Source organism: Mytilus californianus, unplaced genomic scaffold, assembly GCF_021869535.1.
Source record: "Mytilus californianus isolate M0D057914Y unplaced genomic scaffold, xbMytCali1.0.p SCAF_8, whole genome shotgun sequence".
NCBI classification, from domain to species: Eukaryota; Metazoa; Mollusca; class Bivalvia; order Mytilida; family Mytilidae; genus Mytilus; species Mytilus californianus.
The window spans coordinates 102,966,591-103,038,679 of NW_026262734.1; the positions used below are offsets into that span (position 1 = coordinate 102,966,591).

Here is a 72,089-nt window from a genome sequence, read left to right on the forward strand (position 1 = left end):
AGTTTTGTATGTGTCAGTTTCCACAGTATCATTGGGTTTAAATCTACTTGCTATTGTCGTCCTCATTAAATCAAAAGAAACACGGAAGCAGAAATGTAAGTGCCTCACGTTATGTCTTAGCATTGGTAACATCATAGCTAGTATATCCGTTATTCTGACTGGAGTTTATACATATCTGAATTTACTGCAGAATATTTATACCCAATATATTTGTTTCGTTTTAGATTTAATTTCATCGACAGCACATACATTCTCTCTTGTGCAAGTCTTTTTTATCTGTACTGAGAGATTCCTCGCCATCCGTTCTACACGAAAAACGAGCAATTGGAGAAAGAGACTTACTTTCTCATATATAGGCTCTTTTGTATTGATTTCTTCTTACAATGGTATAATTTTTGGTTTACATGGCAAACCAGAATCAACATCATGCAAACTTGACACTCTTTTCACAGATAACTACTGGATATATCAACTCTCCATGGCCACCTGTAGACTATTTACATATATATTTATCGTTGTTTTCTATGGCATCGTAATATTCAGATTGAAAAATAAATTGACCACGGTTCACCATCAAGATGCATCAGCCGAAATTTCAAACTTGTCAAATCACATGAAACAATGGAAGCGATCAATTATCACGCTAGGTATACTGATAATGGTACTTACAGTAGTTGTCTTACCTTCTGTTGTGACGAACATTATATTAGCTAGTAACGATGACATAGATCTACCGCAATTTAAACTTTTTACAAACATAGTCTCTTTGATTAATCCAATTATAGAACCTGTCTTATATGTCCTTCGAATAAAAGAGTACCGCAAGGCACTCATGTGCAAATTTAAAAAATCAATTCGGGGAAAATGACAACTTCGAACATCATCCATTTAAAAACAAAGTTTACACAGATGAACAACTATGGGTGATATCCCGGATGAATACGTAGATTGTTAGTTGCACTATCTTCTATAGTCGAATTTGAATGCGGCCATGAAGGCAATTGCTCTTGTCAATTTGCTAAAAGAAAGCACATGACTATTGTTTGCAGTATAAGCTTGTTACATTGAAATTTAAAAACAATATGTTGATCTTTTCTTGAAACATGAAATAAAGGTGATGAAATATGGAAAACAAATACATGTACATCACGAGTCTATAGCTCTTTCATTACATCATTTTTTTTGCTATATCGTTGTTTTTCCTTGAGTTGTGAGTTATAATTGTTCCCTGCGCATTCAATGCCCTACATTTTGTAGCTAAAGCGTATTTAAAAATCAAATTCAATGTCATTCCAAAAGAAATTTTGGTATCTTTTTTTAACAGGTAATTGTGTTAGCTTGCCTGGTTCAAATGTAGTGTATCGTTATCCGCACCATCAGTTTTTTCTAAAGTTTAGGAAAAACCATGATATACAAAGATCAAGATCTACTGGTGCATTGTCATCTGGTTTTCTGATCCCCCAATACTCACGAAGAAGTTTTAAATTAGTTTCAAGTCATAGTCTGTTTTCCTAGTTGTCTTTTTCTTTTCATTAGCTCGACAAATGCAGATGTGTCCTCTTCATTCCCAAATCTCTGTTCTTGTCTGTCTATTGAAGCTATTTACGGAGACGACGGAGACGGAAACAAACAATCATTCTCCGGAATTTTCTGTCCTACAATAAGACTGGGATTGATAATTGTTTTAAAAAATAAAAGGTTATTTTTTTTTTTTATTTTGTCATATTGAACCCCTTGTAATACGAAATCCATGCTAGCCTGGTTTAAAATATGGCTAACATTATCAAATCCAGTAATGATATGGAATGCCTAAATCTCGTCGAATTAAACATACAAAAACATACATATCTTGAGTAACTATATGATAACGAAATTTCAAAAACAAGATATTGGAGTATATGGCTCAACATTATGGGAATTTATCGGCTGGTGAAAATTCCAATACGTTCTGCAGGTATACAGATGTTTCCAAGACTACGATCTAGTAAGTTGTCAAACAATTGATGAAAATCAAAACAGCATTTATATAAATTTCACGCCTCGAAGCGGTTTTCTGCATTTACCCTCATTAGGAACGCACAAAGCCGAATATTTGAAATATTGAAATATTAAGTTATTCATTGGTTAAATATACAAATATTGATTCTTTATAACAATAATGTTGTATTAGTTTTTCTTCCTTTTAATCTTATTTCGTTGATATATATATGTGTAAGCGGCAATAAGTGAAATTAAGCATCAAGCTTCAATCCGAGGCAATAAGCTAACGCCTAGGCATTAATTTATGGCCTGAAAAAAATCAAACATTAAGCTTTGTTCCTGAAATCTGATGAAGATTATTCAACTTATTGCCGAACATCATTTCAGGCAATAAGTCAACTTCGGGATTTTTGTTTTATCTACCAAATACATGTACATTCGGTGATATATTCTTGATGAAAAATACTTTAAAAACTCTATTCCAAAAATTAGTCTCCATTCATTTTAAAAGTAAAACAACAAAAATACCGAACTCCAAGGAAATTTCAAATCGGAAAGTCCCTTATCAAATGACAAAATAAAAGCTCAAACACATCAAACGAATGGAAAACAACTGGTATATTCCTGACTTGGTACAGGCATTTCCTTATGTAGAAAATGGTGGATTAAACCTGGTTTTATAGCTAGCCAAACCTCTCACATGTATGACAGTCGCATAAAATTCCATAATATTGACAATAATGTGTGAGCAAAACAAACAGACATAATAGGTAAAAATGTCAAAAACAGGGGTACAGCAGTCAACATCGTGTTATAATCTTAATCACTAAAAAAAACAAACAAATATGACAACAAAGAAAAACAAAATGCCATATATACAAAGCACATAAGTAAAAATGAAAGACAAGAATACAAAAAACGACCACAGCACAACAACACATTGGCGGGATGCATAAGTACCGAGCCACGCCAAACGGATATTACCAAACATGGACTAAACAGTAAAGGTTAATAAGACAAATAAAAGAAAATTATAACACAAAATTAAGATGATAAACAACGTCAGTACATATAATCTATACTTCATGACAATCATGTATTATTTGTGAAGTTGATACGCAATATTTATCAACTAGGTCTTGGTATCTTCCAATGAACTTTGTTTAGAAAAAGGACGAGACGTTCTTTGAGATAACCCTGGTTCATCAACTTTCTGCTCAGACAATGGTGACGTTTTACAAAATCTGAGTAGCAGCTGCAAGCTCTTTAATACCGGATGAGTTGGGAAATGTATATCCCATATGCAGGTGAAGTTGATATATTCCTACTAAGGCGGGGGAAATTGATAATTTCAAAAGATTCTGTCGGATACTGAGATGACCGTTCATGTCAAATTCGAGGTATGTGTCTAAAAAATGAGGCGGAGGAAGCCGTGTCTGTTGTTTCTTTAATTTCTAGTTCTGAAGGATATATTAATGGAACCCAATCATAAAAAGTTTGGATTTTTTATGGAAAGAACATCATCAATATATTAAATGATCTTGCTTCTTTAATCTTCTTGTTTTTGACAAGTGTCTGAAGGAACTCCGACTCATATCAAAATAAGAAGAGGTCGGCAAGGAGAGGTACAGTTTGTTCGCATAGGAATGCCGACAATTTGAAAAAGTCTACCTCCAAATTCAACAATTATGTTGTCAAGAAGAAACTCGAGCATACTGATCACTTGTTCCTCTCTGAAGCATGTTTTACTTTTGTGTTCGCTATTAACAAAATATGCCGTATGGTATCCCTAAGTAATAAATGTATAGCGTATGCTACCATTTTTATACTGTCAATTCAGAAATTATTGCGATGTTTTTATTATTGCGAAAAATGCGACAGGGTTATAATCGCAATAGTTTAAACTCGCATTTTGAATTTTTTTATATGGATTAATCAGGATTTTTCTCAATATCGCAAAAATTAAAAACGCATTTTAGTCTAAAATGACAAAGTCGCAATAATAAATGCACGCAATAATTTCTGAATTTACAGTATTGAAAAGCATTGCGGATTATTTCTTATAGACGATTTTTCAATTTCACATGGGGAATGGTGGTATACAGGGTTGAAAAATCAAAAGTTTTGATAGAATTAATGTCAGAGAAAGATCGAGGTTTAAAGTTATCCAGAAGTTCTTTAGAGTTTTCTAGAATCCACATAAGGTATATACCACTACGCGAGTAAACAGTTTCACGGTATTTCTGAAGACCGTCTTTCACTGCGGACAGAATGTTTGTCAATCTAATGGACAATTCCTTTGTATAACAAGCAGATGAGCCGGAAATGTACCGTTGTTTGTACGGAATTTTGTGAAGCTTAGGTATCCAATACAAACAAGGTAAGTCCTCAGATTTGCTGTTCAATGTAGTGTTCATTAAAGCCATGAAGGACTGATAATTCGCAAAAATCTCATCCTTGTCAATTAATATGTTTTTGTTTGTGGGATTACCTGAGTGTTCATTTATTCCTAACTCTTTTACAAGACACTCGTAGTAGTACGATATACATATAAAGACAATATTATTTGAAGTTTTGTCCGCAGGAACAACAACATATTTATCGTGAAGAGATTATGGACATTTCACAGCTTCTTTGACTCTGAAAAGGGACTTTAGTCGATTATTCACACAGTTTTCAACTTTAAATTCGACGTTTTATCAGAGACCTGATTGTTTTGACACTTTCGGACAAAGTGTCCAGTTCAACTTCTTCTCGTTTAGCCCATGCTCTGGCGTAGACCTCAATGGAATCCATAATTATTTTGAAGTTATGGTTCCAATTGATGTGTTGGGGTTCTCTGAACTTAGGACCATGAGATATTACCTTTCGGAGATGTTAGTGGTGTATGATGTTTAGACCCCCAGTAATAACATGGCCAGAGGGTCTGTAGTTATAAGGCGAGTGGGAACAGTCACATGTCAGAAGGTTTGCTTGCTTATAGTTAAATACTTTAGGTGCAATGGTTTTGGTGTAACTGTAGAATACAATAGGAACAGACTTATTTTGAAAATAAAGTGGAATTTTAGATGTTACATCTTTGTGATGAAGAACGTTGCTGATGTTGATTACATCATTTCCTTTATTTTAAAACTGAACTAGAAGGAATTTCCTCTTTTCACCATGTAAAGGTTCCGATCTTACTGGTTTAAAAAGACGGAAAAAAGCTACATCACAAATTATATTGACCAGTCTGTATATTGGAGAAAATGTATTTATGCATCCCTTGTCAAGTGCATAATATCTCAAACATTTTAGAAAATAAACAGGCAGTGAAAAAAAAATAGTTCTAATGTAATCTTCAATTGTTCGTATTCAAAGAAGAACTTGCTCATATTTCTTTGTGGTATTGCAAAAATAATGAGTTTTAAAAAAGTAATTGTTTCTTATGGAAAAGGGGAAATTGAAGATTAATCTGAAAATTATCTAATAAAAAATCACTATTCACTGATCGAGCTGGTTTGAGCTTGTCACAAAAAGACAACTGTAGATAAGAATTTTTGCCAGGTACATCATCTTTCCATCGGTTTTATTGAATATATAAATTTTCTTAAATACCCATCTATAAAAATAAAAATATAAGGTATGATTGCCAATTAGACAACTCGTCAAAAGAGACCAAATGACACAGAAATTAACAACTTTAGGTCACCGTACGGACTTCAACAATGAACAAAGCCCATACCGCAAAGTCAGCTATAAGAGGCCTCGAAATGACAAATGTAAAACTATTCAAACGAGAAAACTAACGGTCTAATCTATGCACAAAATAATGAACGAAAAACAAATATGTTACACAGCAACAAACGACAACTACTGATTAACAGGCTCCTGTCTTGGGACAGGCTCATACAGAATGTGGCGGGGTTAAACTAGTTTGAAGGCGCCAACCCTCCCCTACCCTGGGACAGTGGTGTAACAGTACAACATAAGAACAAACTATAAAAATCAGTTGAAAAAGACTTAACTCATCAAATGGATACAAATATAAATACATTTAACAAAAACACAGGTGGACGTGGCAGGGTACTTACACATCCCCACAACAAAAAGATACTAAGTACAGATCTGGGAGTACTCGCAGTTACTGACAGCTAGTTCAAAGCCAATAACAACTAATAAAAAAAATCATGCATCTCAGACTAAAGTATCAATCAGTACACATCCAACATCCAATGGATTTATTGTAAAGACGTCATTAAGAGTCAGAGAAAAACATGACCTTGTGCAATGCCAAGATACAGGTGTCGACAGATTGTAAAGCCTTGCGTGTGCATATGAATATGAAAATACTCTTTAGTTTGATTTTAATTTACTGATAACAGAATCAATATTAATACTAGTCTTTTTCACTTCGTAATTTTGATTATTATCATTTAAGCGGCAACAAAATTTCTTGAATCTTTGCGGAATATAAATTTGAATCAGGGAAAACAAAGATCATATACCCAAAGCAAAAGTACAATGCTCATTTTGCAAATATTAAACTTTTGCACCAGAAATGAAGGCAGCTATAGACTATTAAAACTAAAAATGGCATGAAATTTTTTACCATTGGACGTTTTAAAGACTGGTTACGAAAGTAAAAGAGAATGATGAGGGAAATTTCAAAGTTTATGTTTTTTAGAGGAACTGTATGGTATTTTAAGACCGTATAATTTAACAAATTTATAATGGCTTTGCAAACATTTTCCATGATTCCATTGTACTATTTCTTTTTTAAAATTGTAACATGATAAAAAGCGCATAGGGAAATGGGTAGTAGTAAAACCCATTTTATCCAAAAAGTTATACAGAAGAGGACAGGTTGATTGAATGAATGTCTAATCAAAGTCGGATGGAAACTACTATGTATAGTATATTGTCTTATGGTGCTCCAAGATCACCTAACACAATTTTTAATTGTTAGAGCTATTATGTCACAAAGTGCTTCAAGGGTGGCTTTTAATCTAATTGATGTTATCAGAATATTTTGTGTACCACATAAACAACAAAGTGATAAAGGTCGTGAATTTACAGCTTTGGTTATATTCGAATTAATGCTAATATGGCCTACTCGTGTACTCGAGTACTAGATGTACTAGATGAAATTTCTAGTTTATTCACATCTGTTGTTTTTGAAGGCTGTACGGTAACCAATAGTTGTTAACTTCTACGTCATTTAAGTTGTGGTGGAGAGTTGTCTTATTGGCAATCATACCTCATCTTCTTGTTTTTATATTTGCAGAAAATGTGTATTGCTGTTATTATCTTATTGACGTGTACAATCATCCTTTTATACTTCTGCAATAATTATACCATTTCTTCTTTTCATCCGTATAGGAGATTGTCATTGTCTGCAACACCTCCTTCTTCGGGCATTGCTTGAATGTTAATGAAATGTGTTAAGGATAGATTAAGCAAGAGAGTATTGTTAGAAATTATATATCTTTAGTAATAAGCTTCGCCCAATCAAATAAAAAGTCACGTATTCATATTTGAGTTCAACCAATACGACATACAGAAATTTGATATTTTCAGAAAGTAAAAAGATGACCAAGTAACATCATAGTTTTCTGCATTACAACAGTAAGTAAGTTTTTAAGTTAATTCTTCAATATTTGTGTAATATTTTGAATTTTCAAATATTTGGATGTCGAGCATTACTGAAGAGATGCAAAAGAGAGGCGGAAGATTCCATTGAGTATTCAAATTTATAAGTCGAAGACAAACAACGTTATGGCATCAAAAACCAAAAAAAAAAAAACACGTACCAAAAGGCAAACAACAGTCTACAAAACACAACGTAGAAAAGTAAAGACCGAGCAACACATATCCCGACCAAAATATGGGGATGATCTCAGGTGCTACGAAAAGGTAAGCAGATCCTGCTATACATGTGCCAACCGTAGTGTTGCTCATGTTGGTTCAAATTGTGTGATGTCATATTCGAGGAAAAGAGGACGGGATTGTGGTTATGACAGTTGAAACATGTTCGTCATGATCTATGAAACAGATATTCCATACCTGCAAATATCGTGTTGTAAAATTGATACAGTTAATGTTATGTATATTTCATATGACTTATTTCTTAATTTTGTTTACTCTCGTTATATTCCGTAACATGCTTCAGCTGAAAAAAATACTTTACCTCGGGTATTTTGAAGGGTTTCATATATATTTCTTGTATTGAACATTTGAGTTAAACCAAAACAAATTCTTTGAATTGATGGGTTATTATTTATTCAGTATCTGACATGCTATTATCTTTAAGGTAACGAAAGCCAAAGGCGGACAATCGGGTAACTCTTCTTTTAAAATCTCATTCAATCGAGGTAATTGGTTACAACTTATTTGTCAATGGTACATATTAGCGATGTCACATTATATGCAAAACTTTTCTGCGTCGACATGTACACTGTATTATAAATTAATTTGATATGTTTAGTGCAGTTATAGAATCCTTTATCAGTGGAAGGTAATCCACATTAGTCATTATCATATTGATCATTCCAACTTTCTTGTTTCACAGATGACAAAGGACGTGTTCTAATTGTCGTTACTGCAATTCCGTTTTCTTTTAACCAAATGAAATTTGCCGATGTTGTACAAACATGGGCTAGAGGACGCGATCAACATGCAGAGCATGATTTGCTTATCCTTCCAGAACACATGAGATCACCTTTTGTTTTGGTGGGTTTTGTGTTGCTCAGGCTTTAGTTTGCCATGTTGTGATTTGTAGACTGTTGTTTGTCTTTTTGTCATTTTGTGTCCCTTGTCATTGCGTTGTCAGTTTGTATTTGAACAATGACCTTGAATATTTTAAGATTATCTTTTCTATATCACATACGTATAAATATTTGTTTTATATAAAAACAAATATCCAGTTGGGTAAATTTTTTTAAACAGACTTGAGAAAAATAAAAGAGATAAATTCAAGAAATATGTTGCATTTAAGATAATAAAACAACACAATAACAATAAAAATGATAAAGACAAAGAAAGAAGTATCCTTCATTTAAAAAATCAAAACCGATCTGTTTCAGATTGACGAATTTGACTATATTTTACTCTTTAATGGCGTTACAGTTATAATTGGTCTATGTTCATATCCGTAGATATGAGTATTGTAGCATCCTGAAGAACCACAGTACACCCTGAGGCGAAGCCGAATGATGTACAGTGAAGTGAAGAGTAACATTAACCCATATCTACAGATATGAACGTAAATAACTAATTCATCTGCGGTCTTAGTCCGAATTGGGCAATTTTTAGAAATTCGGGCACAAAGTGTTACGTGAAAGAAACGTTTGTTTTCATTACTTAAAACATGTTGTTTTTCAAATTTAGAAATTAAACATATGTTTTACGGTGGTAGGGTATAACCTTTAGTAGAACCCTACCTGTGTTAAAGACAGAGAGACTTGAATAAATCAAATTTGGCGCTCAATGTCGAGAGCGTCATGTAATGGACGGCGTGACGTCAACTTGGCTCGTTTGCATAACTAGGTCAGTAGTCCCGTTCATTGACGACGTGGTAGCCAAGTGATGCATTTATTAAGAGGAATGCAAATGATCGGCATAATAGGATAAAATCGTTAGTGGGTTAATATTTAATTACAGACATCATGGATAATCTACATATTTAAATTTTTTACTATGAACAACCACGAAACTAAAGAAAACGAGCTTGAAGTTCGAAATTCTAGAAATATACTAAACCAGGGATAAGACCCCTTATTGAAGTACTTAGGACCTATGTGACGATTTTAATTAATTTAGCCATTTGACTTTTGTCTCGAAATCTATCAGAGATATAAGCAAAACAAATCATCAAGTACGAACTATGACGCAAGTAAAATAAATTCATTTATAACATTGGTTGCAATGAATTTCCGTGTTTTCCCACTAAAAAAATAAAAACCGATAATTTCATCTCCGGAATAATTTTGATTACTTCACTCAAACGACGTCATACAACAGTGGATGTTATCAAAACGTTGTCCTAAATAATAAAAAATGCCACAAAAAAAAAGGATACAGTTTTGTTTTTCATTTTCTACTTTATTTCTATTAAAAAGTCCATGATTAATGTGAAAAAAAACCCCAACTAATCAAACAATCAGTATACAAAAAATATATTGAATTCGTGACTGAACAACATTGATAATTAACGTATCCGTGCATTAATATGTTGTTTGGTCACTAGTTGAGAATGTTTTTTTCTAAATTTGAATTCTTAGATTACTTATTTTATAAATATTGCACAAGTCCTATAAAAATGTTTTTGTGTTTCCATGCGTGCAGATGACCAGATAGTTTAAGATCATAGCGTCGTTGAATTGAAACAACAAATTATCTTAGTTCCGTTTTGGTCATTTGGTTTTTCTACTGTGCCGGTTCTTATACATCTAATACATACAGCTTTGAGCGTTTCTGATGAAGGTAAAGCCAGAAAAGCGCTTCGGACGCACAAAATCTACTAAGTTTTGTTTTCATTTTTCCTACGGAGATTATGCTAAAAGCTGAATATTTGAAAGTCAAGGATGTATAAAAACCGAAACAGTTGAAGAGCTATATGACTAAAAAGGACCTAAAATATAAGCCAAATCCAAGTAAAGTCGAGAACAAAATAAGTAACATTGAAAATGTTTGTATAATTGTTGACATTTTTATACAACTATTAAATTTCTAGTATTTTTTTTATTTAAAACATATACATTAATTTGGAGCGCATGTTACATGTCAGTTTATTTTTCTGGCCAAAATCGGCTCAAATTGCCAAATTGATTTTACAGGTTTTGCCATTTTCCGAAACTTTGTGTATGATTAAGGAACAATTAAATTTTCCTTCGCAAATATTTGAATGACGCGAAAACATTTGACAAGCTACACATATTTAACATTTGTTTCATTTGAAAACGACAATGTTTCTTTTGTTACCTTGATGTTTAATTTTGTACATAATTCTATATTTCAAATGTTGTGTTCTGTAGGTAAAATCCTTACTACAACTTATTCAACGTTACAGAAAATAGAAACAACAGGAAATTGAACGTTTTATAGTAAAATCGAAAGTTATTACTACTTAATATGTACCGGCTGATAACAGCTTGATCTTAATGAATGTAATCGAAATAAAAACTTTTCTCTGTCTGTCTAAAATGAACATTACCTTGCATTTTAGATACAAGGCTTGAGAAATATAGAAGATTCTTCAATTGTCTTTTAAAAAAGGTCAAACTGTCTTGGATGACATCTCGCATAATATAAACTGGTTAACTGTTGTATTTATGGTCATGATTTCTACATTAATTTTATTGTTTTTAATGCGCATGATTGAAAACAAGTTGAAAGATTTAGTAAGCAATGTTCTGCCTGATTAATTGTTATAAAAATACACACAAACTGCCCTTTCTAATTATAACTTAGTTTTAGTAGGTGAATATATTTAAATAGATATGTCGAATCACACAACATTAAATGACGCAAGTCAGAATTTGTCATATAAGATAAATAATTCTACAAAGGTAAACATATTTATTAATCACTCGTACTAATCCCTATGTGATAATTATTCTCAAAATATACCCAATATGCTCTTTTTAATTATAACTTAGTTTTTGTGGTTTAAACTCTAAGAGATATGGCGAAAAAACAACATCAAATGATGCAAGTCAATATAAGCCATTGTCGATAAAAGTCATGAGATTAATGAATCACTCTTACTAACACCTGTGTGTTTAGAAAGAGCTTAAAATCTGAAAGATATCAAAACTCATTGTAATCTGAATATCAAACAGTTTCCATAATGTGCACCGTGTACATTTCAACATAGACCATATAATGTATAACCATTATCATAATGAAATTCAAGTCGCAGGTAAACACTGCTGTTTAAGACGACTTTGATACATATTGATTGTATGCTTTTTTTACTTTTGATGCTTAAAAATCATTTATTGAATTGTTCTGTTTCTGCAAAAAAACATGAACACTCAATATTTTTTCGTTGTTTTTTTTAACATTCAAAATAAATGAAACTATCTAAAAGTATTAAGATTTACTTGTTCGGTTAATATGCATCAAAATTAACGGGGAGTTAACAGAACGTAAATATTAGACAATTATTTTCCTGCAGCAAATGAATTACGATTTTGCGTTTCAAATTAATCCTGAAAATCATTGAAGAAAGTATGTAATGTTTAAATTAATGACTTCGCTACCGGTATGGAAATACGATTACTGTATTATTAAAATTTGCTGTTTAAAAATTTGAACATTTTTTAAACTCAGGAATATATCACCATGATGCAAAGCTGTGATTCCTTTCCCGGTTATTGCTATAATTTATGTCCTTTTTGGTTTATACATGTAAGCTCTTAATGTTTTTAATATTTGTTTGCATTTTCAAAATGTTGTACACGGGCATCAGGAAAGAGATATTTATTGGTGAAATGCACATCTGGTGCAGAAATATTGGTACCGTTAATATTAAAAAAAAGATTAACTTGACACTTTTGGACTATATTCATATAGTTCTTAACAAAGACATATTCAGATGGTATAACACATTATATCAATTTCTGTTCACAGAACTCTGTTATATGGAGAAACCCTTATAAAGAAAGCGAAAGATACCAGAGGGGGTATTCAAACTCACAAGTCGAAAACAAACGGACAATGTCATGACAAAAAAGAAGGTTCACGGGAGACCTGCCATTTTGGAAATCCAAAATAAAAAAAAAATCAGTTAATCAATTCAACTAACTACCCGTGGTGCAAAGTATAAATGAAATAAAAAAGTTAACTCTTTATGGCGATGAAAATTTTAAATCGATACATTCAGATATGATTATCAACTTGAAATTTATACACACAATATCTCAATTGATTAATCCAGTAAGATATTACGTAACGGTGCAGGTATTTGCCACCAGATGAATAGTTTCCAGCAATGTTCGTCGTTGGTTGCAACCTATTATATTTGATTTTTGTTTATAAGGTCTTTCAAATTTCTGTGTAAAGACCTATTCATTTTGTTCTGATTATTAGGTCTTTCCACTTTTCTGTAGAAAGACCTATTGTACTTGTTCTGATTATTATTTTTTCTTCCGCCAAATTTTGTTATCGCGTAAAATTTTTGTTTCGCAAGATGTCGCTAAGATATTTCTTATATAGTATCATACAGATTATGCGCTTTTTATTTTCACCCATTCTAAGCCGAACAATTTTCTTTGTAAGAGTTATCTCCCTATTCACTGATTATCAAGTGTGTGCATCTCCTTCGTAACAAAAAAAGATATCGACAAAATTCTTTTTCGAAATTGTTCGTTACATCCTTACAATTTTAGGGTAATTTGGATCGAAGAGATTCGATGAAATTTAAAAGGAGTTAACTACCTTTACCATATAAATTTGTCGGTATGTTTTTTTTAACTCATAAACCGTTAACCGTATAACCCTGGAATCTTTTTATTTGAGGTCCCTAGGTCCTAACTTAGAAAATGAGTTCAAGGTCAAAGGTCAAGGTCAAGTTCTCAATTTTGACTTTTCCTTGTTTTTGCATTTTCTCATACACTTTTAAAGAAATATATGAAACAACAAGTGCAAAATGTTTGCTTTATTGTAATGAAGATATGTTACATTTGGTCTGAAACAATCTAATGGCATCTTATAGGAGTTAGTGCCCCTGAAATGTCCAATTAAAGTAAACCGGAATTAGCTATTTGTTTGTACTTTTTGAATGTAAAAGTATATAGAACCATATATTTATGGAATCAGCGCACAGTGAGATGTCACCCGACTCTGAAAATGGCTTTTTAAACTCGATTTTAATATTTTCACATCAAAATAAATAGTGTTTTGGTGGAAGGACCTTCAATTGTTCTCTGAACAGTTGGTTTTTATTGTTCAGTATATAAATATAGCTGTTACCTTTTCTGGTGTGAACTGTTTTTATTTTGTCATTTCTGTGCCTAACGGTATAGGTTTTGTTCCTTGTTGAAGGCCGTAAGTTGATCTAGGGTTGCCTACATCTACACAGTTTGGTCCCTGGGGGATGATTGTCTCACTGGCAATCATCAAACATCTTTTAATTTTTTTAAACAAAACGTATTATAATGTTAACTTAGTAATTTGAAAGATACCTTCACATGTATTTTGTCTTGTTTTTATAACTTATCGCGATTTGTATTATAAGCTTGTTAACTGGACATTTAAAAATAAAATATTGATCTTTGCTTTAAACATGTAATATTGGTGATGAAAAATGGAAAACAAACTCATGTACATCAAGAATCTAAAGCTCTTTCATTACATCAATTATTGGAGAACTCCAAATAAACCTTAACACTGTGGAATTTTCCAAAATTGACTTGACAGTATTTTTCACAACTTAGTTTTTGAGCCCGCCATTACATAAAATATTGTTTTTCAGTGACTATAACGAATTAAATTAAGGCAATGGAACATTGTGGACGATCAAATCTCATAAATCAATTAACAAGACAATTTGTGGTTGCAAACAAAAACTGAGGGAATTGCATGAACTCCAAATGAGCGAGATCGGGTGTCCCGACAGGGAAAATAAAGGCAACAGTAGTATACCCCTGTTCAATTGTCATAAATCGACTAAGCGAAAACAAATCCGGGTCACAAAACAGAAACACTGAACTGCAACAAAAACAAACGCCAACATACATAGAAATGGATTTTTTTATAACAGCTGCCATATTCCTGACTTGGTACAGGACATTTTAAGAAATAATGGTGGGTTGAACCTGGTTGTATGGCAAGCAAAACCTCCCGCTTATATGGCAATGTTAAAATATCCCGCTAAAATGACAATATTACGTGACAAGAATACATCACAAATAAATGCAAGAACAGTCAGGACAGAGAAACACATATTATAAGAGCATAAACCTGAAGCACGTGGAGTCACTCTACTGTCTCCACACGGCACTAAAGACAAACTCTGTAAAATAAATTGATAATGGAAACGAGGAATGTGTCAAAGAGACAACAGCCCGACCACAGAGCAGAAAACAGCCGAAGGCCACGAATGGGTCTTCAACACAGCGAGAATGTATGAAAACTGGACATTGTTGTAAGGCTATTATGTTGTAGATTGGGAGGAGCGATGGATCCTTGAGAAATATTTTTCGGTGATTTTCCTCAAAATAGTACACCTTATACACGAAATTGGATTGAAATACACTGTGTGACAGTGATAAATAGAACATTTTACTGTTCTTAACTTCTGGATGCTACATGCAAAATTTTATGTGCAATTACATTTCTATAAAATGCGCGAGGTCCGGAGAGAATATCAAATTGTTGCATATGATGGCGAAAAATAAATCCTCTGGATCAAATAACCGATTTTCAAACTGTTGTATACTTTAGATACAAAAGGTAGTGTACAACTTTTAGTGTCGTTTGCAGTGCTGAAATTCAAGTTTCCTGTGGTATATATGTTTTTTTAAATAACATTGAATGAAAATATTTTTTTTTTGGTTATTTTTACAAACGTCGATATTCGATTGTTGATGTGACGTTTCCGAAAAGTCCCTTACTTATAAGAGAGATGCATTTACGTTTCAGTAATTTACTGAAATTGAGAAAGCGATTACGACATTTCGATAAAATGAACCGGAAGTCGACTTTTTTTACACAAAATATGTTTGTGTGGTAAGATATGTAATGATAATATCAAATAGGTGAAAGAAAATTAGGACCTTGTAAAAAACAGTTGGTTTATTTTTTTTCTTTCTTATTTTTGGATTATATTTTATTCATTATTTTCAGTATCTGTTTTTGCTACTTAATTATTCACAACATATTTACAAATACCAGACTGTACTGGTTTCCCCTTTACAGAAAGCATTATACAAATAGAAAAGTCTTTAATTATTCAGATTCACCATTTTAAAATAAACATAAATAGAGACATTTAAGTAGTCTAATATACCTGAATATCCAAATTAAACTAGCCGTACGAGTTATGTTTCAAAATGTGAAACAAGTGATTATTGACATCCCTTTTGTTCGGCCTCCGAGAAATTGTGTATGCGTAATATTATCGATAGCCAATGACAAACAACTTAAAGTTATAAGATTCGCTATTATAACAACTTGTGTATTACCGTCGTCCACACTATTACGGTGTTGCCTCTATGTCGCCGTTTTATAATACAACCACACATAACGAATTGAGTGTGATGATTCAAATTCATCAGTTAGTATCACATCCAAAAAGTGTAATTCAATTTGCAATGCACAAACATTATATCTTTTAATAGTGTTTGCATTACCGATTCTCTGTTAACTTTGTAAAGTGACGGATTCTGATTGCTCTGAATACAAACAGTGTCTTCTTAAGATCATTTTTTTAATTGCGCTATGCAAAGTAAAGAGTTTTGACTGTGAATCGCTATTATCCAATATTAACACGTGAAATAAAAAATACGATATACACAGATAGGCGTGCGTCATATTATTTTTTCTCATTTTAAAATCTGTAGTTAGAATATATTATGCGCTTTTATTGTGTATAACAACAAATACTTATGACAGACCAACACGCGGAGTTTGTATTATAAATATTATTTCCGCTTAACTCGAGGTCATTTCTTGTTTACCCTTTTCGAGGTCATATTTTGTCCAGTCTAAGGCAAAAGGCATTATGGCTTTTATAATGTTTCTGTATGAAAATATAGCAAAAGTTAAAATCTAGAACAACTAATTTAACTTTGACTATGATCTCATGGATCTCATATCAGGAGACCTTAGGTTCATAATATGTATCGTCAAGAAATTAATCTACCGAAAGCTGTTTTAGAATAATAAAGGGAGAAAACTCATATAGACGGTCAGCACAGCATTTCAATCCGATGTATACGGGTAGTGTCTTGCCTCAACTTTCAATTTGCCACAAACGTGATGTCGATAACTTAAACGGTTTCTGCTGTTTGCAATAACAATTAAGTTCACAATTAAAAATTTGACCTCGACCTTTGCACTTGATCTCATTTTCCTTCTTTTTAAACCCCTAGATGTCTTTCACTTACGGTTTATGAGGTTCCCTAACAAACCACCCTGAGATCGACCCGGTTTAATTGGGTTCGTGTTGCCCTGTCGTTAGATTTCAATTTTGTTATGTATATTGTTGCTTTGTCTTTTGATCGTTTTTCATTTTTTTTTAATGTCATTGTCAGTTTGTTGACTAAGATTGTGAATATCCATTTCGTATAGTTTGCTTATATTGAAGTCCAAGGATGAAAGACATGTTTGTATTTCGAATTGTAACATTGACATGCTTCTGGTCAAATTTAATATATACGTATCACTTCCATATACCGTCTGCATCCTTTTCTATCTGTTAATATAGTTTAATGTATAGTTTGTTTGTGCATTGAGTACTTTAAAAAATGAAAACAACAAGTTATAAATTTCATACATCCGATACGCCTTCATCGGGAATGCTCAAAGCCGAATATTTGTAAGCCAAAGAACCAAAACAGTTGAAGAGCTATATCACTAAAAAGGACATTAAAAATAGTCAAATCCATCTTAGGTCAACTTTGCCTAATGGAGTTGAAAACTTCATATCTTATAATTCCAAATTTTCATTTAATCTTTGCTGTCAATCAACGATATGTTCACATACTTCTTTTTTACTTTACGATTTCTGCCCCGCATTTTTTCATTTATGAAATGATACCTCTTATATTCCATTTTTCGTCAAGCGTATGCTGATTGTTCATATAGATAGATTGGAAATAATACGTTTCCAATTAATATAAAGACATCAAATTGTGTTTACATTTATTTAAGAATTAAAAAATAACGTGTAATATATTTATAAGAATATGACAGTTGCTTTCCCTCCGTTTGATGTGTTTGAGCTTTTGATTTTGCCAATTGTTGAGGAACTTTCAGTTGTGAATTTTCCTTGGAGTTCGGTACTTTTGTTATTTTTCTTTATATATATATATATATATATATATATATATATATAAACAGAAATCCAGCGACACCAATAACCAAAACAAGATCCAAAAGGCTTATATTGTAAGCCAAAATTATCATGTCCCAATTTTCGCAAAAATAAAAATAACAACATTGCATTTTTTCTGACTTTCTGACTTTATAGTTAGTTAAGGGATATTGAGACAATAATGAGAACTAAAGTTGCACAGCAGCAATTTACTATCAAATAAAGTTGATTTGACAAAGGAGACTCCCATTAGTTTAAAGACTACTTTGATAGTATGATATATTTTCCATAATTCATGGCATTAGATTCGTATTTTATTATTCAAAAACATTTGTTTTGTTATATATGCACTAAATTGCCTCTATTAAGTTCATTACTTGGACCTTTTTTAATGGAGCGTCACTGATTAGTCTTGCTTACTAAACTATGTTCTTGGTATCTATGTTGTGTTTATTTACTTGGGAATTGAACTAAAGAAATGTTAAACCTTGAGACAGAATGCTTATTCGACAAACGAATTTGTTTTAAATTAAAAAAAAAGCCTTTTGAATACTCGTCTGTTTAAAAATTAAACAGATTTTCTAGCTATAGTAAGGCATTGGCACGATATTAATATAGTTACATTCGAACTGGTATATTTTGTTATTTTATCCCTGGTACACGTAATTTGTTTTTCTGTGTCATTTGCAAATACAATACATATATGAATATAATATAACAATAATAAGAGAATGAGCAGGCCATCAACCAGGAAGCTTTAGAAAATAATACAGAGGTTACATCAAATATTAAATAACATGATATCATTTTTATCCAGGTAATACGTTCCTCGTTACATTTTACGCAACACTTTAACAATATATATTTAACATATCATCTCAGCAGATTTAATCGTAAATACGTTAACATTCTGATTGTGTTCACTTTAAGAATCCTTTACAGTACCCCTTTTTAAATTTGTTTGCAACAAACGAATTTAAAAACTGTGTTAGATGTTCACATTTGTAGTTACAGATTTAATTAAGCATGGATACAGTGCGAAAAGCGGGCATAGCATTTATTATATTAGGTCTTATTACCATTGGATTGTGTTTTCGTAGATGCGATCTTGATGATGGACCAAGCGGAGTTTACGACTGTTTACTATTAAAAGGCTACGATCTTCCGCAGTATGCAACATGCCTAACAAATTCCTATGTTGAGATGAAAACAAATTACCGATATGCCTGTGAAGAAAATCTGTATGGCATACGTCCTACATACTGCTGGTATCAGTGTATGGTTGAATTACATGATATGGATAATGGACAGGTTTACAACGACTGTGCATGTACCCCTGGACAACATGTAACAAAATACCAAGGATATATCTCGACTACACATTCACCTATACCTGGACGATGTCACACTCCTACAGGATATGACTGCCTATGGTTTCGCACTTGCTTAAAATCTAAATATTCTTGTGATGGTACAGATTACAAAGAACTGATGGAATTAGGTTCTCACTTTTGTAACTTTGCATCAACAACTAAAACGAAGATTTCCGAAAATGGTTGTTTATGGTATGAAAATGCTCAGAAATGCTTCCAAGTCCAAATGGCTCCTGTTTTGAAGCAGTGGTTGCATCTCAACTGTTCAACAGTAGAAAAGAAAGCTACTTATGTACGTAACCAGTGTCTTTTAAAACCACTTGGCGTCATATCATTATGCGATTTGTCCCATGATGATGTATGGACTATATTTTGGAGCATAAGGGAATCTTTCGACACAAATCTTGTTCCAAGCATTACGGATCTCATGAACTTAATTCGTAATTGTTCAACATCAGAAAAGGAAAGTAATGTCAGGGAAATGAGACTTTTCTTCCCACCGACGCTCATTATTCACGTTACAAATAAAATGATTGAGGAGTATTTTTCTAAAATTGTTGCAAAAATGAGTTGGCAAGACGAAGGCATACGTTGGTTTTGCGTATTGTTACGACAAATGACTGTATATCTAGCTGTACGACCAAAAAACCACAAAAGTCAAGAGAAGCAGAATTATACAAGTTTAGATATGGCACTGATGAAATTCGCAAATGCCTTCAAAGATGGTAAATTTCAGTTCAATATTCAGGGGAACTTGATACAGCTTGACAAAATGTTCGTGTGTAAAGACATCAATTGTGAAGATACGTACCTACACCGTAACGCCTCATACCCAGGTAAACTTATATTCTACTGTAGGTGAACTTTTCTCTAAATGTTGCTTGCCTTTACTTTTTCGCATGATTTTATGATTCTTAATATTAGCATTATAAGTTAAAGATCTAAGTGGTTACTTGCGTCCGTCCGCTAGTTAAACAAAATTTACAGAGTCATACGTTTTACTGTGCTGTGCTGGATGTACACATATTCAATTAAATAAGGTTAAAATGGGAACTTAACTCCAAATTTTCGTGCTAAGGTATATATACAACAAGTCATTTAGAGGGTATTTGGCGGCTTGTTGAAAGGCTAAATATCTACTAAATCTAAAATACATTCATTGGTTAGTAACAGTTTGTGTTTCAACTCTTGATCAAAGTGCTCCGACTTGGAAAAGTCTACCTTTTTAAAGTATAGTTTTTTGTATTTTAAGATCAAACGAGTGTTAAATACCACAGGTAATTTGTGAATATAATATCGGGAATTCCAATTTCCTTGTCAACAGTGGGGCTCTTTAAAGGTTAATCTCTTTATTTGAATGGTTAACACTGACAAAGTTTTTATTTATTAATCTCGCTACAAAACGTATTTAGACATCAGTTATTTTTTTAAGACCAACTGCTTTTACTTTTAACATAACGTTTTTAGATAACTAGCTAATTTTTAAAAAGGGAAATTATATGTGGTAGGTATTTAAAAAGTGAGAAAAATGATACCTGAGTGATATTCAAACATGATAAACGAGGCAATAAATGAAACATAAAACAAGTAAATAATGGGCATAAAAATGAAAAAGACGGTAGAAACAAAAACTACGAATGAGGCAATTTTTTTAACAAGGAGAAATGTGTTTAACCGTCAGTAATTCAAATCGCTGGTTATTTATTAACAAATGACAAATCAACTTGATATTTTACACTTTTGCAGGACAGTTCGTACACAGATGTATTATTTCAACTTGTTTGGTCATGTCAGATGTATATTAACTGTTCGTTTACCTTTACTATATTTCTTTGTAATGACATATCGAAATGACTGTTTTTGACCCATCACTGGGGTCTCGTTTGTCCACTAGTTCTAGCAAAAAAGAAGGAACAAAAGGAAAGGCGCATAAAGGAGCCCCCTAGAAAAACTGAAAACATTTAATGGATACAATAAAATGAAAAATGACATGACAATAAAACAATTATGAAACAAAAACATGGCAATTCGATGCAATCCAAGTAAAAATAATCCATTAAAAAAAACTAGACCGTCCATCGTGGAATCAAACTATGCTAAAATATCCTTCATTTCAATCTTAACCTAATTAGTTAATTAAATGAAAGCCTAGTTAAAATTTAAATGGGAATCGATGTAATGTCTTTGTTCTAGGATCATACAGGACTATGATGATGAGGATATTCCTCAAAATACTAAGAATATCATTTGGTATTTCCAAATGAATTACTTTATTTAAAACCGTTTTTATTTGCTTCCGATGATGATTCGATGTTCTGATCAATATACCGTCTAGGTTTGAACTACACTGAACGGTATTGTTTGCCAAACAATTATGTTCATTGATAATTTTATTCAAAACCTGTCCATGTGGGATTTTGAGTCTGCAATCGTTGCATTAGTGTGAATCATCAATTATTTGTATCGATTTTTGAAATATCTTGCGAGTACCCTGTCGTTGCAGCTGGTCTCGCTCCTTTTTGGAGAAAAGGTGATTCACTCAGTTTTTGTTTTTAAATTTGAATTGTCTTTTAGAGATAACTGTATTGTATTTGAAGCTTTGCGGACGTTAATCGGTAGTTTTACTGTCGCAAATTTAGTCTACCTAGCGACGCATAGCGGAGACAGGTAAACGGGTATTTGCGACAGCAAAACTACCATTGGACGTCCGCAAAGCTTCAAATACAATACAGTTATCTCTATTCTAATGCAAAATAAACAAATCATTCAATTTTAGTCATTATTTCAGTGTAAAATTTTCATTAAACGACAATTCCGCGAAATGATGTATTTTCTTTGGCGCCTAAACTACGTGATGTCATAGGTGTGCTCCGGCATCAAACGTAAACACCGGCCGTTTTCTGACTTTTTGTACGCTTCAAAATGTAATAAAATTTAATGAAAAGAAGGTTTATAGGTCTAAATGTGAGTTTTTTTTGCTTATTATTGGAGAAATTACATGCAATATATTCCGGAATTCAAAATGTCGGCTTCCTTAGTTACAGACAGGGAGATAGAGAATTTTGCGCTTGTCGTCATCCAATCAGAGCCATTGATACAAAATAATTGCATTATAATTCATAATCGACTTACTAGATTTAAAAATCGGTACACTACTGTCGCCTTTATCTAAAGACATGACGTCGTGTTAAATCTAAATTAATGATGGGAGGAACAATATAATAGATAACAATATATAAGAAATCGTGACCTTTTAACGCCTATTGATTTCAATGGATAAGAGAATTGCCTTACATTTTTATTTCAAATTGTTAATGACAGATTTGTGAATGTATCCCTTTTAATGCTCGTGATCAGTTATTGCTTGGAATATGGATAATTCCTGTCTACTGTTTACCTGTAGATGTATTAGTTCATTGCTTTATTATGTTGCTTTTCTCATATAATGAGTACCTCACATATTCAATGATTCATATGAAATAGCAATATTCTCAATATTATATTTTTTCAGAAAAAAATAGACCTAGAAGTCAAGAGGAACAGAAACACAGCCATGTTGGTATCACGGAGATAGGAATCGGAGTGTTTGTAGGGATATTTGTTGTTGCCGTATGTGTCATGTGCTTAGCAAGATGGGTACAACTTAACAGACCGCGTGATATCAGACATGTCATCCTAACGGAAGACTAGGAATAACCTTGTATCTGAATTTGATTAAGATTTGAAACGTTGGCGTTCACCACTTTATAAAAATATTGCTACTCATTTAGTATCATTGTTTACTTATGTAGATTCTCCATTACTCGATCAGTAATTCATTTTTGAGGATTGCCTTGATAACCATCAGTCATCAATCAAAATCAACGAAATACAAAATTATCATGGATAACATTCTATGAAGAATTTATAAAAAATCAGGGATCCTAGATTAATATATTTCTTTTCTGTGGCTAATTTCCATAAAACAAATCGAGTACTAACAACCATTTGAATGATTTTCGTGTGTGAGTGAGTGTGTGTAAGTGTGTGTGTGTGTGTGTGTGTGTGTGTGTGTGTGTTTGTGTAGAACTAATTTTTGACACATTTGACAGTTTTAACTGTCTTTTCATGTTGCTATGTTATAATTTGGCTTTTGTTTTGAAAGATATTTTTTTTCTCTAATTCTTACTCGATTTATCCTTTTCCTGACCTGTTGATTATTTTTATTTAATAAACGTGTGGTTCGTTTGATCTCAGTACTTCATTGGCCAAAATTCGATTATGACGTCAAATTGTCTTGCTTTCCACTGAAATTCCTATTGTGGCGTCATGAAAAAAGGCGACCATGCCTGATGACGTCACGCAGAAAGAACACATCTTTTTGCAGGTCGTTCAAAAAGAAGGATTAAAATTGTCTGCATATCGTCCAAAATCATTAGATAAACAGACTACACAACCAAATCTCGTGCAATACGATATTTATCCACTCTCGACAGTTATATTTTAAACATTTAAAACGATCGGCGAGCCTCGCGTTTTAAATATGAAAATTTAACTGACTTGAGTGGATAAATATCGTATCACACTCGGTGCAGTGGTAGAATCTCTCTCTCTCTCTCTCTCTCTCTCTCTCTCTCTCTCTCTCTCTCTCTCTCTCTATATATATATATATATATATATATATATATATAACGTCTGAATAATAGTCAACGATTTTTCCCACGAGGGCGCTGGATCGTTACGAGTAACGATACATGTACACAATAAATAAATTATATAAACGCCTAAAAAGTGTACACAACAACACCAATAACAAAAAAAGGAACTATCAATGTAATTATTTATAAATATTTCGGATAACAGATATCCTTCATCAGTAAATATGATTGTGATGTTGAATGAATCATATATCAGTCTACTTAAATTAAACTATAACAATCTTGAAATTTATACAATCAAGATTGTTATAGTTTAATTTAAGTAGACTGATATATGATTCATTCAACATCAAAATCATATTTACTGATGAAGGATATCTGTTATCCGAAATATTTATAAATAATTACATTTATAGTTCCTTTTTTGTTATTGGTGTTGTTGTGTACACTTTTTAGGCGTTTATATATATATATATATATATATATATATATATGTGTGTGTGTCAGTTTCGACCTGCAGAAAGTGTAAATTATTGTTCTGGCAATAAAAGTTATCAACAGGTTGTAGGTTTTTCCTTGGGCTCTGATTGCTCTCCTATAAGACTTGTATGTTTGTCTATTTCTTTTATTGAAGAATTGTCTTGATATAGACCCGCAATTTACCCAAATTTACTTTCTTTAAACAAAAATATAATAAAAAGCAATACCTGCCTTTGCTTAGATTTAGGTATTTCAATTTAACTAGGGACAATTTATTATAAAATTAATGATAGAAGGGACGAATTTTCGTTTCCTTTTGTTAACTTTTACTTTCTGTACCATGATATAACTTTTGTCAAATTTAATCGTGTTAATATATCCCAACTCGTTCACTTTGCTCGTGTCTCTAGTGATGTTTTCAATTTCACAGAACGCAATCTATATATATATATATATATATATGTTACTGGTAAATTATGAAATGAGGGATATTTTCCCCACCAATTACTTAACACCTTTACTCAAATATTTTAAAGATACAAGGATTTTGTTTGGAAGTTTGACTGTACCATCCACATTTTTTTGACGTTATTATTTTAAATAGAGTTCGCATATTAAGTTATGATCCATGTGAGCTCACCAATACTTTCGTTTTCGTATTAAAATATAATAATTTAACACTGTAATAAGATCTTTGAATATTGTTTTCATCGTTACTATCATTGATTTCCTTATCAATAAATAACAAATACCTAGATATCTATTGCTTTATTTTATTAACACTTGTCCTCTCAATACTTAAATTTGGCAATGCAATCTTGGAATCACCGATAATAGAAATCGAGGATTGGTCTATCCGACGAAAACAATGCAAGACAGGTTTTTACCTCAATATCAAAAATTACTGAATATAAATCAGAACTAAGGTTGACTAAGCAATTTCATAATCAATCACTAATCGATATATCATTTATAAATAAAAGGCGATGGACATGTCAATCAGCCAGCCACCCAATGACAAAAAGAATGAAATCAAGAGGGCATAGACAACAGAGTGGTGTATAAACAATATATCCGGAGTCTTCGAAAGTTTTGAATAAACCAAACAGTTACAATAAAAAAAACAATCTGCCATCTAAACCCAATTCTACAATTACTTTAAGATATGACAAACAACACATAATCAAATGTTCCAAAATGCACTTTAATACAACAAGTGTCACATGTGAAGCAGGATCTGTTTAACTTTCAATAGAACTTGAAATCAGCCAGGTTTTAATTGGGTTGTGTTGCAAAGTCATAACATGATACTGTTGCTTGTATTTTAGCTTCCTCAAACAAATATTTATTGCAAGGTGGAAAGAAATGTTTCATTTTGATATATTGATACGCTTCAGGTTAAATTGAACATGTTGAACATATGGGGGGAACATTTTGCATTTACCCAGACCGTCTGTAATCTTTTTTCTGTCTGTTTATATAGTTTTAATGTCTTTTTATTGAGTGAAATGAGTATTTTAATAAAAGGAAGGATACGGCGTAAATTTCACAAACCTTATCGTTACTTGCGAAAACCGCAAGATTTCTGCCTTGTAGCTTTTTCTTTTATGGAATTCTATAGATATAAGAGGATGTGGTATGAGTGCCAATGAGACAACTCTCCATCCAAGTCACAATTTGTAAAAGTAAACCATTATAGGTCAAAGTACGGTCTTCAACACGGAGCCTTGGCTCACACCGAACAGAAAGCTATAACGGGTCCAAAAAAATTACTAGTGTAAAACCATTCATATCTCTCTTTTATTCCAATATTTTCAAGTGCATGATAATCGTTCATATGAAAAATGGGGATATGATACGTTTCCAGTTGTAAATGCAAAGACATCAAATCATGTTACATTTATTAAGGGATAAAAAGTTAGAAGAGATGTGTGATATATATAGACAGAAACACAGCGACACAAATAACCAAAACAATATGTAAAAGGCTTATATCTTTGGCAAAATTTATCATGTCTCAATTTTTGCAAAAATAAAAATAAAGATATTGCATTTTTTCTTAATTTAATAGTAAGTTAAACTAGTAACTTAAGGTTTATTTAAACAATGTTTAGATTCAACATTATACAGCTAGATCGCAACAACGATTAAAACGTTGAATGCATTCATGTCTTCCTCTATTTTGGATTTTGAAATAGTAAATAACAATCGGTGTAGATGAATGTGCTCATTTCGAGAGAATTGTGTAATTCATGTGTAAAACGTTTAATGTTAATATGGGAAATTATGTGTTATGATATTTCTAGGCTGTATTTGACAAAAATTAAATATTTCATTTGATTCATTTTTTCCAACTTTGCCACATAAAGGAAGATAACTCAGATAAAGTTTTATAATAGAATGTGTTGTGAAAGTACCAATTATATTATGTAGCACGAAAACGAGTACGATGACCCCATTTTTTCTTTTTCTTATCTGAAAGCATATTATTAGAGATAACTTGTCATATTTTATCTTTAAATTCTGTGGTGTTGTATTCTTTTTATCACACAGAATTTTTATTTTCCATGCATAATCTATGTAAAATATAATATATTTGCACAACCTGTAGCGTTAAAAAAAGTCTGGTGACCCGTATTTTTATTATATTTTAGAAAAATAGCATAAAACAAACTAAATTTTGACAAATTATTAAAAAATTCTGTGGATTCTTATTTAGACCTCCCATCTTCCTAAATTTTAAGAATATCCGGATATTATGGTATAATTAACACAATGCAGACTTTTTTTTGGCTCGTATGCTATTATTTAAAACACCATTTCTTTATTAGGTACATTTTTTGGCATTTTAAACTTTTTTGATTATAGTGGCACTGATAAATAAAGGCAATAGTAGTATACCGCTGTTCAAAAGTCATAAAGCGAGTTAACTGAAACAAATCCGGGTCACAAACCGAATAAATTGAAAAGTCTGGCGTATATAACATTACTTCTGGTATCTATAATGAGTTTAATTATTTTGGAATTGAACTAAAGAAATGTTAAACATTCAGACACAATACTTATTCGACAAAACAATTTTTTTATTAAATAACATGATATCATTAAAGATGAGACGCATTTTTCACAATACTTTAATAAAATATATTTGAGAATATCGTATTATTAGATTATAATCGTAAATACGTTACTACCTGAATATTTTTCCCTTAAGAATCCTTTGAAGTACCTCTTTTTTTTATCTGTTGACAACAAAAGTGTTTAAAAGTCAGATGTTTATATTTGCTGTTACAGTTTAATAGACATGGACACAGTAGGAAGAGTGGTCATAGCAATTTTTGTATTCGATTTAATAGCTCTATGTAAGGGTTCTCAGCACTGTAATCCTGATTATGGACCAAATGGGGTTTACGACTGTGTACAGTTGGACAAGTACGATAAGCCAAAGTATGCAACATGCCTAAGAAACTCATATGCGGAGATGAAAACGAATTACCGATATGCCTGTGAGGAATATATCGGGGTACGTCCAACATATTGCTGGTATCAGTGTATGGTTGAATTCCATGATATGATTAATGGAACTGTTTACGACAACTGTGCATGTACCCCTGGACAACATGTAACAAACCACGCCGGGAATACATCGACTACACCTATACCTATATCAGGAAGATGTTACACTCCTACAGGACATGACTGCCTCTGGTTTCACATTTGCTTAAATCTAAATAGTCTTGCGATAGTAAAATTTACAAAGAACTGCTGGAAATAGGTTATAGCTTTTGTAATATTGCGTCAGAAATTAAAAAAGAAGATTTCCGAAACTATTCTTTATGGTTTGATAATGCTCAACAATGTTTTCAGGTCCAAATGGCTCCTGTTTTGAAACAGTGGTATCACATGAACTGTTTTACTGTAGAGAATTAAGCTACTTCTGTACGTAACCAGTGTCTTTCAATTTCATTTGGCGTCATATCATTATGCGATTTGCCCCATGATGATCTATGGACTATATTTTGGAGCATAAGGGAACCTTTCTACACAAATTTTGTACCAAGCATAAAACATTTCTTGACCTTGTTTCAAGGTTGTTCAGCATCAGAGAAGGATAGTAGTGTCAAGGAAATGAGGCTTTCCTTCACACGGGCTCTTCACGTTAAATATGATATAATTGAGGAGTTCTTTTCTAAAATTGTTGACAAAATTAATTGGAGACTTGAGGGCCTAAGTTGGTATTGTAAATTGAACCAATAAATGACTGTTTATCTAGCCGTACGACCGGAATTCGGTAAGGATAATGAAGAGCAGACTAGTATACGATTAAATGATGTATTGATGAAGTTTGCAAAAGCCTTCGAAGATGGTGAATGTCAGTTAAACATTTGGGGGAACTTGATACATCCTGACAAAATGTTTGTGTGTAAAGACATTCATAGTGAGGAAACGTACTTGCACCGCACCGCCGCATACCAAGGTAACATTAATTACTGTAATTGAACTTTCGTATAAATATTGCTTGGATATAGATTTTGCATATATTTGTTACTTGTTAATTCGAATTAAAATCCAAATAACCTGTTGATGGCTCATCTAAAAGTAGATTTAGGATAAGGGACAAATTATATTTCAATTGTTGCGTTGAAGTTTACAAACCAAACGATAAAAGAAAACAAAATGTAATATACCACAGGTAATTTGAGTTAAAACTTCCTTTACAAAAAAAATCACAATCCAAAGGACAAAAATTTATTAAAGCTTCGCGATGAATACTAGTAAACAGATTAACACAATTGATTGATTGCACTTTGTATGCGTTAAAACAAATTTATAACAGGAAAAAAAAAAGGCATCATAAGGGTTATTAATTTGTAAGTCTTGTGTAAAGAAAATAACGTCTTGCTAGTTGAGATGCTTGATGATTCTAAAGATTCGTCGATACGTAACAATAGCGTTAATTTACATAACAATCGAGTGCGCGAATGTCTGGGAAATAATTACATAACATTACGTTCTAAATACTACAGAATTCTGTGGGCCTCAAAATGTAAAAGAAATAAATTAGTTTGAAATGATAACACAATTGATATTCTAAAAATAGATCATATTGAAAGTTTATGTAAAATATCATATTACGTAAACTGTCCTTCACGAAAATCACTTAACAGTCCTGTATTCACCACTAACTATAGTTCTAAGGGATATAACTTCACAATTAGTCGTGTGGTAACTAGTTTTCGAGAAGTCCGTACTTTTGCTGCACGAATAAGTCCATCCCCTCCTTTGATAACGTCTTCTATTATTCCTAATATCCATAAAAGTCGTGATGATTCACTTTCTAATTGATCTACATCAACTATGTTTTTCGATGATATTCACGTAATGTGTTAATATATTTGTTAGACCAACGTTTTACAAAGTGGTCACATAAAGTCCTTTTCTCTAAAATAGTTAATTGCTGTAATTGTATCAAGATCTATCTTGAATATTCGCGTTGTGTAAGTCGGTATGCATCTCTGTCGTCAAAATAATTCTTCATGGTAAAAGATGATACTGTGTCAATGGTGCAGGATCCCTCATGTCTGAAGATATATATGTAAATGGGCGATTTTTTATAATAGTTTCAGCCTCCGTAAGTATTATTCTCAAAGAGTGTTCGCTGACGAGCGCTCAGTCAAAAACTTTCTTTGATGTCATTTTCGTCAAGCCAATTAACGTTTCCACCAACCGACATACATGTACCACGGCGCCCCCTTTGGCATGAATTTTCAGTTAATGTGCAAATTCAGTTGTCTGTGGAATTCATTTGATGTGGCTACAAATGTAGGTGCGGTATCGGAATGAACAGTTTGTGGTGTTTATTTTTTGACTGATAAAACGTCTAAATGCTAAAATAAAACTGTTTAATGACTAAACATTTACAAGTTCCAAACGTATAGCTCGTATACATGCACATGTGAATAAACGTATATATACCTTCCGCGGTTGTGTTGATGTATCCTTGACGTGTAGAGGTCAGGCAAAAATGGTGTTTGTTTCTCGATCCTTCGTTAGTGGTGGTGGTTTCGGTCTATTATACGGTTTGCCAATTATTTTTAGGCATTGTATATGCATTTATGCATGCCACTGTTCACACATTGTTGAAATACCGGTATCAAGTATGAGTGTCTTATCTGTTTTATTGTCTGTCCGACTCCTGTAAATTTCGTAGATGTGCGTCCATAATAACAAAATCAGTTAATTTTTTTTTCTTGGCAATAGAATAGAAAAATTAGCGTTTTTTTCTAGAGATGAATTTTGTATTCTGCATTTACATCATGTGATATCTGTTCCATCTAGATATAAATGCAACAATAAGCGGTAGGGATTTAATTTTCGGGATCAATGTAAAATTTTCTAGTCCACTCACGAACCTGTCCTGTTGTGTATCTTTGATCCATAGCTATCGTCAATTTCTATTTGTCTCTGTTCCTGTGATATTTGTTAGCTGAGTGCAAATTTCCACATGTCCGGTCCACGTGTGCCATTTCGGCTCAGCTGTTATCCACTGTGGTCCATTTATCCAATAATGTCTAATCCTAAAATTGAGATGCAGTTATTTCACGTGTTTTTAGGTCAGCTGGGTTCATTTCTGTAGGTTCATATTTCCATTCAAGAGTTTATTTAATATCATCAAACCGATTTTTTAAAAACTTGTTTAGCTGTTTCGATGAGGTAAGCCAATATAGAACTATCTGACTATCGATCCAAAATACTGATATTTTTATCCCTAAATATTCATCTGTAGGTAACTCTGGGTAATCTGGTTTTCATGGAAGTTCGGCGACATATTTATAATCCTTAAAAGTTATGCTAGAGTTTTGGTCTCTTAATCATTAGGTTTTGTTCTTTTTTGGATTTTCATCGGAGTCTCTAATTCTCGACTCAATCTCCCAAAACTTCTGTAAATCGCACTCCTCGGGTGTGTGCGGAACTAAATAAAAACATCATTGTAGATTTCAATTGTCTAGTGTTTATCACTGTGTTCATCGGTCATGATAGCAAATAGTCTAGTTTGGATTTTACCGCTGTTGGTCCTCCTTTACCTCGAGTAATGTCATTCTGTACTAATAACCAATAGTAATCTGTCCAACGAGTAGTGAAATGTGGAAATTTGCATCGTATGTGACTGGGTGAGCAAAATGCAATCCTGTTAAATATGACAAACTATTGATTAGTTCACGTTTGTTCATATGTATCGGATGGCACTTTATGGAATAATTATACTTCCATTAGAATTCTTTCTCTGCTTTTGGTCGCAGTCAATATTACCGCTTACTCTAGGTTGCATATCTCACCCTCTTTACCGCCAAATGTTGAAAATTCGCATACGTACTAAACCATTTGATTTGATATGTAGTTTCTCTACTAAATCTTGAGTAATAAATGAGTTTTGGGCGCCTTCGTCGAGTAGTATTTTAGTCATAATACTATCATCATGATGGCAAATGGGCGCTACGGCAGTTTTGAATAGAATTTCGGTATTTGCTGTAACCTTACGATTACCGAAACAGTTAAAGCAAACTCGTTTTTCTTTGACGATTTTAATGCAGACATTTGTATTGGTGATCTTTGTTCATTCTTTTGAGTTTAAGCGAGTTTTGTCACTGAACGATTTCAGTCCTTTAAATCCGGTCGCTGGTGCAGGCAAATTCAGCAAGTTTTGCATGTATGTGTTGACGATTTTGTGTTGTTGGTTAAATCCCTCGTGTAGAATTTGTATTGCATGGTTATAATTTGTACTTGTAATTTGCATTCCCGATATACACTCTTTGATTTTTACGTAAAGTTGCGATTTTAAATGATTAAATCTTTGTACGTCACTCAATAAAGGATTTTCATGTACGGCAGAATTGTATGCCAAAAGGCTGAACATTCTAGTAGGTTTCCGCCAAAAGTGGGCGAGTTGAGTTTAGACAATTTTGTATAATGATTTCCCGACAAAGATATGTTTAGTTGGCTTACGTTTGTTTGTTCTGAGTTCCAATTTATTGGATTTTAATGTTTGTGCACGCTAGGGTTTGTATATATGAAATATGGCGCCTTAGGGCTTAACGCTGATTGTTTTTTTTGGACAAACTTACTTCTTTAATGTAGTTCTCAATTTTGGTGATTCCTATCAGTATGTCAAACTTGTATCTGGTGGCTTCTTCTATGTCTTTGTCGATGTCTTCTTCTTCTTCAATAATCTCCATAATCGTCTCATGAAGATCGGACAATGTCTTTTGTTTCGTTTCAATTAGCTTCATCATGGATTGTAGTTTTACAATATCTTTTTGTGATCCTTCTGTCGGGTCTTCTTTCGTCAGTAGCTTTATCACTGCTCGCTGATGTGCTGCTCGGACTGTTTGAAGTTTTCGTAACTGCACCAATATTCTGAGGGTTATTAACTTGTTAGACCTTTTTAAAGAAAATAACGTCTTGCTAGATGAGATGCTTGTTGATTTTAAAGATTCGTAGATACGTAACAATAGCTTTACGTTTCATTAGAATAGCGTGCGCAAAAATCCGGGGACTAATTATACAACATTACTTTTTAAAGTCTTTTGTCCCATATTTACGACACAGATCAACACAATTGATTAATAGCATTTTGTAAGCGTTAAACATATGTTTAAACAAAAGAGATTAACAACAACAAAAGCCAGTACATTTGAACAAACTTTTGAGTAAAACGATCTCTCAATAAAACCATATCCGTTTTCTTTTACATACGACATCAGCTGTATTACTACTTGGTGAAAAAATTTACAGAACAGTTTGCTCGCAGCCAGCGAACAGATGTATAAATTCTTTCAATTCCTTAAATAACAAAAAAACTGATTCAACATAATTGACAGCACTAGACTATGTATCACTCTTGTTATGCCGATCATTGGTATTTAAAGATGTAGAAGACACCAAGGGGACAATAAAAACCATACGTCGAAGAAAACCAGACATAGCAATGGCAAAAAAGAAACATCACGAAAAGACAAACAACAATTCACAATAATAACCAAAGAAAAAAAAGAGATTCACTTACAGCTAAAAAACGAGATAGGAATCCATATGTTTCTTTTTTAAAATGGATTCCGTCCTTTTACTCATTGAAATTAGAAGTGTGTCAATAAGTAGCATTCGATAATTACTGTGCAGAAGAAAACACCAGGTTTCCATAACATAAGAATAATGTTAATATAAGATAATAGAAGATACAAAGTAGTTAAATCGTTTTGGATCAGTCGAACGCATACATCTTGGTCTAGCTCTACCTTTCATTTAGATATGTCGAATTTATTTTGTTAAATCTAATAACCATTATATGTTAAAAGTTCTATAATTAGTTAACTTTACAATAATATGTATATGCCTTATTAATTCTTATACTGTACATAAGAAGATAGATTAATGAAGAAAATCTATCATATCATTGATACGCGTTTATATAATTGTGCCACACTATAAATCATGAACCAAACCATTTTTTTTGTAAGTATTAAAAAGCTTGAAGTTAAGTTGTTTTGTTATTCAATTATTTGTTAATCGAAATGATATTGTAACACACAGCTGTGATAAAACGATTTGTTTTGTTAAGGCATGTGTGTTGAGTAAATAAATTGTTTAATTCTAAATTTGGTTAAAAAGTTCATAAATTGATGTTAACATTAAGAATGTTTGTCAATGTATGATATTGCAGAAGATAGTTTATTTGTTTAATATAGTCGAAAAATGTATAAGCGACAGAAATTGTGACTAGCAAAATGACCAGCAATACAAGGTCTACAAAAAGATCTATCTCGAGCAGAAATAAAAGAAACTATGCTCGTCAAGCATCTGCTTACCCTTCCAGATAACCTGATATCACGACGGTTTTAATTGGGTTCGTGATGCCCAGTATTAAGGATGTTCGCTACTCTAATTCAAAATAACAAGCGTTTTAAAAGACTGTTATAAATTGATAAGTCTATAAATGAAGGAATTAAAAAAGGAGAAAAAAATGAACGGTCCGTGTGCTTGTGTTCGAGATATATGCCAGTGAAAATTTGGCGGGAAATGATTCTCTCTAGATTTTTCATAAATTTAACATTGGCACCTTTTTTCGTTCAAAAACAATGAAAAAATAACAAGGATTTTATAAGATTTTCAAATATGGCTTTTTAAACTTTATGTAACAAAATTATGTAAAGAAAAGTAGGGGTTAGCGGTCATACATTTTTAATGGCACTACATGGATAAATCCAGAGGATTCCGAATATCTGGCAAGAAATCAAAAACAAGAGGAGCGAACATCCTTAAGTTTCTGTGTTGTGTTTTGTATACTGTTGTTTGTCTTTTGATTATTCCTTTTCTTGCCATGTCACTGTCAGTTTGTTTTCGACTTATGAGTGTGAATATTCCCTTGGAATATTTCGCCTTTCTTTTTCAAACAAACAAACTAAATATACAGTTATCACTTACTGTCTGTATCCTTTTTTTTCTTTATCTGTTCATGTAGTTTTAAGTCTTTTTTGAGTGAAATGAGTATTTAAATTAAACTTATTATACGGCTTTTTTTTCACACACTTTATCGTTACATGCGAAAACCACATTATTTCTGCAACGTATCATTTCTTTTATGTAAAACTACCTCACTTATATTCCATTTTTTTCCTGCTTATGATAATTGTTCATACGAATCAATGGTGAAATAATACGTCTCAAGCTGTTAATACATTAAATTGTGTTTACATTTATTAAAATATAAATAGAGATGAGTGCCATATATTAGATAGAAACCCAGTGACACCAACAACCAAACAAGATATCTAAAGGGCTTATATTTGTGGCAAAATGTATCATGTCCCAATTTTCGGAAAAATAAAAATAAAACTATCGCATTTTTTTCTGATTTATAGTGGGTTCTACTAGTAATTTAAGGGATATTGAAACAATAAGTAGAACTAAAATCGCATAGCTAGATTGTAAAAATTATCAAAACTTTGAATACATTTATAAATAAACCCTTTTCTTAGAAGTTTCATCAAATTGTTTGAGTTCAGTGCGTTGAATTTACTATAAAAAAAGGCTGATAGGACAAATATTAGTTTATGATAGTATGGTTTATTTTAAATAGTTCTGGTTTTGGGCTCATATCTAATTATTTTAAAAAACATTTGTTTTCTTATATATGAACTATAATGCCTTTATTATGTATATCATTTGACACCAATTAAAAAAAATACTCTGAAATCATGGTTTATTTTACATAATTAAGGGTTTTGAGCTCGTATGTTATTATTTTAAACGACATTTGTTTTGCAATATATAAACTATAATGCCTTTATTATACATATTATTTGACATTAATTTTAAAAATATTTTTTAAACTGTTTTGATACGAGTGCTACTGATGAGTTTAGCGTACACAACTGTGTTCCTGGTATCTATGATGCCATTATTTACTTAGGAATTGAACTTAAGAAATGTTAAACCTCAAGACAGAATACAAATTTCGTTTAAATGTAAAAAAGCTGTATCAATGCATGTTTAAACAGATATTAAAATACTTAGCTATAGTAAGGCATTGGTGTAATTTAAATGAAGTTATTCTTGAATTCGTACATTTTGTATTCTCTCATATTTTTATTTTGTTATTTTATTTCTGTTATTTTGTTTTTTTGAATTGTCTGCTTTTATTGCTGTTCTTCATTTCAAAGTCACAGTGAAGCTTTCAACACGGAGCAAAAAAAAATCCCACCTCACTGCAAGTTAAAGATACATACATGAATACAATATACATATGAATACAATATAACAATACATATATGAATTCAATATAACAATGTTAAGTGAAGGATCATTTCATCACACAGGAAGAGTAAGTAAATGAATTAGAAGTTACATAATATATTAAATAACATGATAGCATGTTTATCAAGATAAGACGTTCCTCATTACATTTGAACAATACTTTAATAGTGTATATTTGAGAATATTATCTAACCAGATTCTATTCGTAAATTATGATTGTTTTCCCTAAAGAATCCTTTACGGTACCCCTTTTTTCATTTGTTTGCAACAAAAGAATTTAAAATCTGTGTTAGATGTTCACATCTGTTGTGACAGGATAAAAAGACGTGGCTACAGTGCGAAAAATGGGCATAACAATTTTTGTGTTAGGTTTGATAACCCTTGTTTTGGGTTTTCGAGACTGTAATCCAGATTATGGTCCAAGCGGGGTTTACGACTGTTTACCGTCCAAACAGTACGATAAGCCGCAGTATGCAACATGCCTAACAAATTCATATGTTAGGATGAAAACGAATTACCGATATATCTGTGAAGAAACCCTTTACGGCATAAGACCAACATATTGTTGGTATCAATGTATGGTTGAATTACATGATATGGATAAAGGACATGTTTACAACGACTGTGCATGTACACTTGGACAACATGTAACAAAATACCAAGGGATTACCTCTACTACACCTTCACCTATACCTGGAGGATGTCACACTCCTACAGGATATAATTGCATCTGGTTTCGCACCTGTTTAAATTTTAAATATTCTTGTCGTGGTAGAGATTACAAAGAACTGATGGAATTAGGTTCTCACTTTTGTAACATCGCGTCAGAAACGAAAAAGAATATTTCCAAAAACGGTTCTTTATGGTATGAAAATGCTCAAAGGTGCTTTCAGGTCCAAATGGCTCCTGTTTTGAAACAGTGGTTGCATCTTAACTGTTCCACTGTAGAAAATAAGGCTAATTTTGTTCATAACCATTGTCTTTCAAAACCACTTGGTGTCATATCATTATGCGATTTGTCCAAAGATGATGTATGGACAGTATTTTGGAGCATAAGGAAATCTTTCGACACAAATCTTGTTCCAAGCATCAAGCATTTCATGAACTTAATTCAAAATTGTTCAACATCAGATAAGGAAAGTAATGTCAAGGAAATCAGACTTTTCTTCACATCGACGCTCAATATTCACGTTACAAATAATTTGGTTGAAGGGTACTTTTCTAAAATGGTTGCAAAAACGAGTTGGCAAGACGAAGGTATACTTTGGTTTTGCGAATTGTCACGACAAATGACTGTTTATATAGCCGTCCGACCAAAAACCGATCAAGATCATGAGAAGCAGAATGTCACAAGTTTAGATGAGACACTGATGAAATTCGCAAATACTAGTACCTTTGAAAATGGTGAATTTCAGTTCCATATTTAAGGGAGCTTGATACAGCTTGACAAAATGTTTGTGTGTAAAGACATTCATTGTGAAGAAATGTACTTACACCGCAACGCCACATACCCAGGTATACTTTAATTCTACTGTAGTTTAAACTTTTGTCTAAATGTTGCTCACCTATCACTTCTAAATATTGTCAATGCTCGTTTCAAGGGCTGACTGGGTAATTGCGCCTGTCCGCCAAATATACTAATTCACTGTGCTAAGTGCATGAAGTGTAAACATACTCAATTAAGTCATTCTAAAAATATCGTGTTAAGGTTACCTTACGACAAGTCATTAAGGAAGTCTTTGGCGGCTTTTGAAAGGCTAGTTGTCTGCTAAATCTAACATAGTTCACTAACTCTTCATCAGAGTGCACCCACTTGGAAAAATCTACCTTTTTTATGTATTGTTTGTTTGTGAATTAAGGTCAAACGATTTTTACATTACATAAGCGACATTGATTGTTTAAAAAGTAATTTTTTTATAAGTAACATAGTTTAACTCCTCATATTTTATCTATATATATTATCTGAAATTGCTGATTTAATAGCTGTTATATAACAAAGGACATATGTATGAAAATTGTAGCGTTAACGTTTACAAATTAAACTATTAAAGCAAGAACAAATAATTTCAAAATGTCGCAGGTAATTTGTGAATTAAATATCGGGATTTCCACTTCCTTGTCAACAACGGGACTCTCTAAGGCATATTATACATACTAGTATTTGACGGATTACTACTGACAAAGATTTATTTTATTGGTCTCGTTACGAAGTGCAATAAAAGAACGACTTTTGATTCTATAGACATTCGGTATTATGTTATTTGCTTCTGCTTTTAAATTATTTGTTTTGGATAACCAGTTAATTTTATAAAAGTGAAATTTTATGTGTTAGATATTAAAAAAGAGAGGCGAAAGACACTAAACGGATATCAAAAAAGGATCAACGAGGCAATATATAAAACGATTAACGAATAAAAAAAAGGAGATACATGAATAAAAAAGACAAAAAAATATAGCAAATGAGGCAAATTGTTTAACAAGGATTGCGCTGTTAAAATTTGTGCTTACGTTAGTAATTCACATATCGTTAATTATTTACTTACAAATAAAAAAACAAATAAACTTGAAATTTTACGCTTTTGCAGGAAAGTTCGTATACAGTTGTATTAATTAAACTTGATAAGTCATGCCATATGCACAGTAACTGTTCATTTACCTGAACTTTATTTCTTCGTAATATATCGAAATGAATTTTTTGATCGATCACTTGGGTGTCGTTTGTACGGCTCTTTCTAGGAAAAAGAAGGAAAAAAGAGGATATAAAGGAGCCCCTCAGAAAATAAATTAAAAAAATGAAATGAATTAAAAAAAAAAAGTATTCCATTGTGTAATCAAACTATGTTGAAAGATGCTTCAGTCCAACTTTAACCAATTAATTGAAACGAATGACAGCCTAGTTAAAATTTGAATAGGAACCGATGTAATGGTTTTGTTCTAGGGTCATAGAGGACTATGATGATGAGACAATTCCTCAAAATACTAAGAAAAAGTTAAATAACAAAAAAACCGAACTCCTAGGAAAATCCAAAACGAAAAGTCCGTAATCAAATGGCAAAATCAAAAGCTCAAACACATCAAACAAATGGATAACAACTGTCATATTCCTGACTTGGTACAGGCATTTTCTTATGTAGAAAATGGTGGATTAAACCTGGTTTTATAGCTAGCTAAACCTCTCACTTGTATGACAGTCGCATAAAATTACATTACATTGACAACAATGTGTGAACAAAACAAACAGACATAATACGTAAAAATGTCAAAAATAGGGGTACATCAGTCAACAACATTGTGTTATAATCTCTTAATCACTATAAAACAAACAAATATGAAAAAAAAGAAACACAAAAAGGCATATAGACAAAGCACATTAGCAAAAACGAAAGACAAGAATACAAAAATTAACCATAGCACAATAAAACAATGACCGGATGTAGAAGAATAGAGCCACGTCAAATGGATATCACCAACAATAGACTAGACAGTACAAGTAGTATTCATAAAGACAAATAAAAGAACACTATAACACGAATTTCATTTTGTATTTGAAAATAAAATACTTTATCTGAAACTGTTTTCATTTGCTTCCGATGATGATCCCATGTTCTGACCAATATTCCGTCCAGGTTGAAACTACTTTGAACGGAATTGTTTGCCGAACTACTATCTTCACTGATAATTTTATTCATAACCCGTCCATGAGGGATTATGAGTTTGCAATCATTGCATTGGTCCGAATCATCAATTAGTTGTATCTAAAAGTATAACGAAAATACTGAAGAACTCCAATACTCCTGACTTGGTACCGACATTTTCCGAAGAAAATGGTCTGTTAAACCTGTTTTTATAGATAGCTAAACCTACCACTAGTTTGCAGTTCCTTTATGTTGACAAAATTGGGTGAGCAAACTAAACAGAAATAATAGGTTAATGTGACAATATTTAGGATTCAGCAGTCAAAACTGTGTTAACATACTTCACAGACATACAACACAACTGACGAAAAAAACAAAAAAAAAACAAAATCAATTAAACATACAAATAAATGTAACAAGTGAGACGGTAACCTTGTCGGCGCAGCTGGTCTCGCTGCTTTTGGACTTAATGTGATTCCCTCAGTTTATGTTTGTAAATTTGATTTGTTTTTTTTTAATAATCAGTACACTGCTGCCGCCTTTATTTAAAGACTGTCGTGGTATATTTATATTTGTGTTGCTAGGAACGATATAATAGATGCATTGTTTTAATGCTTTTTAATGACAAGTACCTCACATGTTCATCGATTCATATGAAATAGCAATTTTCTAAAAAAGTTATCTTTTTTTACAGAAAACCAAGAGGAACAGAAACAAAAGATCCACGTTAGTATCATAGGAGTAGTGTTTGTAGGGATATTTGCTATTGCTGTATGTGTCATGTGCGTAGCAAGATGGATACGACTCAACAGACTACGTAATATTAGACATGTCATCCTGACGGAAGACTAGGAATAACATTGAACACTCATTTGATTGAGTTCTGCAAGGCTAACGTTCATTACTGATTTCGTATCATTTCAAACTAATGTGGATTCACTATTACTCGCGGAAGAAGCATAGATTTATGGGAATTCCCTTGATAATCATAAATCATCAATCAGAATTAGCAAAATTCCAAATTCTCATTGATATTTTGGGAAAATTTCATAAAAAAACAAAATAGGGAAACCAGATTCATAAGACCATTTTTGTTTGCTTTTATCCGGAAACGAGTACAAACGAACATGTTATCGTTTTTTTTTGGTTTTTTTTTTGTATGTGTAGAAATATCTTTTTCACACATCTGACAGTGATTATTTTTTTTTCATATGCATGTTATTATGTTATAATTTTACTTTTTAAAAAAGTTTCTGTTATATATGTCAATGTTGAACATTTGGAAAGTGTAAAATTTCGTCTTCGCAATGAAAGTTACATTGGATTTAAATCTACTTGCTATTGTCGTCCTCATTAAATCAAAAGAATCACGGAAGCAGAAATGTAAGTGCCTCACGTTATGTCTTAGCATTGGTTACATCATAGCTAGTATATCCGTTATTCTGACTGGAGTTTATACATATCTGAATTTACTGCAGAATATTTATACCCAATGTATTTGTTTCGTTTTAGATTTAATTTCATCGACAGCACATACATTCTCTCTTGTGCAAGTCTTTTTTTATCTGTATTGAGACATTCCTCGCCATCCGTTCTATACGAAAAATGAGCAATTGGAGAAAGAGACTTACTTTCTCGTATATAGGCACTTTTGTATTGATTGCTACTTACAATGGTAATATTTTTGGTTTATATGGCAAACCAGAATCAACATCATGCAAACTTTTCACAGATAACTACTGGATATATCAACTCTCCATGGCCACCTGTAGACTATTTACACATATATTTATCGTTGTTTTCTATGGCATCGTAATATTCAGATTGAAAAATAAATTGACCACTGTTTACCATCAAGATGCATCAGCCGAAATTTCAAACTTGTCAAATCACATGAAATAATGGAAGCGATCAATTATCACGCTAGGTATACTGATAATGGTACTTACAGTAGTTGTCTTACTTTCTGTTATGACGAACATTATATTAGCTAGTAACAATGACATAGATCTACAGCGATTTAAACATTTTACAAACATAGTCTCTTTGATTAATCCAATTATAGAACATGTCGTATATGTCCTTCGAATAAAAGAGTACCGCAAGGCACTCATGTGCAAATTTAAAAAATCGATTTGGGGAAAATGACAACTTCGAACATCATGTATAAGTATAAAAACAACGTTTACACAGATGAACAACTATGGGTGATATCCCGGATGAATACGTAGATTGTTAGTTGCACTATCTTCTATAGTCGAATTTGAATGCGGCCATATAGGCAATTGCTCTTGGCAATTTGCTTAAAGAAAGCACATGAATATTTTTGCAGTATAAGCTTGTTACATTGAAATTTAAAAACAATATGTTGATCTTTTCTTGAAACATGAAATAAAGGTGATGAAATATCGAAAACAAAAACATGTACATCACGAATCTAAAGCTCTTTCATTACATCATTTTTTTGCTATATCGTTGTTTCTCCTCGAGTTCTGAGTTATAATTGTTCCCTGCGCATTCAATACCCTACATCTTGTAGCTAAAGCGTATTTAAAAATCAAATGCAATGTCATTTCAAAAAGAATTTCCGTATCTTTTTTTAACAGGTAATTGTGTTAGCTTGCCTGGTTCACATGTAGTGTATCGGGTTCGTTATTCGCACCATCAGTTTTTCTAAAGTTTAGGAAAAACCATGATATACAAAGATCAAGTTCTACTGGTGCATTGTCATCCGGTTTTGTGATCCCCCAATACTCACGAAGAAGTTTTAAATTAGTTTCAAGTCATAGTATTTCCTAGTTGTCTTTTCTTTTCATAAGCTCGACAAACGCAGATGTGTCCTCTTCATTTCCAAATCTCTGTTTATTGAAGTTTTTTACGGAGACGACGGATACGGAAACAAACAATCATTCTCCGGAATTTTCGGTCTTACAATAAGACTGGGATTGATAATTGTTTTGAAAAATGAAAGGTCGTTTTTTTTTATTTTGTCATATTGTGCCCCTTGTAATACGGAATCCATGCCAGCCTGGTGTAAAATATGGCTAACATTATCAAATCCAGAAATGATATGAATTGCCTAAATCTCGTCGTATTAAACATACAAAAACATTCATATCTTGAGTAACTATATGATAACGAAATTTCTAAAACAAGATATTGAGGTATATGGCTCAACATTATGGGAAGTTATCGGCTAGTGAAAATTCCAATACGTTCTGCAGGTATACAGATGTTTCCAAGACTACGATCTAGTAAGTTGTCAAACAATTGATAAAAAATCAAACAGCATTTTTATAAATTTCACGCGCCGAAGGGGTTTTCTGCATTTACCCTTATTAGGAACGCACAAAGCCGAGTATTTGAAATATTGAAATATCAAGTTATTCATTGGTTGAATATACAATTATTGATTCTTTATAACAATAATGTTGTATTAGTTTTTCTTCCTTTTAATCTTATTTCGTTGATATATATGTGTTAGCGGCAATAAGTGAAATTAAGCATTAAGCTTAAATCCTGGGCAATAAGCTAACGCCTAGGCATTAATCTGTGGCCTGAAATTTTCAAACATTAAGCTTATTTCCTGAAATCTGATGAAGATTATTCAACTAATAACCGAACATCATTTCAGGCAATAAGTCAACTTTAGATTTTTGTTTTATCTTCCAAATACATGTACATTCGGTGATATATTCTTGATGAAAAAGATTTTAAAAAATTATATTCCAAAAATAAGTTTTCATTCATTTAAAAAGTAAAATAACAAAAATACCGAACTCCAAGGAAAATTCAAATCAGAAAATTCCTTATCAAATGACAAAACCAAAGCTCAAACACATCAAACGAATGGAAAACAACTGGTATATTCCTGACTTGGTACAGGCATTCCCTTATGTAGAAAATGGTGGATTAAACCTGGTTTTATAACTAGCCAAACCTCTCACATGTATGACAGTCGCATAAAATTCCATTATATTGACAACAATGTGTGAGCAAAACAAAAAGACATAATAGGTAAAGATGTCAAAAATAGGGGTACAGCAGTCAACATCGTGTTATAATCTTAATGACCAAACAAACAAACACATATATCAACAAAGAAAAACAAAATGCCATATATACAAAGCACATAAGTAAAAATGAAAGACAAGAATTCAAAAAACGACCACAGCACAACAACACGTTGGCGGGATGCATAAGTACCGAGACACGCCAAACGGATATCATCAAAAATGGACTTTATAGTAAAAGTTAATAAGACAAATAAAAGAACACTATAACACAAAATTAAGATGATAAAAAACGTCAGTACCTAGAATCTATACTTCAAGACAATCATGTATTATTTGTGAAGTTGATACCGAATATTTATCAAATAGATCTTGGTATCTTCCGATTAACCTTTTTAGAAAAAGGACGAGACGTTCTTTGAGACAACCCTGGTTCATCAACTTTCTGCTCAGACAAAGGTGACGTTTTATTAAATCTGAGTAGCAGCTGCAAGCTCTTGAATACCAGATGAGTTGGGAAATGTATATCCCATATGCAGATGAAGTTGATATATTGCTACTAAGGTGGGGGAAATTGATAATTTTAAAATTAAAAAACGTCTCGTTTGTCATAGATTCGGGTACTGAGATGACCGTTTATGTCAAATTCGAGGTATACGTCTAAAATGAGGTGGAGTAGGCGGTTTCTCTTTTTTACTTTAATTTCTAGTTCTGGGGGATATATTAATGGAACCCAATCAGAAAAGTTTGGATTTTTTATGGAAAGAACATTATCAATATATCTAAATGTGAAATTAAATGATCTTGCTTCTTTAATCTTCTTGTTTTTTACAAGTGTCGGAAGGAACTCCGACTCATATGAAAATAAAAAGAGGTCGGCAAGGAGAGCCACAGTTTGTTCGCATAGGAATGCCGACAATTTGAAAAAGTCTACCTCCAGATTCAACAAATATGTTGTCAATAAGAAACTCCAGCATACTGATCACTTGTTCCTCTCTGTAGCATGTTTTACATTTTTGTTCGCTATTAACAAAATATGCCGTATGGTATCCCAAAGTGATAACTTTATAGCGTATGCTACCATTTTTATATTGAAGAGCATTGTGGATTATTTCTTTTAGACGATTTTTCAGTTTCACATGGGGAATGGTGGTATACACGGTTGAAAAATCAAAAGTTTTGATAGAATTAATGTCAGAGAAAGATCGAGATTTATAATTATCCAGAAGTTCTTTAGAGTTTTCTAGAATCCACATATGGTTAATACCACTACGCGAGTAAACAGTTTCACAGTATTTCTGAAGACTGTCTTTCACTGCGGACAGAGTTTTTGTCAATCATTTGTAGAACAAGCAGATGAGCCGGAAATGTGCCGCAGTTTGTACGGAATTTTGTGAAGCTTAGGTATCCAATACAAACAAGGTAAGTCCTCAGATTTGCTGTTCAATGTAGTGTTCATTAAAGCCATGAAGGACTTATGATTCGCAAATATCTCATCCTTGTCAATTAATATGTTTTTGTTTGTGGGATTACCTGAGTAGTACGATTTACATATAAAAACAATATAATTTAAAACTTTGTCCGCAAGAACAACAACATATTTATCGTGAAGAGATGATAGACATTTCACAGCTTCTTTGACTCTGAAAAAGGACTTTGGTTGATTATTCACACAGTTTTTCAACTTTAACTTCGACGTTTTATGAGAGACCTGATTGTTTTGATACTTTTTGACAAAGTGTTCAGTTCAACTTCCTCTCTTTAAGCCCATGCTCTGGCGTAGTCCTCAATTGAATCTATAATTATTTTGAAGTTATGGTTCCAATTGATGTGTTGGGGTTCTCTGGACCATGATATATTACCTTTCGGAGATGTTCGTGTAGTATGATGTTTTGATCCCCAGTAATAACATGGCCAGAAGGTCTGTAGTAGAGTGCGAACAGTCACATGTCAGAGGGTTTTTTAGGTATTATTCTAAATCAAGGTCCTACAATGCTTGCTTATAGTTAAATGCTTTAGGTGCAATGGTTTTGGTGTAACTGTAGGATACAATAGGAACAGACTGATTTTGAATATAAAGTGGAATTTTAGATGTTACCTCTTTGTGATGAAGAACGTTGCTGATGTTGATTGCATCATTTCCTTTATTTGAAAATTGAACTGGAAGGAATGTAAAGGTTCCGATCTTACTGGTTTAAAACGACGGAAAAGAGCTACATCACAAATTATACTGAATATATGAGAAAATGTATTTATGCATCCCTTGTCAAGTGCATAATCTCTCAAACATTTTAGAAAATAAACAGGCAGTGAAAAAAGAATAGTTCTAATGTAATCTTCAATTTTTCGTATTCAAAGAAGAACTTGTGGTATTGCAAAAAATAATGAGTCTTAAACAAGTAATTGTTTCTTATGGAAAAGGGGAAATTGAAGATTTTATCTGAAAATTATCTAATGAAAAATCATTATTCACTGATTGTGCGGGTTTGAGCTGGTCACAAAAAGACAACTGTAGATAAGAATTTTTGCCAGGTACATCATCTTTCCATCGGTTTTATTGAATATATACATTTTCTTAAATACCCATCTATAAAAATAAGAATATGTGGTATGATTGCCAATTAGACAACTCTTCAAAAGAGACCAAATGACACAGAAATTAACAACCTCAGGTCACCGTACGGACTTCAATAAAGCCCATACCTCATAGTCATCTATAAAAGGCCTCGAAATGACAGATGTAAAACTATTCAAACGAGAAAACTAACAGCCTAATTTATGTACAAAATAATGAACGAAAAACAAATATGTTACACAGCAACAAACGACAACTACATGTACTGAATAACAGGCTCCTGTCTTGGGACAGGCCCATGCATAATGTGGCGGGGTTAAACTCGTTTGAACGCGCGAACCCTTCCCTACCCTTGGACAGTGGTGTAACAGGACAACATAAGAACAAACTATAAAAATCAGTTGAAAAAGACTTAACTCATCAAATGGATACAAATATAAATACATCTAACAAAAACACAGGGTGGACGTGGCAGGGTACTTACACATCCCCACAACAAAAAGACACTTAGTACAGATCTGGGAGTACTCGCAGTTACTGACAGCTAGTTCAAAGCCAATAACAACTTATATAAAAAAAAATCATGCATCTCAGACTAAAGTATCAATCAGTACTCATCCAACATCCTATGGATTTATTGTAAAGACGTCATTAACAGTCAGAGAAAAACATGACCTTGTGCAATGCCAAGATACAGGTATCGACAGATTGTAGAGCCATGAGTGTGCATACGAATATGAAAATACTATTTAGTTTGATTTTAATTTACTTACGATAGAATCAATATTAATACTAGTCTTTTTCACTTCGTAATTTTGATTATTAGCATTTAAGCAACAAAAACAATTTCTTGAATCTTTGCGGAATATAAATTTGAATCAAGGAAAACAAAGATCATATACCCAAAGCAAAAGTACAATGCTCATTTAGCAAATATTAAACTTTTTGCACCAGAAATGAAGGCAGCTATAGACTATTAAAACTAAAAACGGTATGAATTTGTTTACCATTGGAGGTTTGAAAGACTGGTTACTTAAGTAAAAGAGAATGATGAGGGAAATTTCAAAGTTTATGTTTTTTCTAGAGGAACTGTATGGTATTTTAAGACCGTATAATTTAACAAATTTATAATGGCTTTGCAAACATTTTCCATGATTCCATTGCACTATGTCTTCTTTAAAATTGTAACATGATAAAAAGCGCATAGGGAAATGGGTAGTAGTAAAACCCATTTTATCCAAAGAGTTTAACCGAAGAGGACAGGTTGATTGAATGAATGTCCAATCAAAGTCAGATGGAAACTACTATGTTTAGTATATTGTCTTATGGTGCACTAAGATCACCTAACACAATTTTTAATTGTTAGAGCTATTATGTCACAAAGTGTTTCAAAGGTGGCTTTTAATCTAATTGATGTTTTCAGAATATTTGGTATACCACATAGACAGTAGAGTGATAAAGGTCGTGAATTTACAGCATTGGTTATATCCGAATTAATGCTTATATGTCCTACTCGTGTACTCGAGTACTAGCTGTACTAGATGAAATTTCTAGTTTATTCACATCTGTTGTTTTTGAAGGCTGTGCGGTAACCAATAGTTGTTAACTTCTACGTCATTTAAGTTGTGGTGGAGAGTTGTCTTATTGGCAATCATACCTCATCTTCTTGTTTTTATATTTGCAGAAAATGTGTATTGCTGTTATTATCTTATTGACGTGTACAATCATCCTTTTATATTTCTGCATTAATTATACCATTTCTTCTTTTCATCCGTATAGGAGATTGTCATGCAACACTTCCTTCTTCGGGCATTGATTGAATGTTAATGAAATGTGTTAAGGATAGATTAAGCAAGAGAGTATTGTTAGAAATTATATATCTTTAGTAATAAGCTTCGCCCAATCAAATAAAAAGTCACGTATTCATATTTGAGTTCAACCAATACGACATACAGAAATTTGATATTTTCAGAAAGTAAATAGATGACCAAGTAACATCATAGTTTTCTACATTGCAACAGCACAAGTAAGTTTTTAAGTTAATTCTTCAATATTTGTGTAATATTTTGAATTTTCAAATATTTGGGTGTCGAGCATTACTTTAGAGATGCAAAAGAGAAACGGAAGATTCCTTTAAGTATTCAAATTTATTAGTCGAAGACAATCAACGTTATGGCAACAAAAACAAAAAAAAACACCAAAAGTCAAACAACAGTCTACAAAACACAACGTAGAAAAGTAAAGACCGAGCAACACATATCCCGACCAAAATAAGGGGATGATCTCAGGTGCTACGAAAAGGTAAGCAGATCCTGCTCTACATGTGCCAACCGTAGTGTTGCTCATGTTGGTTCAAATTGTGTGATGTCATATTCGAGGAAAAGAGGACGGGATTGTGGTTATGACAATTGAAACATGTTCGTCATAATATCTATGAAACAGATAGTCCAAACCTGCAAATATCGTGTTGTTAAATTGAAACAGTTAATGTTATGTATTTATGACTTATTTCTTATTTTTGTCTTCTTTCGTTATATTCCGTAACATGCTTTGCTGGAAAAAAATACTTTACTTAAGGTACTTCGAAGAGTTTTATCTACGTTTCGTGTGTTGAACATTTGAGTTAAACCAAAACAAATTCATTGAATTGAAGGATTATTATTTATTCAGTATCTGACATGCTATTATCTTTAAGGTAACGAAAGCCAAAAGCAGACAATTGAGTAACTGTTCTTTTAAAATCTCATTCATTCGTGGTAATTGGTTGCAACTTATTTGTTAATGGTACATATTAGCGCAGTCACATTATATGCAAAACTTTTCTGTGTCGACATGTACTAATGTATTATTAATTAATTTGATATGTTTAGTTAGTTATGCAATCCTGTATCAGCGGAAGGTAATCTACATAAGTCATTAGCATATTGATCATTCCATCTTTCTTGTTTCACAGATGACAAAGAACGTGTTCCAATTGTCGTTACTGCGATTCCGTGTTCTCTTAACCACATGAAATTCGCCGATTTCGTACACACATGTGCTAGAGGACGCGATCAACATGCAGAGCATGATTTGCTTATGATTCCAAAACACACGGGATAACCTTTGGTTTTGGTGGGTTTTGTGTTGCTCAGGCTTAAGTGTTCCATGTTGTGATTTGTAGACGTTTGTTTGTCTTTTTGTCATTTTGTGTCCCGTGCCTTGGCGTTGTCAGTTTTTATTTGAACAATGAGCTTGAACATTTGAATAATGAGCTTGAACATTTAAACAATGAGCTTGAACATTTGAATAATGAGCTTGAACATTTGAACAATGAGCTTGAATATTTTAAGATTATCTTTTTTATATCACAATCGTATAAAGTGAAGGATATTATAAACCCATATCTACGGATATGAATGTAGATACCTAATTTACCTCCGGTTTTAGTCCAAATCGGGCAATTTTTGAAAATTCAGACACAAAGTGTAACGTGAAAGAACCGTTTTTTTCATAATCTAAAAAATGTTTTTTTTTTTTTAAATTTAGAAATTAAACATATTTTGTACGGGTGGTAGGGTACAACCTTCAATAGAACCCTACCTGTACTCAAAGACATTATATTGGTTGCAATGAATTACCGTGTTTTCCCGATAATTTCATCTGCGAAATAATTCTGATTATTTCTCTTATATGACGTCATACAACAGTGGGTGTTGTCAAGACGTTGTCGCATACAATTAAAAATGCACGGAAAAAAATACAATTCTTTTTATTTTCTACTTTATTTCCATTTAAAAGTCCATAGTCAATGTGAAAAAAACCCCAACTAATCCAAGCATCAGAATTAAAAAAAATATTCAATTCGTCACCGAACAACATTGATAATTAAAGCATGCGCTGCGCGCATTCGTGAATTAATGTGTTGTTTGGTCACTAGTTGAATATTTTCTATATTTAAATTCTTAGATAACTTATTTTATAAATATTGCAGAAGTCCTATAGAAATGTTTTTTTGTGTTTCCATGCGTGCAGATGACCAGATGAGTTTAAGATCATAGCGTCGTTGAATTGATACAACAAATTATTTAAGTTCCGTTTTGGTCATTTATTTTTTCTTCTGTGTCGGTTCTTATACATCTTATACATACAGCTTTGAGCGTTTCTGATGAAAGTAAAGCCAGAAAAGCGCTTCGGAAGCACGAAATTTGTTAAGTGGTGTTTTCATTTTTTTCTACGGAGATGACGCTAAAAGCCGAATATTTGAAAGTCAAGGATGCATAAGAACCGAAACAGTTGAAGAGCTATATGAATTAAAAGGAAATAAAATAAAAGACAAATCCAACTAAGGTCAACATTGATTGAGGGAGATAGTATAAATAGATGTCAAGAAGCAAACACCGACTAATAACTGTATTCTTTTTCATTAGATCACTTTTGGTGCTTATCAATTATGGTGTTTACCGTTTTAAATTTCATTTTCATTGTTGTGTACATTTGTTTTATATTCAGACGATGTCTATGAAATTCATAAGATAAAGCAGAAGTTATAGTGCTAAATTTTCGAGAAAAAATTAGCTAACAATTGAAAATGTTTGTATAATTGTTGACATTTTATAAAACTATTGAATTTCCGGTATTTTTTTTTATATAAAACATCTACATTTATTTTGAGCGCATGTGACATGTCAGTTTATTTTTCTGGCCAAAATCGACTGAAATTGCAAAATCGATTTTACAGGTTTTTCAATTTCCCGAAACTTTGTGTATGAGTTGGATTTTTAATACTTAAAAGTAAAACATATACAAACTGTGTTACCGTGCTTGTTTTGGAACAAAGCAATTAAAATTTTCTTCCGCAAATTTTTGAATGATGCGAAAACATTTGACAAGCTACACATCTTTACCATCTGTTTCAATTGAAAACGACAAACGTTTCGTTTGTTGCTATGATCAGTAATTTTGTACACAATTCTATATTTCAAATGTTAAGTTCTGTGTGCAAAATCGTTACTACAACTTATTTAACGTCACAGAAAATAGAAATAACAGGAAATTGGACGTTTTATAGTAACATCGAAAGTTACCACTGCTGAATATGTACAGTCTGATTAAAGCTTGATGTAAACAGAAATAAAAAAAAATAATTTTAAAATGAACATTACCTTGCATTTTAAACACAAGTCTTGAGAAATATAGTCTTGAAGTTTCTTACATTTTTATTTGAAAAAGGTCAAACTGTCCTGAATGACATCTCGCATTATATAGATTGGTTAAACGTTGAATTTATGGTCATGATTTCTATCTTCATTAATTCAATGAGCATGATCGAAAACAAGTAGAAGGATGTAGTAAGCAATGTATTCTGCCTGATTAATTATTCAATAAGTATACACAATCTGTCCTCTATAATTACAACTTAGTTTTGGTAGGCGAGATATGGCGAAAAACAACATATAATGACACAAAACAAAATATGTCATATTTGATAAAGAATTTTACAATAAAAGTTAAATCGATGTATTACTAATTCCTATGTGTTAATTATTTTCAAAATATACACAATATGCCGTTTTTTATTATTACTTAGTTTGTGTGGTTTAAACTCTAAGAGATATGGCGAAAAACAACATCAAATGACGCAAGTCAATGTACGCCATTGTCGATAAAGTTTTTACAAGGGTAAAGAGATTAATGAATCACTCTTACTAACTCCTATGTGTTTAGACAGAGCTTTAAATCAGAAAGATATCTAAACTCCTTTAATCTGAATATCAAACAGTTTATATAATATGCTCCGTGTATATTTTAACAATAGACCATACAATGTATAATCATCATCATAGTGCAATGCAAATCGCAGGTAAACACTGCTGTTTTAGACGACTTATTGATCGTATGATTTGTATCCTTTTGATGCTTAAAAAACATTTATTGCATTATTCTTTCTCTGCGGAAAAGACGACAAAACGAACATTTCAATATTTTTTTTATTTTTTTTTTTAACTTTAAAAATAAATGAAACTCTATATTTAAAAAAAGGTTCGGTAGTTATCATGGTTATATATCAAAATTTACGGGGAAATAAGAGTGAATATTAAACACTTATTTTCCTGATGCAAATAAATTACGATTTTCCGTTTCAAATGAAGCCTGAATATCATTGAAGAAGGTATGTAATCTTTAAATTGATGACTTCGCTACCGAATATTGTGTTATTAAAATCTGCCGTTTAAAAATTTGAACATCATTTTAAACTAAGGAATATATCTTCCTGATGCAAAGCTCTGATTTCTTTCTCGGCTCAAGCTATATTTTATGTCCTTTTTGGTTAATAAGCTCTTAATATTTTTAATATGTTTTTGGATTTTCAAATATGTTGGCCACAGGCATCAGAGGAGAAGAGACATTTATTGTCGAAATGCGCCTTTGGTGCAGAAATATTGGTACCGTATATATTAAAAAAAGAATTTGACACTTTTGGACTATAATGATATAGTTCTACACAAAGACATATTCAGATGGTATAAAAAATATAACATCGAAATTCTGTTCTCAGAACTCTGTTATATGGAGAAACCCTTATAAAAGAGAAGCACAGATACCAGAGGGATATTCAAACTCACTAGTCGAAAACAAACGGACAATGCCATGGCAAAAAGAAGGTACACGTGAGACATGCCATTTTTAAGAGAACCAAAATTAAAAAAGAACAGATAATCAAGTCAACTACCCGTAGTGCAAAAAATAAATAAAATAAAAAAGATAATTCTTTCTATAGTAATGAAAAGCTGGAATCGATGCATTCAGATATATTTATGAACTTGACATTTATACAAACAATATCTCAATAAAAATTGTTTCGGTAGCATACTACGTAACATAGCGGGTACTGGTCGTGTTAACTGGTTTCAATTAGTCATTTCTTTGCCTTTTATAGCTTACTATATGGTATGGGTTCTGCTCATTGTTGAAGGCCGTAATAAAATATATGGTTGCTCACATCTACATAATCTGGTACCTGGGAAATAATTGACCCATTGGCAATCATACCATATCTTTTCATTTTTAAATTCTAAACGTATTATAATGTAGTAATTTGATAGATACTTCCACATGTATTTTGTCCTGTTTTCATTCCTTATCGCAATTTGCATTATAAGCTTGGTACATTGAAATTTAAAAACAAAATGTTGATCCTTGCCTTATACATGTTATATTGGTGATGAAGAACGTAAAACAAAATCAGGTACATCAAGAATTTAAAGCTTTTCTATTACATCGATTATTAGGGAATTACAAATAAACACTGTGGAAATTTCCAAAATATGACTTAACTTTATTTTCCACAACTAAGTTTTTGAGCCCGCCATTACATAAAAGATTGTCCTTCAGTGACTATAACGAAGTTATATACATTACGGCAACAGTATATTATCGATGATCAAGTCACATAAATCGATTCACAAAACAATTCATGGTTGCAAACACAAAAGAGGGACGAAAGATACCAGAGGGACAGTCAAACTCATAGATCGAAAACAAACTGACAACGCCATGGCCAAAAATAAAAAGACAAACAGACAAATAATAGTACAGATGACACAACATAGAAAACTAAAGACTTACCAACACGAACCCCACCATAAACTGGGGGTGATCTCAGGTGCTCCAGAAGGGTAAGCAGATCCTGCTTCACATGTGGCACCCTCACACAAACTGAGGTAATTGCTTTAACTCCAAATGAGCGAGACCGGGTGCGCAGACATTGTTAACGTCTGCTGCTACGCATGCATTACCCTCCATTTAAATCCACGCTCAGTCAAAATGCCACAATCGGGAATAGGACACAATCGACAAAAACACAGATAAGACATTTATTCCGGTATCTAAAGATCTAAAAATATCTAATAGATATAAGAAGATGTGGTATGAGTGCCAATTAGAAAACTCTCCATCCAAGTCAAAATTTATAAAAGTAAACCATTATAGGTCAAAGTACGATCTTCAACACGGAGCCGTGTCTCACACCGAACAACAAGCTATAAAGGACCCCAAAAATTACTAGTGTAAAACCATTCAAACGGGAAAACCAACGGTCTAATCTATATAAAAAACGAGAAACGAAAAACACTTATGAACCATATCAACAAACGACAACTACAGAACATCAAGACTGCTAATGAGTTGAAACACAGACATCGTTTATTATTAGCTATAAAACCAGTTTTATTCCACCATTTTCTACATCAGGAAATGCCTGTACCAAGTCAGGAATGTGACAGTTGTTTTCCATTCATTTGATCTGTTTGAGCTTTTGATTTTCCAATTTGATAAAGGACTTTCCGTTTTGAATTTTCTTTGAGTACGGCATTTTTGCTATTTCACTTTTATTGGTCAACTTATTCATGACAATAAAACAATGTCGACTTTAACCTTTCTGCTTCATAATTCTGTTGGAGCAGTGTATGTTTAAGGAGCACCCCTGCTAATATGGAGCAGTGTATGCTAAAGGAGAACATCCCTGCTAATATGGAGCAGTGTATGTTTAAGGAGCACACCCTGCTAATAAAGTCCGTACATTGTCCTGAATAATTCAACTTTACTCACGAATATCGACTGTTGTATTATCTTTTTATCGATATTTGTTTTTTTTTTTCTTGGCATTGTCATTTTTTTTTTTTACTTATAAATTAGAATGTCGCTTTGATATCATCTGCTTTCCTTTTTTCAACAGCAAGCACAACACAACAAATCATGATTTTCCTAATTTGGACAGCTTTTTGGACAAGTTTATAATACTTTATGTCATTGATTTGTTTAAATTCATTCTTCATGTAGATATTTATGACAAGAGTACCATAATGCTATCAATTCAGATGTTTTGAAGTGTGAGTGTAAACAGACGAACATGAGTGTCGCAGTCACAGTTATACCAGATGCTTAAAGAGGAACAATTGCTTTGATCAAATGATTGATATAAGTATGTTTAACCGCATAAATTAAACACAAACTGTTATAAGAGTTTGTCTAGGGCATTGCATCTTCAAACCTTTCAAACCTTTAAAACCAATATCTTAAGACTCTGATGAAAACTTTTTTTTTCTATATTCTAAGCGATATTATATACATTGGACACAGCAGAAGGGAGAAAACCATTAATGTGACAGTAAGCATGCAACAGATATGACAATATGATTTTGTTCGTCAGCATTCTGTCTTCAATAAGTAGATGAACAATATGCTTAGATTTAAATCGCCTCGGACAAATTATAATAGAATTAACAGTGCCTTTCAACGATCTACCACCAACAGAGAGTTTTATCAAATCAAAAGCAATTAGATCGGAGAAAAGATAAAAATGAACCTGTTACACCACTGTCCTAGGTTAAAAAGGGGAGGGGGTTGAACGCTCACAAACATGTTTAATCCCGCCACATACTTTATGTGCCTTTTCCAAGTCGGTTGCCTGTAGTTCAGTGGTTGTCGTTGGTTCATGTTTGTCATATTTGTTTTTCGCAAATTGTTTTTTTTATAGAAAATAGGCCTGTAGTTTTCTAAATTGAATTGTTTCACATTTTTCATGTCGGGGCCTTTTAAAGCCACCTATAAGGTCGGGGTTTTTCTAATTGTTGAATGCCGTCAGTTGCCTATAATTGCTCACATTCAATTTATTGGAACTTTGGTGGATAGTTGTCTCGTTGGCAATGAAACCACAACTCCTTATTGTTATATTCTAGATTCGTGCTTATAATATTTTGCATGACATCATATTCGTATTGTATTGTTGTTTTGTAGATCTTTTCCTAGGAATATTGGCCTGACCAATAGAAAAATGAGCGCAACGGAAGGACAAACACTAACAGCTACTGCTATAGCTTTGTATGTGCAGTTTCCACAGTATCATTTCCGATGCAAAGACCCTATATCTTTATAGACTCAAATATTGCAAAGCATCTGTTCATGATAATCATAGATCTTTTGTATGTTCTTTTGGAAATGCACAAAGATGAAACACGGGATCTTCCTTCACTATTGAATACCTAAGTGTCCTTTCAAACAACGTTAAATTGCTTGGTCTTTTAAGTGCTCACTGGAGCCTCTTTTTAACTTCTCACCATTAATTTTATCAGCAAAGAAAGCCGGGCTTCAAATTTATTGTGAAACTACATATTCTAGAAGCGGCATAAATCAGAGGTGGATATTGAAAAATTCCAAAGGTCTGTTAAAGTACATATAATCTAATTTAAGGACTCTTTCCTGCAATACTATAAAATATACAATATTTGACTTGTCTACACTTTACACAAGTATACCCCATTCCAAAATAAAAGACAAATTGAAAGAGTTGGTTCTGCTCTGTTTCATAAAACAAAAATAGCCAACGTAGATACAGATGTCAAAGTGAGGGGTAAATTTTACTTTTTAAAACATCACTCTGATATAAAAAAACATCTTTGAAACTAACGTATCAAGATGCTTCATTTCTTGATTGACGACATATTTGTAATGTTTTGCAGACTTGTTTTTCAACAAACAATCGTCATTCCCATGGAAACAAACTGTGCTCCTCTTCTTGCCGACTCGTTCTTTTATTCTTTCGTAACTGACTTAATACAATAGCTTATAATGAGGAATGAAAAGAACCAACATTATCCTTTAACTTCAATTTCCGCTATTTAAATGGTGTCTTCTTACTACATAATTTAAAGTTTGGTGACTATGTTTGAACGCATCTATTCCATCACACTTAAAAAAAATAGTACAACAAATACAGAAAAAGTTTGCAACATATTTTGATTAACATATAGATATTGACAATAATGGTCGGATGGGAAAAAAAACAACTAAAGAGATGATTTCAACTTCCCAACTGTTAACTGTCAATTTCTATTTTGGAACATTCCAGCAGCGCCTGCATATGGAGTACATATCTCCCAATTGATACAATATTCCAGGGCTTGCGTTTCTTATCATGATTTGTTTGATAGAACGTTGCTGCTCAAAAAGAAGCTAGTTTACTAAGAGTTCGTAGTGGTTAAGTTGAAATCGTCCCTTCGAAAATTTTACGGACGCCATCATGAATAGGTGGACCGTTATGGAATATCTGTTTCCCTGATGACAACAGATATGTTCAATCGTTGTAAACACAATCCTGTCCCCCTCCCGATAATGACGTACCGAATTAGAATTAACCTAGATTTGTAGTTACATAAGCAACACTGACCTTCCGTCTGGATCACCTGAACTCACATGTTTGGTACCAATTACAATGCACCAAAAGTGTATTTATGCCATTCATGTCCTTTTAAGCGATGTTCGAACCCAAAGTATTTAACCTCAAAACTATTACAAACGTTGAAAAGTAAATAAGAAAATTAATATATTATAATATATAACAAATCTTGACAGGAATCCTAGCTATGAATCAAGGACAAACTTAATTTGAAATGATTATCAAAATAAAAACCCCAGTAAATTACTGTACATCGATAACTGTATCTGGTTATTATAACATTAAAGAATTTGAATAAAAATTGAACCCTAAATTCAAGTTTTTCATTATATTTATGTAATTTATGTCAATCTTTCAATTTAAAACGGAACCCAACATCCACGTATTCTAACATCTTTATATAATTTATGTTAATCATTTAAAATCAAATGGAATCCATCATTCATTTACTTCATTATCTTTATATAATTTATATCAGTCTTTTTAGTTGAAATGGAATCCAACATCCATTTATTACAACATCTTTGTATAATTTATGTCACTTGTTTTTAAGTTCAAATGGAACCCAACATCCAAGTATTCCAACATCTTCACATAATTCATGTCAACCAATATTTCAATAAATTAAATGAAAATATTCTGGCAAATTATCGGAACGGACTGGATAAAGTTATCCTAACTGCCTACACTTAAGAATGTTTCGACGGCAATTTTGTAGATGTTTGAAGGGGTTTTAAATATAGGCCTGCCACCATCAGAAATAGTCCTTTATTTCCTAATTTCTTATTTTAGTTGGTGTTAGCAAATCTGCTAAATGTTTGTGCCCTTTACCTGCTATAGTTGTTTTCTCTATGAGTATCTTATCGCCAATCACATCTTTCTGTAGGATATATCAATGATTGATGATGTAGTTTTGTGGTATATGAAGCATTGGTTATATTAGGTTGCCACAACTCAAGGGATTTCCCTTGATGTCTTTCTGAATTTTTTCTCAATAGAAATGTCCTAAATCTTTATATTGCATCATTTAAACTCTTTCTATCTCTCTCTCTCTCTCTCTACTTGCTATACCCTATTGATCTTGTTCAGTTTGAATTTGTTGTTAATTGTTTATTTTATTTGAGTTTCTGATGAATCGTATAACCTGACCCTTGATACAACAGGAGAACACATGTCCAATATGACAACTATTCAGATTTGGGTATACATATAAATTGGTGGGCTTAAATGTGTTTATAAATCCAATATGTGTTCATTGAGAATTCCTCCCTTTAGATAGTGGAATATCAAAATATATGATTTCATATATGATTTCATATATGATATATGATATCAATGTACGAAATTAGTGATGGCTATTAGCCAACCCAATAAATTCAACCAACTCTTGCTTAAATATTATAAAACCATCGTATTTGTACATAACATCATAAAAAAAATATCATTTTCTTTTGAATGGCTTTCATGATATTCTACATTTAAATATAACAACATTCTGGGGAACAGCAAGTCCAAGACATTGTTGATATAGAAGTCCTTTAAATTCAGAGATATTAACTGTTGTAATAACATTAAAGGTAAGAATTTTAATACGCAAATTTTGCGTTATTATATATAGTTCACGGATATAAAACACCCTTCACCTCATAACATCTTGTTATAAGTTAAAATAAGTGACTGTTAAAGTACACGGATATGCATCTTGAAAACAACGTATTTCGTTAGATACATGTGTTTGTTATTTCTATAAACGGTTAGTTGATATTAAACGTCAAAAGCAATATTGCTTTTTCACGTGTAAAATCTTTATTTCAGTGTTAGGATACATACATGTCAAAGCTTATTTGCATTTGAAAAGCAGTCTAAAACAAAATTACAAGTATTTACATTTGGCAGGAAAAACAAAAGTATATCGAGTTTAACATGAATATTCTGCAAACTTTTGTTCTTGTACTATATTCTAGTTTACATACATTAGTGAACGGAACCTGCAACAGGCATCTTGGACCAAGTGGATCTCATGGCTGCGTTCGCTTACGTTATTACCATGAATATCAATCAGCAACCTGTGTATCCAATGCGTATTTAAAAGCAAAGTGGAATAATTACCATCATTGCAGAGACCATGCCAAGTATTGCTGGGCCCAATGCATGACGGAAAGATACAATATCTCCAGCGGTCCTGTGTACAATGATTGCAAATGTATACCAGTTAACACAGTTGAAGGTAGGTTTTCATGTTAAATCTTTAATAAAAAAGTATTTATATTTAAAAAAGGACAAACACATTAAAGGTTGGAGAATGACAGACAATATTATTTTTAAAGACTAAACGATCAACATAATATACCAAACATTACAAGGAGACAACTTAAGACGGAGGAACATTAACCCCGCAACAAAACTGATCTAAAGTAAAAAAAAAAAAAGTGTGCTCTGGAAGCGATCCCAGTTCCTGCTACGCTAGTAGCAACGTTTTTCTGTATCATGGACCTATGTTTCTGATAATAGAAAACAAAGAAACGAGTTTAATGTTTCTCTGACATTGCATCGATATATTTAAAGATATCGAATTTTGTCCGTAACAAACGGTCCTTGAAATTATTAATCTAGGAACGACCAAACCAGAAACAATTTACAAATGATATACACGAGGAGTGAATAAATATGATGGACATTAGAAAAGTAGCATAAATAGTCTTTGGGTCATTTCACGGCCAATTTTAAGCATACAGAATTAAAAATTTGTTGTAACCAGTCATAAAATTAAAATAAAACATTAAAATGTGTGTGTCCAAAGCGCATTTATTGATTAACCGTCATCAGGAACGCCTAAACCTTAACATTGTAAAGCCAATGAGCCAAAAGTCAAAAGTCATAATCAATGTACAATAAAAAACCAAATATACAGGTAATTGTACTAATACTAGTATTTATCTATTCTAGCATTTGGTGTTTTTCTGTTCATTTTATACACGTGTTTAGAGTACCTGATTTGGTTTTAATGGGGTTTTATATAGCATCAATTTACTGTCAGTCTAGTTTTTACAAATTTCGAAATATCTCAGAATTTTAATATCTTAAAGATTTATGTTCGTGACTTCTTTTGCCAAAATTTTATCCCGTTCTGAGACTTTTATCGTATTTTTTGTTTGTTTGTGTGATGACACGCATAATGCCTTAAATTCTTTCAGTAATTACAAGTAAGCAATCGTGTCCTTTACCATCGTCATTTATCAATTTGAGAATACAATATATATATTTGACCTATCTCATACCGTGAACGTAGAATTTTTTTTGGTGCGGAGGTATCTTTTATGTTCGTTTATTTTTTGATCACGCAAAATGTTCAAAAATATTCACCGCACGAATTGATGGTACATTTTGTAAAAAAAAAATCAATGTAAAGGGCAAACGTATTGTTGAGTTGCTAATGTATTCCCCCGCGTAAACAGTTTATCACTTGAATAATTATGCAAAAAAAGAAAAACGCGCAAATATCACAATTACATACGGGTCTTTTAATGTTGTCTTTGCTGTTTCATTCAATTAGTTGTACCAACTTTAATCAGTTTGGCTTGTATGTTACTGACTATACGGGGTTTTTGTTTGAATAGTTGGTCAATTCGAAATCATTTGTTCGTACGTTTGAAAATTATCTTGTTATGAATTACTCAAATAGTAACTGTGAAGGCATTTTTATAAGGTAATAATTAACTCAATCTTATTTAGTAGATGTTCTGTCATGTTGAAATTTGGTGTGTAGATATAGCCTATTCTCTTATATATTTGTGTGCATGACACATGTTAATGGAGTTGTATTAATCATGTCCGCTTGGAGAAAATGTGTTTGAAGCCATATACATACAATATTTATTGGTATGGAAATCGGCGGCATCTAACAGAAAAGCCAAATACGTGAACATTAGACTTTCCATTGGCGTTTCAATAAGTTCGTCCATATTTAAGCATTACATTCATACATAACTTAATAATGATACCTATGATTTCTTTTAAATCAATCAGCATTGTTAATGAAATTTGATACATCGACAATTGGATCGTCTACCTGTAAAACTACTTACGTGGTAATATTTAATAAGTTATTGTTATATGCAACAAATGTGTTAAGAATCCCTTGTATTTTGTTCTATACATTGAAGCCTTAGAAAAAAAGGTGAAAATCTCGGCTAAATTTCAGACCTGTATATTGATATTTTTTTTTAATTTCAAAATTGTCATTTTAACCTATAAAGTACCTGACTAGTTACTACTGTCAAGAGACGTAGGTGAACTATTTTAATAAGTTTAATTGCTTCATGGAATAAGCACGGACTTTAGTTTGTTAGTCTTAATGAATCAATTAATGATTTTTATGCGCAAATGTAATGGTATGAGCAAGACCTGGGGTAATTAAAAATGTAATTGTAATTAGCTGTATTTAATTACAATTTTGAAAGTAATTCAATGTAATGTGTAATTGAAATTATTTTCAATTACATGTAATTAAAAGTAATGAATTACATTGCCTTTTTTGCCATGTAATTATGAATTACTTTTCAATGACTTTAAATTACATTTAAAGAATAGCTGGGAAAACTTAATTTTTTGGGGCTTTTCTGATGAATTAACTTGTAAATTTTATTTTTTTCCTATATTTAGTAATTTTAGTATGCACTTGGTACTTTGATCTTTTAAATGCTTTTTAAACATTTATCATTAGTAAAAAAAGAAAATTCCTTGATATTTTATTAATCATTATAGGATGTATAATAATCTTTATTTGTATTCAATTCATTAACTTTTCCACATGTTTACCTACAAATCTAAAAATTAAAAACAATACCAATTTATTTACATATAATTTGTATATATGTTGTTCTAATAATTAACAATAATTTTGAAAACAGCACTAAAAACATACAAGGATGAAGTCCAATTTACTTGTCAAGAGACAAGGGTGGAAAATGCTGCCATTAGTTCTAACATTTGTAATAAATTGGAGATTTAAGCTACTTCAAAATTCACATAGGTACATTTTACATAAGACAACCTTTAAAATCTGAATTAACATTTTCAGCAGAAACTAGAAATTGTAAGAAAATTATTTCTAAAATATTTTTTTTCTACTAATCTGGATCTATTTTTTCCTATAAAAATATAAAATCAAATGAAAAAATCAGCATTGAAATCTAATGTTGAGTAAATGTAACAATGACATTAGAATGTGAAAAACTTTTTTTTTAGTAAAAATCTTGTTTAAATGTTAAAAAAAGCATATCTAGATATAAAAGTTTCGCTCTTTTCTAACCTGATGTCATTTTTCTAAATGATATAGCTCTTGTATGTCTGGACAAAAGTAATTAAAATGTAATTAATTACATTGACAATGTAATTGTATTGAAATAAATTACATTTGAAAATCAATGTAATTGTGATGTAATTAATTACATTTGAAAAGCAATGTAATTGAAATGTAATTAATTACTGCGGCATGTAATTGACCCCAGGTCTGGTATACGCACAAATGTAATGCAGCACGTTCAAGAACGCTATAGACATTGCTTAAGTTTTAGTTTTTAGAGTTTTATTTTAGAGAGGAACGGTGTTGATTGTGCATTGTTTGTTTTTTCTTCATTTCTTAACTCATGCCGAAATCAGTTGCAGCCGAAAACAAAGAGAGAACATACGATGAAGCAATGAAAGTTATAAGTCCAATACAAAGAGAAAACACCATAGCAAAAATATACCGACAAAAAGACTGGCAATAATGACTAAGTCTTATTGTTAAAACTTATGATTGAATAACCCAACCAAATACCGAGGTTAAACTCAGGTCAACAGTACCTGGTTTACATTCGACACCCGTATTGTCACTGTTGTTAAAGTTATTGCTACAAATATCACCGAAATGTAATAGAACAGAGTCTTTTTCAGTTGTGACCTATAGTCCTGATTGTTTGTTATTAATCATTCTACTAATGAGCCGTAACGTTTTGAGATATAAACATGCTAAATAAGCAATTTCAACCAACATCCGTGTTGTTTGTAGAAAACATTTTTTTATCACCTTAAAATAAATGTTAACGTTAAAATTGTGAAAAGGATTTTTTTTACAATAAATCATGATTTATTGAGTAACGCGTCCTTGTGGTACATTTGGACAGAATCTCATTTTATCAAAATATATTTTGAATACGTAATGAGTTTATGTTCATCCCTTGCAAATAGCTAATTCATCCATTATATACTCCCCGTCTTGATCAAATTTCTAAAACTACATTCAGTATGATTTCATTTTATATTATTCACCCATAGGGTCTTTGCATCGGAAATAAACACATTTATTCTAAAACCAGTTGTTGGCATGATACGGGTTATGTTCTTCTCATGATTTATGATGGTATGATACTAAACCCCTAACGAGAGTGATTGTACTTGATTTTCATATGATGAAGACATAATCTTTCAATCAGTTTTATTGAGGTCTGGAGCTGGCATGTCAGTAACTGCTAGTAGTCCTTAATTTATGTATCATTGTCATTTTGCTTAGTTTCTTTTGTTACCTATTCTGACATCGGACTCGGACGTCTTTTAAACTGAGTTTTACTCTGCGTATTGCTATGTGTTTCTTTATTCTACATTGGATAGAGGTATAGGGGGAGGGTTGAGATCTCACAAAGCATGTTTATACCCGCCGCATTATTGCGCCTGTCCCAAGTTGGGAGCCTCTGGCCTTTGTTAGTCTTGTATGTTTTTTTAATTTTAGTTCATTTATATGTTTTGGAGTTTAGTGTTACGTCTATTTTCAGTGAAGTAGTACACAATTTTAATCAGGGTCCAGCTGAGGACCACCTCCGGGTGCGGGATTTTCTCGCTGCTGCATTGAAGACCCACTGGTGGCCTTCGGCTGTTTTCTGCTCTTTGGTCGGGTTGTTGTCTATTTGACATATTCCCTATTTCCATTCTCAATTTTATTATCAGTTTGTTCCTGTCCTAAATATGCACGAGTTGTTAACCAGTTAATTCTTAACCAGTATTAATTTTCTGTAATAAATTGTTTTTAATTCATGGAGACGAATATAAATAGTTGTTTTTGTTTCTAATGTAAATCTGCGCTATCAATAAAATCATAAAAATAATTACCAGGGAACACATTTTACACGCCAGACGCGCGTTTCGTCTAGAAAGTACTCAGTGACGCTCGAATAATAAATGTTAAAATGCCAAATAAAGTAAGAAGTTTAGGATCATCGAATATGGACCATTAAACATGTTAAACACAGTTATTGGGAAATGAAAATAATCAATCTGTCCAAAATGTTTGTTATTCGGCTGCGAAATAAATATAAAACATTAACAATTCATATAACACCAAAATTATAGTGATATAATAGCTAATTATGATAATATAGAAAATTCACCATTACAGACATTGAAATTTGAAAACTAATTTTCGAAATTATCAGCCATTAAAATTATTTTTATGTATAATGTATTTGTGTATAAGGGCATATAACGTCACAACTTTCATCTCTTATATCTATTGACTGTCTTCTCTTCAAAGTGTATTCACTTTATTTTGATTATTGTTAATTCAGAATACAAGGCGCCAAAAAGATACCAAGACCCACCGGCATACAGCCAGACTTGATCATTTGGATATAACTTCCGGGTGATGGTAACTGCACCAGTATGTTCGTAAGTACTGCTGTGACTGCCGATATACGTTAGTGAAATATAATTCCCATTCAGACTAATGTAATAATGCGCACCATTGGTATTTGACAACACAGAAGCAGATATCATGTAGAGTCCTTCCTGTTCACATGTAAACTTCCCCGTTGTCTTGTATGCTGACAAATTTGTTATACCTACACTAAACTTTACATTATCGAATTTTATTATGGTCGTACTAATGGTCCCTTGTGATGATGGATGTGCGGTTATTGCAACTGAAATTATTTAGAAAATTAATGCAATAAGAATTGAAAATTCAAACTATATTTTATGTTCCTTTTGCTAAATACATATTATACAACTTTATTATCCATGCAAATTGTAAAACAGATGGTTGGATACAAAAACGAAATATGGCGACTTAACACTAAAAATGTCTTATCTAGTCAAAAAGACACCCAACACTTGAACATGCGTAAACAAATGTCAATATGTTTCTCAAACATTTATCAACATACATATTTTCAAGAGAGTCTAAACCTATTCATACCATGTCTCTGTTTATGGTTGAAGCGAATTAATTTCAACATATGTGTAAAAAAAAAGATGACTGATTGTTTTTATTTAAAAAAGAAATTTCTCTTTTTGTTGTGATTTTTCACGGGAAACTTTTTTAATAGTTATGTGTCACATCACTAGCGAGACAGTTATCTTTTAGTTAGAACCAGATTATCAAAACAGTTTTCAAGTCATATAAAAAGTGTTGGTAAACCACTTTCTTCAAACTAAAGGCTATGCAAATTGGTCATATTGTGAGAAGATTGTACATGGGAAAGGAAATATTTTTTTTTATGTTCTATGTATCTTGTTTAGAAAAAGAACCATTAGTTATTATAAAAGGAAATCGTGAAGCTTTTTCCTCTCAAAAAAAGCCATAAACGTCTGTATCCAAATTCGTTACGTTTTTCAAAATTATACTTTCCTTAAATTGCGGAGCGGTCATTGGAACCACGTTTTCGGAATACTCCAATGTAACATACCTTAATAAACTTTAATAAATCGAAGAGGAAAGTAAGAGCGATCATCAATTTACTGACAGTTGTTTCCATTTGTTTGATGTGTTTGAGCTTTTAATTTGCAATTTTATAAAAAAATTTCCGTTTTGAATTTTCCTTGGAGTTTGGTATTTTTATTATCAAGCAATCACTACAGGACTACAGCCAACGTATTCATATTAACGGTATAACTCTAAGCATCTGCTAACATAGTCATCCTTTGGTATTACATGGATTAAGGACATTAGATGAACAAATATAGATTTATTTGTCTTACCTCTTTCTGCATTCTTGTTTATCTGTTTCTGCATCTCGGACAATGTCACATTATCGTATGTTTCCTTTACTTCCATCTGATTGAGTATGCCAGCTGCTGTCGAATTTAGATTCTGTTCAAGTCGCAATAATTGTTTACTAGTATTTGTTTCTAAATCTTTTAACTGGTTGCTTGCGTTCACGTAAAATTCGCTTACTAATCTTTTCGAATCTATTGTCATATTATAAAGAGCTAGAAAATCCTGACTGCGCGCACGTTCGTTGACAGATAAAGAATGTGTTTGAGCAGAAAAAGTTTGAACTGCGTGTTGCAAAGATTGAATTTCCTGCAATGGTTTTATATTTTTAAGTTGTTTCAAGATTATAACATCGTTGCTGATTTCACTCGTTTTGTTTTGTACTGACACAAGTTGGTTCTTTATTAAAATGAAATCATTATTTATTGACTGTAGTTGATTATATTTGTGCTCTAAATCCACATATTTGCGTTCAAGATCAACAAACTGTTGTTCTAAGGATTCGTATGCATGGTTATGAACGCTTTGATTTTCGCATTTTATTAGTTTCTGCTCGACATTATTGAACTTTTTTTCCAGTTGAGAAGTAAGTATTGAGAGTGATTGGTCGACATATAACCGCAACTGCTCATCTCCCTGGTGTCTCGCCTTACTTTCAGAAAAAAATGCTGACGCCGTTACATATTGATTCGATGTTCCCGATTGACCATTGGTACTTCCGGACTTATCCAAGAGAAAGCCATGAGCATGTAAGAAAAAGAGAAACAACGTGAAGAACTGCATCGGAGACATGCTTTCGATAATGAATAAAGTAGGCTCAAACATCATGTTTGTAGACTTAATGAAAATCTTTATTTATTTGAAAACGCCTGTGTTTGCATAAGTTATCAAAGATTATAAGTAAGGTCATATTTTGGTAACTAGATTCAATTCAATTTACAAGTGGGTAATACAAATACAAACTTAATCTTCAAATACCTATGATATTTTATTACTTTTCAGCTCAAAGCACGGGTCCTACCATGTCGTGTCACCTGTAAACATCATGCATTTCTTTTAAAGAATTTCAAACTTATGAAAACTTAATGGAGGATTTTTTTGAACTTATAAAATGAAAAATATTGCAAAAATATATAAAAAGGAGATATGATATGATAATTTTTATATGATTTGCATATTATGGAAAACATTTATATGATTGGTTGAGATTGCTTCCTGTAGTGGCTCTTGACGTTATTTATTTTTCGATAGACGACGTTGACCGAACTACTTTTTGTAACCAAAGTAAACAAAATGGCGGTGACGTTACGGATATCTATTTTTCTTCGCGTTCATCGTTAGATTTAGTAATAAACAAACAAAAAAAAAACATTCATTTGAAAGATAATAAGATAATAAGATATTTTTGTAGTTTATTTCTAATCGGATTTCATGGAGTACATTTTTTTTTTTTGCGGTAACCAAAAATTAAATTCATGCGCCAGGCTAATTCAATGACACAAATATATAATTAAAGTGTGACAGAGGTTAAGATTGGGGAAAATAAATTCCTTGTCTCCAGTTTTAAAGAATTATAAGGACCCGGACCAAGTCACTCTTAAACATATCATAAAAGTCCTTTTTTGTTTGTGAGTAAATTGGTCGAGTTTATAAACCAATAAATTCCTTTAAAAATGCGTGTAATCTTATAATAAAGCCAGTGAGTTTTTTTTTTAACAAAAGAAAAGTCTGTAGGACGCAACAAAGCATTTTGTTGTTACAGCACTGACCATTTACGCGTTTTTTGGTGGGTTACAATTCTTTTCGGAGCACAACCATAGTTTACAACTTTGAAAAAAATCAATAAACATATCAACAATAATATATAAGTTAATATCTTAATTACAAGTTTTTCAAGAAAGAACTTTTTAAAAATATTTTAATATATAAGAAAAGACCTTATTTTTGACTTCTGAAACTATTTTTTTTTTCTGTATAAACATTTGAAAAAAAACACTCCTGTAAGGTCGGTGGCTCAGTTTGATGAAGTTATGATTGAAAAAAATTTTTGTTTTGAATTTTTTTCTTAGTATTTATTATAATACACGATTTCATGAGTGATAAGAGAGGGACGAAAGATACCAGAGGGACAGTCAAACTCATAGATAGAAAACAAACTGACAACGCCATGGCCAAAAACAAAAAGACAAACAGACAAATAATAGTACAGATGACACAACATAGAAAACTAAGGACTAGCAACACGAACCCCACCAAAAACTGGGGGTGATCTCAGGTGCTCCGGAAGGGTAAGCAGATCCTGCTCCGTATGTGGCACCCGTCGTGTTGCTTATATTATTACAAATCCGGTAAATAGTCTAATTCGGTAGATCACATTCGTGAAAAGGGAAGGGTATTGTAGTTACGACATAAGGAACATATCCGATATCATCTGTGAAACAGTTGATAACATGAACATTGGATGATTTGCATCCAACAATATACGAGATGGTATCAATTAATTTAAAGACGAAATGGAAATCATCTCATGATCCTCGAAATTTACATTGAACAGTGAAAGATGGCTTTCAAACTCGTTGTAATGAGGTATATTCAACCAGCGGTGTCAGGTCAGATGTAGAGTCTTGAAATTTCTAAAGGTCTAATCTAAATCGTCAATTGCAATCATGACAATTTTGCAATAATATGAAAACCATTAATTTTTCTACGCTTTACATTTCTGTCGTGAAAAATCTTACTTTTTGAAGAATCATACTGATTCCTACAACAAATACATTGAAGATAATATTAAATATTTGTTAAGTTTGGTGGAATCGTGTTTTAGTAAACAGTCAGTTTCTATTGTAAACTGTTCACCACTTCGTGTCGACTTGCTTTTGTGCTGAGTTGAAGCAGAAATATATAGAAAGACAAAAATAAAATACATCTTGCAGAGATTATATTACTTTTTTATATTTACAAATAAATTGATAATGTTCTCTCTGCCAATAACCATTATTTCAGTGAGTAATGACATTATATATATCCTAGATATAGTTGGGTGCAGACCAATCATAACATAAAGTAAACGCACGTTAACGCCGCGTGCACATATTTGATTTGTTATCTCCAATTTTCGCGTTTACTACAATTTTGTTAACGCGGCCAAAATGTTTAAAGTCTACTTGAGTAGACGCGCGTTTACTCTGTGTCCGTTTAGTTAGTAGTAAACGGGCGTTTACTAAATCTTTTACATCTTTACCTGTACGTGCACTTGGAAAACTAGCGTTTACTATTCCCGTTAACTATTTGTGGAAATTATAAATATTCTTGTATTGTGGCTTGTTGATATATTGCAAATGATAAATAAATAAAATATCACTAAAAACAAATTTCAGAAATTATCAAAAGAACATACTGCAAAAATTTCAAAAAAAAAAATTCAATATGTTAACAACAGTATTCATTACGATAGATTTAACAATGGTTTACTGAATTAAAAATGATTAAGTTCATCGTCATTTATATAAATATAAGTAACTGTAGACCTATAGAGCTCTCAATGTGTGTTTAACTATTCATCCTGAGGAACAAAAAGAACAGAATTTAAATGCGGTTTTATAATATTCTCACAATATTGGCACCTTTGTTTTAAGCTACAACAAATTTTGCAATTTTAAACTTAAATTTCTTCACTTTGATGTCCAACAATCCATTCTGAGGTATAAAAAGTACTCAATTGTCAGGACAGTACAAGAATATTAATAAAAAACGAAATAGTTTCACCTTTTATTGTTATTATCGTAAATATTAGTAACCGTAGACTTGTTGAGCTCTCCATAAGTCTAATACTATTCATCCTTGAAGAAAAAAGAACATAATTTTAATGCTGTTGTATAATATTCTAACAAAATTGAAATATTGGTACTTTCTTTTGATGCAACAACAATTTTTGCGATTTCAAACTTAAATTTCTTTATTTTTAAGTCTAACAATCCATCCTGATTTATAAAAAGTAACCAAATATGAGGCCAGTACAAGAATATTAATAAAAAAAAATGGAAAAAGTATCGCTTTTCATTGTTATTAATATAAATATTAGTAACTGTAGATCTATAGAGCTCTCAATTTGTGTAAAATAATTCATCCTTAGGGACAAACAAACAGAGTTTTGATGCGTTGTGTAATATTCTAGCAAAATGAAAAATATTGGCATCATTTTTTTGTGCAAAAGGAAATTTTGGAATTTTAATTTTAAATTTCTTCAATTTTATGTCCAACAATCCATTCATAGGTATAAAAAGTACTCAATTATCAAGCCAGTACAAGAATATTAATTAAAGAAATATTGTCACTTTTTATTGTTTTCGACATAAAAATAAGTAACCGTAGACTTTTAGAGCTCTCAATATTTTGTGTAAAAGTATTCAGTAGGGACAAAAATAAAACAGAATTTCAATGGTGTTGTATAATATTCTAACAAAATGGAAAATATTGGCACCGTTTTTTTTTTAAACAACAACAAATTTTGCAATTTTAAACTTAAATTTAGTCACTTTTATGACTAACAATCCATTCTAAGGTATAAAAACTACTCAATCATCAAACCAGTACTAGAATATTAATAAAAAAAGAAATATTGTCATTTTTTATCGTAATCGAGATCAATTATGAGTAATCGTAAACATATAGAACCCTCAATTTGTGTTAAACTATTCTTTTTTAGGGGTAAAAAGAACAGACTTTTAATGACGTTGTATAATATTCTCACAAAATGAAAAATATTGGCACCTTTTTGTTATGCGACAACAAATTTTGCAATTTAAAACTTAAATTTCTTCACTCTGATGTCAGACACATTGTGACGTCTCAGGTTACAAAGTGAGCCCATACCCTCTAAGCATGGGCTGGACCAGCGCTCAACATGCAGGTATTAAAATTAAACTAAAATAAACTAAAAGAATGAGTATACTTCAGTTACCTATGTTTGACATGGGATGGGCCAGCGCTCAACATGTCCCTCGTAGAGAGGTATTTTGAAGTAACACATTGTTATTTGAATTATGCTTTGAGCTCTTGTAAATACTTTCTTTTAAAAGGCTCGCTTTGTTATTAGGTTCATATTGTTTATGGTTTCATTCAATACTCTACGAGTTATGTTTCTGTTTGATGTATACTAAAGTGGCTCGTGATTTTCTCCTTTAAGAATATGGTCAAAGTTATTTTTTAGAAAGTGCCGTTTATGATCTTTGGTTTGTCGATACGTTTGAACAGCCTATGGTGGCAAAAGCTGTAATTATACTCGAATATTCATAGAGTGGGCTGAAGAAAAAGATGGTGTC

At 32.1% G+C, this 72,089-nt stretch overlaps 1 protein-coding gene and 1 long non-coding RNA gene across 2 annotated transcripts; both read left to right on the top strand.

The window, feature by feature from the left end:
• Nucleotides 1-18,915: 18,915 nt before the first annotated feature.
• On the top strand, nt 18,916-23,604 carry LOC127712614 (uncharacterized). The gene is made up of 2 exons (XM_052219158.1): nt 18,916-20,210; nt 22,886-23,604. The coding sequence occupies exons 1-2, from the start codon at nt 19,028-19,030 to the stop codon at nt 23,062-23,064; spliced, it is 1,362 nt and encodes a 453-aa protein (XP_052075118.1). The 5' UTR covers nt 18,916-19,027; the 3' UTR covers nt 23,065-23,604.
• Nucleotides 23,605-37,688: 14,084 nt separating this feature from the next.
• LOC127711701 (uncharacterized) lies at nt 37,689-41,200 on the top strand. Its single transcript, XR_007986850.1, has 2 exons — nt 37,689-37,817; nt 40,632-41,200. It is a non-coding gene; the product is annotated as an uncharacterized LOC127711701 (long non-coding RNA).
• Nucleotides 41,201-72,089: the final 30,889 nt, after the last annotated feature.

What these genes read in the sequence shown, in the direction of transcription:
- LOC127712614 (XM_052219158.1), top strand. Translation starts at nt 19,028, where the DNA reads ATGGATACAGTGCGAAAAGCGGGCATAGCATTTATTATATTAGGTCTT. An exon ending in CCGTAACGCCTCATACCCAG is followed by an intron (nt 20,211 to 22,885) that starts GTAAACTTATAT and finishes ATATTTTTTCAG; the next exon opens with AAAAAAATAGACCTAGAAGT.